This window comes from Heptranchias perlo, unplaced genomic scaffold, assembly GCF_035084215.1.
Source record: "Heptranchias perlo isolate sHepPer1 unplaced genomic scaffold, sHepPer1.hap1 HAP1_SCAFFOLD_52, whole genome shotgun sequence".
NCBI classification, from domain to species: domain Eukaryota; kingdom Metazoa; phylum Chordata; class Chondrichthyes; order Hexanchiformes; family Hexanchidae; genus Heptranchias; species Heptranchias perlo.
This window is the reverse complement of record NW_027139537.1, coordinates 3,345,519-3,417,607: the sequence shown is the minus strand read 5'-3', so window position 1 is coordinate 3,417,607 and position 72,089 is coordinate 3,345,519. Positions and strand designations below refer to the sequence as shown.

General features: G+C 44.5%; 1 protein-coding gene and 1 long non-coding RNA gene across 2 annotated transcripts; both read right to left on the bottom strand.

Moving 5' to 3' along the window:
• Positions 1 to 24,617: 24,617 nt before the first annotated feature.
• LOC137314513 (NACHT, LRR and PYD domains-containing protein 3-like) lies at positions 24,618 to 42,764 on the bottom strand. The gene is made up of 7 exons (XM_067979826.1): positions 42,715 to 42,764; positions 28,720 to 30,457; positions 27,078 to 27,164; positions 26,743 to 26,913; positions 26,412 to 26,582; positions 26,099 to 26,266; positions 24,618 to 25,927 (listed from the first exon to the last, which is right to left on the bottom strand). Exons 1-7 carry the CDS (start codon positions 42,758 to 42,760, stop codon positions 25,840 to 25,842), a joined length of 2,469 nt encoding a protein of 822 aa, XP_067835927.1. The 5' UTR covers positions 42,761 to 42,764; the 3' UTR covers positions 24,618 to 25,839.
• Positions 42,765 to 47,743: 4,979 nt separating this feature from the next.
• LOC137314520 (uncharacterized) lies at positions 47,744 to 55,569 on the bottom strand. The gene is made up of 3 exons (XR_010961214.1): positions 55,498 to 55,569; positions 53,554 to 53,724; positions 47,744 to 47,833 (listed from the first exon to the last, which is right to left on the bottom strand). It is a non-coding gene; the product is annotated as an uncharacterized lncRNA (long non-coding RNA).
• Positions 55,570 to 72,089: the final 16,520 nt, after the last annotated feature.

Genomic DNA, 72,089 nt, shown 5'->3' with positions numbered 1-72,089 from the left:
ACCCCGCTAACAGCCCCTACAGTAGCAACTAGCCCAGAGACCGTAGTTCGACAAAATGAGGATGCGCAGTGGTTTACGGTTTTGGACATAAGTAACGGTGTTTGATCTATTCCGCTGGAGAAAGAATGTCAATATAAATTTGCATTTACTTTCCAAGGACAGCAATATACATGGACCGCCCTGCCGCAGGGGTTTCACAATTCCCCGTCCACATTTCACCAACGACTGAGGGAAGGGTTAAAAGGATTCTCAAGGCCTGAATGTCCAGTGCAGTATGTAGACGACTTACTCCTACAAACTGAAACCAAGAAGGAACATTATCAACTGCTAAGTGAATTACTGCAGTTGTTACATGACTTGGGATTAAAGATTAACCCTAAAAAAGCATAGATCATGAAACAAAAAGTTACTTTCTTGGGAATGATTCTGACACCGGGACTAAGGGACATTGACAAGCGAAGGGCAGAGACAGTTGGCAGACTCCCTATTCCGCGGGATGTGAAAGGGTTAAGGTCCTTCTTAGGGTTGGTGGGATATTGCAGGGACCATATTGATGGGTTCGCCACAAAGGCGGCCCCGCTGATGGAATTATTAAAAAAGAATGTGGCCTGGGAGTGGAAAACAGAACACAGCCAGGCCATGACTGATTTAAAGCAAGCACTAGCTGCCGCGCCTGCTTTAAAAACCCCAAATCCAACTGAGCCGTTTGCATTGGAGGTGGCTACCACAGACAACACCCTCTCAGCAGTTCTGTTACAGGAGACACACGGGAAATTACGACCAGTAGCGTACGCCTCACGTATGCTCTCATCAGTAGAGCAGGGGTATATGGTATGCGAAAGACACTTGCTAACTGTCTTTTGGGCAGTGCAGCATTTTACTTATATAGTGGGACTAAACCCACTTACAATATTAACAGAACACACCCCAGTACAGTTACTGTTAGACGGAAGGATTAAGGATGGTTCAGTTAGCCAAAATAGAATCGCTGGATGGACATTGTTGCTGCAAGGGAGAAATATAACCGTAAAGGGGGTAAAAACCACCACTATGTTAGCAGACAACTTAGTTTATCAGGGAGAAAAACATGAGTGTCAATTGATGATAGCAAATGACCCCAAGGGCCCATTTGTATCAAAACAAACAGGAGGGGGTACGACGGGGCCTGAAAGTAGAAAGACAAAGGAAACAGGAAAGGAAGAACCCTATTTTAAAATTTTTGTGGATGGCTCTTCATCAGTACAGGATGGGGAAAGGAGAACTGGCTGTGGGACATACATAGAGTTGAGCCCTGGACAGAGAGTAATGATTAGAATATACCAGCCCGCCTCATTCTTGAGTCCAAAGTTTGCCGGTCCCTATGAGATAGTAGAAAAAGCTAGCCCATCTGTATACAGGATATTAACGGCACCAGATAAGAGTGGCTGGTACCACATTAATCAGCTAAATTTGGTAGGAGAAAAACAAGATAATCATCATTGGCATGTGCTGCTCGATGCTAACGATCTTCTGAATTCTGAAGGTCAGGGAGATCACGAACTGGACCAGTTACAGGTCCAAGAGGAGGTGATCGAAAACAAATTTGACACTGTCCGTTCGCATGCAGAGGCGAATCCAGGAACAAAACGAAAGGAAAATAAAACAAAAAGGGGGAGTAAGTGGGTTCGCAGAAACGGACGGTTAGAATCTGAAACAAATTGGGAACAGGATTTGGACGGTCTGGCTCAGTATATGAAGAGACTGGACTTATGATAGTACCTAAAAGAAACTGTACATAAGAGCAGAAATTACACTTGTTTATTCCAGGTCCAGCCTAGAATGAAGGGGATAATGCATTTTGTTGCTATCGGATTGATCATCATCAGAACTGTGGTTGAACCTGCCTCGGAGTCGTCACGACGAATGAACATGCCTGAAGCAGTGTCGACGACGGAGGGATATCCCGAGACCAGGGACAACTTTGCTCTGCAGAATAAGACAGTCCGAACCAACAAAGGGAAAAGAGGGGATTTAAATTTGTATTATACGGGAGTGAATGGGTTAGCGTGTGGAGGAAAGACTTTGGGTATACCGGAGGGAGCGGGAGTACGGTTTTCATGTAACACAGTTCGAGAGGTGACATTATCGGTAATCCCAGAGGGAAATATTATTAATCAATTTGTAGGTCCATTTATGGAGCGACCATCGGGGAGCGACGGTCGAGGTAAAATGTGGTCCACTGGGACCACACCTATGTAAATATTGACTGGAGTAGTGACTCATAAAGGGAAATATTACGTTGGGGCGGTGTTTCATATTCCCCGGCACGGAAGCAATTTGACCTATCCGTTAAAAAGAGTTCATAACGTGGGCAAGTATCATGAGGGTACTTGGATCTCTTTGAGCAATCCACCATCTCATGCTATTGTAATGGACGGTGCTGAGAAAGGGGTAGATTTGTCAAAGTGTCACCAAGGAGGGAATCACTGGGCCTGTCCAGAAGAGATAACGAGACAGAGACTTACTAATTGTGGGTTCAGTACTTATGAAAACTGTTCATTGTCCATTTTGCCAGTTAACAACCAATCCTTTTTACAATACGCCCTTGTGGGACAAACGTATTACATAGCCACAGCGGCTATGAGCTGTAACAAAGGATGGAAACTGTGCCCTCTGGAGGGACACAATGTGGCCATTAACAACGTGACCTCAGACCTGGTTGTCGGTGGACATGTTCTGCCTAAGCCAATAATGAGGATGGTAATAAACGAAAACCTCACAGTCCAACGTACCGATATAGACCAAGATCTGTGGAAATATGTTCCTACCGAACTACCACCCATTCCGCACCTGACTGCAGATTGGATGCAAATAGCGGAGGAAGCCAATGAGATAATTCATCAATGGACTAAACACACTAAAATAATTAAAACGCATGCTGATAAAGCAGGTGAACTGTTACGGGACCCTGGGTTCTGGAATAAGTTTTGGAATTGGGGATCGAATGTTCAAATACATCCATGGGTCAGGATTTTATCACATGCTGCTGTAATTGTGATTTTATGTGCATTAATACTTGTCATATTCAATGTATATCAGCTTAGAAGGAGGAAAAATGAAATTTTGCAACAATTGAGTGTTAGTGCTATAATGAAACAGAAGAAGCGATTATCAACATAAGGACAGTGTGTGAAGTATATTTTATACGCTTCCTTTTTGTATTATTTATATAACCATTTATATTGTTTTTTCTATAATCATATGAAATCGCGGATGTAACATACCCATTGGGGGACAATGACGGCCTCAGGAGTGGTACCTAGAAAGGGAGAATAATGATCCTAAGATAGGCATCTTTGGATAAAAAGGGGGGAGATGTTGGCCAGAGGCTGCAGAAGGCTGCTGAGCTGGATTCAAAGTGCTAACAAAGACACTGACCTTTTGAACTGAGGTGACCTGGAGTTCAGTCACTGGTCTGAACTGGCCAGAACCGGTTTGAATTCGTTCCGCTTCTTAGAGAGACAAAGGGACGGTGTGCGACCTGAGCCCTTGGAACAGAGCCAATCAGGGGATGACATCGGTCACTCCAGCAACTCTGAGCCAACCGGAGAAGAAAGCATCGTTCGAAAAGACAGACTTGGGGAATAAAAACTGAGGATTTGCTGGCTTGGAGTCAGTGTGTGTCTTTGTTTGTTTGTGAGCAAGAGAGAGAGAGAGAGAGTGTGTGTGTGTGTGTTTTTGTTGGTGTGTCTTTGTTTGTGAAGGAGGCTCCGGGAGACTCTGGAAACTAACCCTATCGGAAGTAGGAACCTTGCGTCCGGGACGGAAAGACTGCGTCGAGGACGTGGAGACGACGTCGGGAGTAAGAGGGAGAATTGCCTGGCCAGCAGCGTCTCTCTTTTCTGGGTAATATAATATCCTTTCTATTCTGGGACCACTCTGGGAGTGTGGTCAGAAAACCGAGTGGGTGTGCGTTTAAATCCTAGTTTGAGTATAAACCTGTATAACCTGCTGTAAACTACATGCCTGTCTCTAACTAGACGTATAAGCGGTATGTACATGATCTAATAACGTTGATAAAGCGAATTGAGAATTAAGAGAGAATTGACTCTTCCTCTGTGTACTAAGCTAAAACCGTTAACCGGTGACTTCCGGTCAACAAAAGGGAGGTTGGAGATCGAGGCGATAGTTTGCAAGGACAGAGGGGTCAAGGGTGGGTTTTTTGAGGAGGAGGCAATGATGGCAGATTTGATGGGGAGGGGGACAGTACCTGAGGATAGGGAACCGTTAACAATATCAGCTAGCATGAGAGCCAGGAAGGGAAGTTTGGTGGTCAGCAGTTTAGTGGGAATAAGTTCGAGGGTGCAGGAGGTGGATCTCATGGTCAAGATGAGCTCGGAGAGGGTATGAGGGGAGACAGGAGAGGAACAAGAGAAAGATGTGAGTTCAGGGCGAGAGCAGGGGGGAACCATAGGGGAAGTTTGGTTTGGTGGGCTAGAGGAAGGGAGGCAGCTGAACGGATGGTCTCAATCTTAGTGACAAAGAATTCCATGAGCTCCTCGCAATTTTCGTTGGAGGTGAGGATGGATGGGGCATGGGTGAGGGTTTTAAGAAGATGGTTTGTAGTGGTGAAGAGAAGCCGAGGTTTATCTTTGCATTCCAGGATGATCCTGGAATAGTGAGCAGTTTTAAGCAGAGGAGAGCAGGACCCGATAGTGCCCTCAAGAAGGCCCAAAAGAAGGAGATATTAGGAGGAATGACAAAAACTTGGAGCAAGAGATGGGTTTCATGGTCCGGACATCTGAAAGAATCATAGAATCATAGAAGTTACAACATGGAAACAGGCCCTTCGGCCCAACATGTCCTTGTCGCCCAGTTTATACCATTAAGCTAGTCCCAATTGCCTGCACTTGGAACATATCCCTCTATACCCATCTTGCCCATGCAACTGTCCAAATGCTTTTTAAAATACAAAATTGTACCCGCCTCTACTACTGCCTCTGGCAGCTCGTTCCAGACACTCACCACCCTTTGAGTGAAACAATTGCCCCTCTGGACCCTTTTGTATCTCTCCCCTCTCACCTTAAATCTATGCCCCCTCGTTATAGACTCCCTACCTTTGGGAAAAGATTTTGACTATCGACCTTATCTATGCCCCTCATTATTTTATAGACTTCTATAAGATCAACCCTTAACTTCCTACTCTCCAGGGAAAAATGTCCCAGTTTATCTAACCTCTCCCTATAAGTCAAACCATCAAGTCCCGGTAGCATCCTAGTAAATCTTTTCTGCACTCTTTCTAGTTTAATAATATCCTTTCTATAATAGGGTGACCAGAACTGTACACAGTATTCCAACTGTGGCCTTACTAATGTCTTGTACAACTTCAACAAGACATCCCAACTCCTGTATTCAATGTTCTGACCAATGAAACCAAGCATGCCGAATGCCTTCTTCACCACCCTATCCACCTGTGACTCCACTTTCAAGGAGCGATGAACCTGTACTCCTCGATCTCTTTGTTCTATAACTCTCCCCAACGCCCTACCATTAACGGAGTAGGTCCTGGCCCGATTCGATCTATCAAAATGGAAAGAACTTGCCTTTATATAGCGCCTTTCAATGCCTCAGGACGTCCCAGAACAGTCAATGAAGGACATTGTGAAGTGTAGTCACTGTGGTAATGTAGGAAACGTGACAGACAATTTGCACACAGCAAGATCCCACTCACTTCACTGAGATAAATGGCCAGAAAATCAGTTTTAGTGATGTTGGTTGAGGGATAATTATTGACCAGGACACCGGGGAGAACTCCCTTGCACTGTTTTGGATATTGCCGGGGAATCTTTTACACCTACCTGAGAGGGCAGATGTGCCCTCGCTTTAATGTGTCCTACAAAAGTCGGCACCTCCAACAGTACTGCGCTCCCTCAGTACTGACCCTTCCACAGCACTGCGCTCCCTCAGGACTGATTCTCCAACTGTACTGTGCTCCCTCAGTACTGACCCTCCGACAGCACTGCAATCCCTCAGTCGTGCCCCTCTGACAGCACTGCGCTTCCTCAGTACTGACCCTCCCATAGCACTGTGCTCCCTCAGTAGTGATCCTCCGACTGTACTATGCTCCGCCAGTAATGACCGTCCGACAGCACTGTGCTCCCTCAGTAGTGACCCTCCGACAGCACTGTGCTCCCTCAGTAGTGACCCTCCGACGGCACTGTGCTCCCTCAATATTGACCCTCCGACAGCACTGCAATCCTTCAGTAGTGACCCTCCGACAGCACTGTGCTCCCTGAGTTGTGATCCTCCGACAGCACTGCAATCCTTCAGTAGTGACCGTCCGACAGTACTGTGCTCCCTCAGTACTGACCAATGTATCCAAGTTTGCTGATGACACAGCAAGTTGGAAATTAAGCTCAGAGGAGGATATAAAGAGTGTGCAAAGGGATATAGACAGGTTAAGTGAGTGGGCAAGAAAGTGGCAGTTGGAGTATAATGTGAGGAAATGTGAGGTTATTCATTTGGTAAGAAGAATAGAAAAACAGAATATGTTTTAAACGGTGAGAAACTATTAAAGGTTGGTGTTCAACGAGATTCGTGGGAACTTGTCCACAAAACGGAAATTTAACATGCAGGTACAGCAAACAATTAGGAAGGCAATTGGTATGACGGCATTTATTGCAAGGGGGTTGCAGTACAAGTGTAAGGAAGTTTTACTCCAATTGTGCAGGGATTTGTTGAGACCTCGCCTGGAGCACTGTGTACAGTTTTGGTCTTCATATCTAAGGAAGGATATACTTGCCTTAGAGGCGGTGACACGAATGTTAACTAGATTGATTCCTGAGATGAGAGGGTGGTCATATGAGGAGCGATTGAGAAGAATAGGCCCTAATTCTCGAGTTCAGAAGAAATGGAGGTGATCTCATTGAAACTTATAACATTCTTAGAGAGCTTTGACAGTCTAGATGCTGAGAGGCTGTTTCCCTTGGCTGGAGAGTCTAGAACTTGGGGTCATAGTCTCAGGATAACTAGTGGGCGATATCGGAGTGAGATGAGGAGGAATTGCTTCACTAAGGGGATTATAAATCGTTGGTATTCTCTCCTCCAGACGACTGTGGATGCTGAATCGGCCGTATGGCCTACTCCTTCTCCATATTCATTATGTTCTTATGACCATCCGGCAGCACTGTGCTCCCTCATTACTGACCATCCGACAGCACTCTGCTCCCTCAGTACTGACCATCCGATAGCACTGTGTTCCCTCAGTACTGAGCATCCGACAGCACAGTTCCCCCTCATTACTGACCAGCCGGCAGCACTGTGCTCCCTCATTACTGACAATCCGACAGCACTGTGCTCCCTCAGTACTGACCATCCGACAGCACTGTGCTACCTCAGTATTGCACTGCAGTGTCAGCCTGGATTATGTGTTTAGGTCTCTGGAGTGGGACTTGAAATCACAAATTTCTGACTGAGAGGTAAGAGAGCTACCACTGAGCCACGGCTGGCACCTGAAATGGGGAGATGGAGATGGAGGGGCTTACGGAGACCACACTGGACCGTGGATATGTCTGAAGGCACGGCAGTCAATGGTAGGACAAATGGACTGTGGATGCACAAGTTCCCAGAAGTGGAGGACCGGAGTGGTGAGCGACTCACCAATCAAAAAGCCCGGGGTGGGATGGAATCCGTCGCTTGGACTTCCCAATTTTTAACTGGAGGAAATTGTGTCTCATCTAAAACAGAATGTGGGTTTGACAAACACAAGGACATTGGAGTCATAGAATCATAGAAAGGTTACTGCACAGAAAGAGGCCATTCGGTGCATCGACTCCGTGCCGGCTCTATGCAAGAGCAATCCCTATCCCCGTTGTCCTGCAATTTATTTTCATTTCAAGTACTTACCCAGTTCCCTTTTGAAGGCCATAATTGAATCTGCCTCCACTACCCCATCTAGCAGTGCATTCCAGACCCTAACCACTCGCTGTGTAAAAAAGTTTTTACTCGTGTCATCTTTGGTTCTTTTGCCAATCTCCTTAAATTGATGTTATCTGATTCTTGACCGTTCTGCCAATGGGAACAATTTCTCTCTATCTACGCTCTATCTCGAACCTTAATGATTTTGAACACCTCTATCAAATCTCATTGCAACCTTCTCTGTTCCAAGGAGAACAACCCGAGCTTCTCCAGTCTATCCACGTAACTAAAGTGTCTCATCACGGGAATCATTCTGTTAAATCTGGTTTGCACCTTCTCTCAGGCCTTCACATTTTTCCAAAAGTGCGGGGCCCAGAACTAGACACAATACTTCAATTGTGGCCGAACCAGTATTTCATAAAGGTTCATCATGACATCCTTGCTTTTGTGCTGTTTGCCGCTATTTATAAAGACCAGGATCCTGTATGCTTGTTTAACCGCTTTCTCAACTTGCCCTGTCACCTTCAACGATTTGTGCACATATAACCCCAGATCTCTCTGTTCCTGCACGAAGGGTCAAGGGAGGTGATCGTTTTGTCAGCGTCCATTTGAAAGCTGGTCCGTGTCTGCGGACTGCGTCACCAAAGGGCAGCATGTAGATGAGGAAGAGGAGGGAGCCAAGGATTGAACCATTAGAAACATCAGAGATAAAGGTGATAGAGTGTGAAGAGAAGCTTCTCCTGGCTCTGATCAGATGGGTGAGTGGAACCAAGCGAGGGTAGCCCCACCAAAATAGTTCCGTACCGATGAATGAGGAGATCATTGGTAGTTTTACTGTGTGTGTGAAGATGGGGAGGGGTGGGCCAGGGGGGTTTTGAATCCAAGGATGAGAATTTTAAATTTAAGTGATATGGAACTGGGAGCCAGTGAGAGTCAGTGAGGCCGAGCAGGACCTGGTGCTGGTTGGACACGGACCACACAGTTTTGGATGAGCTCACGTTTATGGAAGGTGGGGGTTGGGTGGCCGGTCAGGAGTGCATTGGAGGAATGGAGTCTGGAGGGGACAGCGGCATTGATGAGGGTTTCAATGGCAATGGGCTGTGGGAGGAATGCAGGCGGATGAGGGAATCACGGGGCCTTTGTGATGGAGGTCAAATCGGGTCATGAGCTGAGCTCGGTTTTACACGGGGCCCATTTTACTGGAGCCGTTCACCAATGTAGAATAAACGGGTAAACATCTGCAGTAAAATAACGGAGAGAGGAATGTCAATGGGACACGTTCAGTGTCCGTCCCCTAATATCACCCACAGTCATTTCTAGGCTGCAATCCTCAACCTGCCCTTTAACTGTCCTCGTATCAGAGACTCAAAATTCATATTTTAACTGGGAAACTGCAGGAACAGAGTGAAACGGGTCTGCTTGTGTCCCTGGGTTCAATGCACACTGCGGAGACATCTGTCTAAATTATAAATGCAACACCAGGAGTGAACATGGTCAATATAGATATATAAAAGCTGTAAATGAGAACAGATTTAAACTTTATACCTGAGAGAGGTCTGATTAAGTAATATCGTGGACTTTGAGATGTTTGTGTTTTATTCACCACTTTATTTACAGCGGAGTCAAAGCTGCTGATGTAATGTGTTTGTTAAACTGACTGTTACTAATAACAATGGTCAGGGGTATAACCGTGTCAGTGGAGACTTATCCCCTGTATAAATCAGGGCTTGTTGGAATGGATCAGCTCAGAGTGCCTGCTGGAGCTGTGGTTTCCAGGCCAACAGAAGTCAGTGCTTCTCACAGAAATGGGATATCCAGTAATCCATCAGATAGAAGACATCTATTATCCTGTTCTTGCAGCGATTGGAGTTCCAGGTCAGCCGTTATCTCAGCTGTTAATGGTGTAAATCGGTGTTGACTCTGCTGCTGTACTTGGGATATGATGTTTTCTCCTACCATGTTTAACACAGTCACCTGTTCTGTTCTATTGGTTGAATGATGGAATATGTTAAGTCTCTGCTCTTTCGGTCTTGTAGGAGCTGCAGTACAACCATAATGACAATTTTATATCCAACCCTGGCATTGATACTGGATTATTCCCTGTATTGAATCTATTGTTGAATAATGATATCATTTTAACTTCCAAACTTTCGATATTGCAGGAGTTGCATTATATCTGTAATGACTTTGTATATACAAAGCTGGTATTGTTAATGGATTATTCTCTGTGGGGAATGTATTGGAATCAGGTGTCTGAGCAAAGAGCTGGTATCAAACCATCAGGAGCTGTTAACAGTTTCATTTTGTGGAACTAACCTGTCCTGGAATATGTTTTCATCAATGTGTTTTCAGTGATTGATAATGAGACAGCTCAAGGTCTCAGTGATACAAGGAGGCAATGCAATGTCCTCCCTCTCCAATAAAATGCTTCAGTTTAACTGAGATTTCAATGTATTTATTGGTTATCACTGTTATGAAATATTATTTCATTATGTGTGTATCTGACGCCGCTTCAGATGTCTGGTTACTGAACTGAGTTTGCTGCTGACTCTTTCACATCTCCTTCTCTGCTTCACTGTGGATGAATTCACTGACTGTCACTGAACTTCACTGTAAAATGAAATGTTTGGTTGTGATGTTGTCTCAATTTGCACCGTGCCTTTTGAAATCAGGAGACCCTTTATGTTTCCGTAGATTATAAGTGTGATATTGGCGTTTGTCAATTGAACAATCCCGCCATCTATCCCTTTACTTTATAATTACAGGAGAAGGAATCTCAATTATTGTGAGATCTGCCTGGAAGAGGAATTTGATTCTGTTTATTCCATGATTTGTAGATGAAGTGAACAATATAGGTGAACAGGTGGAGAATAGAATGATCTGTAGAAACATTAAACTATTCCACAGAGGCTTCACTATTCAACAAATAACACTGATAATAGGATCGGTGGAACACGGAGCTGGTGAACAGAATGCAGACACAGGATGATAGGATTTAACTTGATCTGAAAATGGACTTGAGAAAGAGAGTAGAATGATTGACAGAGAGGGCGACTGAGAGGGAAAGCGAGAGGCTGTGGTGTGAATAATTCATCAGAATGACCTGCTGAAACTTCCAGTACAATTAAACAGAGAAAATGTGACTTGAGTGTGTCATTACGATGTGGTCAGATTGGGTGAGTTTTTATTGTGGGATTCGCTCCTCATGTCTGGACCTCAGTCTGTTTTTGTGAATGTTCCTTGTTTTCCAACTTGACACTAAATATAATTACAATTTACTTGAAGAATAGAATCAGAAATTTATTGATCATAATGAATTATTCGGATAGTGTATTTTTAAAGCTCGGCTGAATTCAATAAACAACGTGGTTGATTTTATTCATACTTTTCAATTTAAGTTTAATTGAATGTACAAATTAAATTTATTAAAGACATTTTACACCCAACACACGTTCCCTGACACCAGTAACCATAGAAATGAACTGTTGAATCTGTTGGTTGGATTATGTTGGTGCGACCAAGTGATTAGATTTCCTCTCAAACTCTGCTGCAGTTTCTCCCTGTGAATCCCACCCACTCGTCCCAATACGTTGCTTCAGTTTTTCCGTTTTCCTAACCTACCTGCCCCTCATTCCCCTCCAGCTCCTGCACGTTCATATAAACTACTCTTTTCCTTGTCTCCCTCCCAACCTCACTCACTGTCAGCTGTCTTAACCCAGAGCAACACACAAGCTGCACTTCTCCCTGTCTCGTCACCTTCTCCACCCTTCCCTCTCTTTCCCCGTCCGTCTGGAGCCCAAACGCGGCTTTAATCTGATGGATTCCAGGTGTGTAAACCCATTTCTCTCTCCCCGACAGGCACCGAGCCCTCACTCAGCCCTTCCAGTGGATCCGGTGCTCACTTTATTCACTTCCTGTATACATCTCCCAATTCATTATTGATCATCGTGTTTAAAACATCGTTCTGCCCAAAAGCACTGCCCAGGTCAGTCAATCACTTTCTACCCTTCGATGCAGCAACAAAGCTGGAAATTTTACCCCAGTTCCTCTCAATCTGTTGCTTTGGCTCCAGGTCTGATCAGTAACTTCTCTGGTTCCTTTTCTCTCTCTTTCAGTTAACTTGGTGGCGATTGTGATCCTGTCCCGAGGAAAGTGCGGTCTCTCCAAATGTATCAGTGTCTACCTGGTGGGAATGGCAGTGGCCGATCTCCTGGTCGTTATCATTCGTGTCATATTGGTGTGGATTAATTCGATATATAACCCATGGCCATTCCTGTACATTACTCCTGCGTGTAGTTCTATAATCTTCTTGAGTGGTGCAGCCATCGTGGTTTCTGTCTGGTTCACAGTCGCTTTCACCTTTGATCGATTTGTGGCCATTTGTTGTGAGAAGCTGAAAACTAAATATTGCACCGAGAGAACGGCGGCTGTGGTTCTGGGAACAGTGAGTGTGCTGGGCTGTTCAGTGAGTGCCACCTGGTATTTTACATTTAAACCTGTATATGTAATTGATAACGTTCCCTGGGGTTGTGAGACTATACCGAGCTTCCGTACTTCCCCCGCATGGGCCGCATTTGACATGGTTCACCTCATTTTAACCCCTTGTGTCCCGTTCTGTCTGATTATGCTGTTCAATGTTCTGACGGTCAGGTGTATTTTAGTGTCCAGTCGAGTCCGCAGGGGACTCCGGGGCCGCAGCAATGGAGAGAATCAGAGTGATCCAGAGATGGAGAACCGAAAGAAATCCATCATTTTACTCTTCAGTATATCGGGCAGTTTTATACTGTTGTGGCTGACATGGGTTGTATTTTTCATTTATGTGCGAATTGCAGACATTCGGTATTTTTACTCCAACACTGACCCTGTTTATCTCACAAATCACACAGCAAAGATGCTGCGGCTTCTCAGTTCCTGCACAAACACGTGTATTTATGTCCTGACCCAGACTAAATTCAGAGTGGAGCTGAAGAACGCGGCGAAATACCCACTCAATCTAATTGTTAAATTAGTGAAATCACAGAAAGAGCTGAAGGGTTTCAAGCACTAGAACTAAATCCCATTTCATACTCCATCTCCTACACTTCCCGGGGGATGGAAAATACATTTTATATTAGCAGCACAGAAATATGAAATGATCTTAAATCTGATTCTGAGATTATATTTTATTGATAATCTCACCCATTGAGGCGGGATTTGCTCTGCAGACAACACGTGAATTGTTGCTCAAAATGGCGGCACTAAAGAGCTCAGCTGGACTTTAATTAACTGACCGCAAGACAAAATGGGCAAAGCTGGAAATCAAAGTCACTTCTGTGGACCTGATCAGGATGTGTGTACTTCACATAAATGGTGAGAGAGAGGGAGAGAGGAAAGGAGAGAGGGAGAGAGAGAGGGGAGACAGAGAGAGGGACAGAGAAAGTGAGCGGAGGGGGAGAACGGGAGACAGAGAGAGAATGAGAAAGAGGGAGTGAGGGAGCGAGAAAGAGCGAGAGAAAGGGAGAGGCAATTAGAGAGAGACAGAGACAGAGAGAGGGAGACAGAGAGAATGAGATAGGGAGAGGCAGAGACAAAGAGAGAGTTGGAGAGAGACAGAGAAAGAGAGACAAAGGGGAAGAGAGAGGGAGAAGGCGAGAGAGGGAGAGAGTGGGAGAGAGAGATGGAGAGAAAGAAGGAGAGACAGAGAGACAGAAAGGGAGATATAGAGAGAGGGAAGCGAGGGAAAGAGAGAGACAGAGAGAGTGGCACAGAGAGAGGCCGAGAGAGAGAGAGAGAGAGAGAGACCAGGAGAAAGACACCGAGAGAGGGAGAGACAGAGAGGGCAGAGAGAGGGGGAGAAAGAGACAGAAAGAGAGGCAGAGGCAGAGGGAGAAAGACGAGAGTCAGAGAAAGGGACAGACAGAGAGAGAACCCAAGGACAAAATAAATGTACCACTGAGAAAACTGCAGAAATAAAGAGGGGCAGAGACAGATTTACTCAGCGACGGAGAGAAATAACGAGTTAGTTTTTCAGACAAGAGAGAAAAATAAAGAGAGAAAGAAATCATGTCTATATATAGATTTCTATATATATATACACACACATAATGAGAGAGAGAGACACTGCTAAATAATTACAAAGTGATATGAGAGGAGAGGTAAATTGACAGATGAAATCAATTCAAAATAACTTGAGACTGAGGGAGAGTCAGAGCAGGAGAGTGTCAGACATAAAACGACAAAGAGAAAGAGAAAAAGAGATACAGAAAGCAGGGAGAAAATAGAAAACTGGAGACAGGAGGAAAAATACAAAGATTGAAACAGAGACTGAGTGTGATGGAATGAAATACAGAAACAGATGCAAAGAAGAGACCGAGAAGTCAAATGGAAACCGAGAGAAAGAAGTAGGCAGAAGTGGAGCTGGAGAGAGTGAGAAACAAACAGAATGAAATAAAGACAGATGGAAAGGGAAGGAGGAAGAGACAGATAGAAAGAAGGAAAAGGGAAAAGTAGATCCACAGTGAGAAAAAAAGAGAGCTGATGCCAGGAGGCTGCACAATAAAGTCACTCAGTCTTGTGTACCTGACCCTGACCATTACTTACTGCAGGAGTTTCCCAGCTGCTCTGTGTCGTAAACATTCATCTGATAAACGAAAGCCTGACACTAAATCCGCTTCAGCATGTCTGAAGGAAAAGGACGATCAAAAGGAGGAAGGGCTGTTAGAAGGATTGTTAATGACACGTTGTGAAAGACCACACAGCAGAGGATAGATCACCATCGCAATAATAACGATTCCAGGAGGGCAAGAGATGGTATGAACTCCTGCCGGCTTGACTTGGTTACGGTGTGGACACTGAGAGAAAACAAGTGAAGTGTCAATCAATCATGGGCTGTATTTGTAGGAAACTATTTTTGATAAGCTGACGTCCCAGAGGTGTGTTTCCATGTTACAAAGAAGCTGGGCAGAAGTTGAGTGGAGAGAGACGCAGATCCACCACTGCTGCTCCAAACTCACCTTTCGCCTCCTGACAGCACCACCTCACCTGGAATCTTCCTGACTGCTCGCTACCTCCCAGCTTGATGCCTCGATGCTGGTTTACAGATTGCCTGTGAAGCAGATGACCTGGATACAAGAGTAAGACAGGCTACACTACAACGGTATCCATCAAAACGACTGGAATCTTCCAGGCAAGCTTGAGTCAACCATAAGGATATAACTTTCGTTATCAGCTTAGTCGAAGATAGATATTGGATTTCCAAACGGTTATGCATTTTGGGAATTCAGAATGTGTTGTTTTATTGGTGTTAAAGCAATTCTAAATCGGGTATAATCCCCAGATGTTGATTAAATTCTAATGTAAATTTTTCTAGCGTATGAAGAATAATAAATGATTGTTTTGTTCATAAAGCCATGGTTTGTGCCTGAAGTTTCTTTAGGAGAAAGAGCCCATTATTTAAACTTAAATTTTAACCTTTTGGAGATAAAAATCACTGCCCCAAATTAAAGTGTAAAATCACTTTGCATCTTTTTGCTCCTCCATCTGGACCATGTGTAACTTTCCCAGTGAGCTGCTGGATTCTGTAATAAATCACAATGTAGTCTTACCCCTTCTGCTGTGTTACTAAACTGGACAGGGTCCTGCAGCACTCTCCTGTTCTGTTACTGTTACAAATACTGTTATTGTTTCAGATTAAAGAAAAATATGAATAATGGAGGAATGAACCAAATCCTGGATCAGAACTGCATTCAGATTGAGTCCAATTTTACTCTGATTTATTTAATAGAAGCTGGAATTTCAAACACTACACAAAATGGTTAAATGGACCTTTCCTCCGAATGTCTGGTCTCTCCTTCTCCATAAGCATTACGCCCAAATAATTAAATATTAATCAATTTTTTTGCAGAAGTTCACCTTTTGGTCCTTGATTCCCTCACTGCTCCGCTGCCTTTGTGTTACACACCAGCTAGTGCCATTCTCACTCCGTTTGCATCTTTAACTATAGTTCAACAGTGATTTAACAGGAACAGCAAATGAACCCTCTCCGTGACTCACACCACAGCAAGCTTCATCTTGCCCCTCAGTTAAATGGCCGCCTTGCCCCTCAGTTAAATGGACGCCTTGCCCCTCAGTTAAATGGCCGCCTTGCCCCTCAGTTAAATGGCCGCCTTGCCCCTCAGTTAAATGGCCGCCTTGCCCCAAAGTTAAATGGCCGCCTTGCCCCTCAGTTAAATGGCCGACTTGCCCCTCAGTTAAATGGCCGCCTTGCCCCTCAGTTAAATGGCAGCCTTGCCCCTCAGTTAAATGGCAGCCTTGCCCCTCAGTTAAATGGCAGCCTTGCCCCTCAGTTCAATGGCAGCATTGTCCTCAGTTATATGGCCGCCATGCCCCTCAGTTAAATGTCCGCCTTGACCCTCAGATAAATGGCCGCCTTGCCCCTCAGTTAAATGCCGCCTTGCCCCTCAGTTAAATGGCAGCCTTGCCCCTCAGTTAAATGGCCGACTTGCCCCTCAGTTAAATGGCCGCCTTGCCCCTCAGTTAAATGGTCGCCTTGCCTCTCAGTTAAATGGCCGCCTTGCCCCTCAGTTAAATGACAGCCTTGCCCCTCAGTTAAATGGCCTCCTTGCCCCTCAGTAAAATGGCCGCCTTGCCCCTCAGTTAAGTGGCCGCCTTGCCCCTCAGTTAAATGGCCGCCTTGCTCCGCAGTTAAATGGCCGCCTTGCCCCGCAGTTAAATGGCCGCCTTGCCCCTCAATTAAATGGCCGCCATGCCCCTCAGTTAAGTGGCCGCCTTGCCCCTCAGTTAAATGGCCGCCTTGCCCCTCAGTTAAATGGCCGCTTTGCCCCTCAGTTAAATGACCGCCTTGCCCCTCAGTTAAATGGCCGCCTTGCCCCTCAGTTAAATGGCCGCCTTGCCCCTCAGTTCAATGGCCGACTTGCCCCTCAGTTAAATGGCCGACTTGCCCCTCAGTTAAATGGCCGCCTTGCCCTTCAGTTAAATGACAGCCTTGCCCCTCACTTAAATGGCCGCCTTGCCCTTCAGTTAAATGGCCGCCTTGCCCCTCAGTTAAGTGGCCGCCGTGCCCCTCAGTTAAATGGCCGCCTTGCCTCACAGGTCAATGGCCGACTAGCTCCTTAACAAAATGGCCGCCTTGCCCCTCAGTTAAATGACAGCCTTGCCCCTCAGTTAAATGGCCGCCTTGCCCCACAGTTAAATGGCCGCCTTGCCCCTCAGTTAAATGGCCGCCTTGCCCCTCAGTTAAATGGCCGCCTTGCCCCTCAGTTAAATGGCCGCCTTGCCCCGCAGTTAAATGGCCGCCTTGCCCCTCAGTTAAATGTCCGCCTTGCCCCACAGTTAAATGGCCGCCATGCCCCTAAGTTAAATGGCCGCCTTGCCCCTCAGTTAAATGGCCGCCTTGCCCCGCAGTTAAATGGTCGCCTTGCCTCACATTTAAATGGCCGCCTTGCCCCCCAGTTAAATGGCCGCCTTGCCCCTCAGTTAAATGGCCGCCTTGCCCCTCAGTTAAATGACAGCCTTGCCTCTCAGTTAAATGGCCGCCTTGCCCCGCAGTTTAATGGCCGCCTTGCCCCTCAGTTAAATGGCCGCCTTGCCCCTCAGTTAAATGGCCGCCTTGCCCCTCAGTTAAATGGCCGCCTTGCCCCTCAGTTAAATGGCCGCCTTGCCACTCAGTTAAATGACAGCCTTGCCCCTCAGTTAAATGACAGCCTTACCCCTCATTTAAATGGCCGCCTTGCCGCTCAGTTAAATGGCCGCCTTGCCCATCAGTTAAATGGCAGCCTTGCCCCTCAATTAAATGGCAGCCTTGCACCTCAGTTAAATGGCAGCCTTGCCCCTCAGTTAAATGTCCGCCTTGCCTCACAGTTAAATGGCCGCCTTGCCCCTCAGTTAAATGGCCGCCTCGCCCTTTAGTTAAATGGCCGCCTTGCCCCTCAGTTAAATGGCCGCCTTGCCCCTCAGTTAAATGGCCGTCTTGCCCCGCAGTTAAATGGCCGCCTTGCCCCTCAGTTAAATGGCCGCCTTGCCCCGCAGTTAAATGGCCGCCTTGCCTCACAGTTAAATGACCGCCTTGCCCCCCAGTTAAATGGCCGCCTTGCCCCTCAGTTAAATGGCCGCCTTGCCCCTCAGTTAAATGACAGCCTTGCCCCTCTGTTAATGGCCGCCTTGCCCCTCAGTTTAATGGCCGCCTTGCCCCTTTGTTAAATGGCCGCCTTGCCCCTCAGTTAAATGGCCGCGTTGCCCCTCAGTTAAATGGCCGCCTTGCCCCTCAGTTAAATGGCCGCCTTGCCCCTCAGTTAAATGGCCGCCTTGCCCATCAGTTAAATGACAGCCTTGCCCCTCAGTTAAATGACAGCCTTGCCCCTCATTTAAATGGCCGCCTTGCCGCTCAGTTAAATGGCCGCCTTGCCCCTCAGTTAAATGGCAGCCTTGCCCCACAATTAAATGGCAGCCTTGCCCCTCAGTTAAATGGCAGCCTTGCCCCTCAGTTAAATGGCAGCCTTGCCCCTCAGTTAAATGGCCGCCTTGCCCCTCAGTAAAATGGCCGCCTTGCCCCTCAGTTAAATGGCCGCCTTGCCCCTCAGTTAAATGGCCGCCTTGCCCCTCATTTGAATGGCCGCCTTGCCCCTCCGTTAAATGGCCGCCTTGCCCCTCAGTAAGATGTCCAGCTTGCCCCTCATTATGATGACTGCGTTACTGGTGTCCATTTTGTTTCAGGTTCATGACATTGGAGTTGTTGTTCATAGTTTTAAGGTTTCATGGTAACTATGGCACAAGAGGAGGCCTTTCGGCCCACTGTGCCTGTGCCAGCTCTTTGAAAGGGCTGTCAAATTAGTCCCATTTCCCCCTTTGCTCTTTCCCCACATTCTTTATGGAGGCTTTGTAATAGTAGTTGTATTATGCAAATACATATATATGTAATAATGCAAATTGATGTTGTAGTGGTTGCTGTAAGATATAAATACAAGTTGTTGTCGATAAAGATTGTCTCTCAATCTTTTACAACTTAGATTCTTCTCCTTTATAAACTGGGCTTTGTTTCTGTGTAATTGAATGTTGCTGAGAGATTGTCCCTGTAACTGATGAGGGATCTTGCCGTGCGTTCGGTTTTTTAAAAAACGTTTTGCTTTGGCTCTTTTAAATGTCATGAATTTGTTTGAACTCTTTGGCTGTTTGGAAAAAGCCACAAACTGTAAGTTGACCACAAACTACAGGCTTTCTCTCCAAAGGGCACTGACCGAGGCCTTTAACATAGGCTGCACCCAATGAGACTCACGTGAGTTTTGTCTGGGTCACTGTGGGATCAATGGGAGCACTGTGGGGTCACAGGTTGCTGTGGGATCACTGGGACACTGCAGGTTCACTGGGGTATTTTAGGATCACTGGGACACTGTGGGATCAGTGAGATCACTTTGAGAGAACTGGGGCACTTTGGGATCACTGAGACACTTTGGATCACTGCGGCAATATCACTGGGTGCACTGTAGGGTCACTGGGTCACGCTGCGATCACTGTGGGATCACTGGGTGCACTGTAGGATCACTGGGTCACGCTGCGATCACTGTGGGATCACTGGGTGCACTGTAGGATCACTGGGTCACGCTGCGATCACTGTGGGATCACTGGGTGCGCTGTGGGATCACTGGGTCACGCTGCGATCACTGTGGGCTCACTGGGTGCACTGTGGGATCACTGGGTCACGCTGCGTTCACTGTGGGATCACTGGGTCACGCTGCGATCACTGTGAGATCAGTGGGTGCACTATGGATCATTGCGACACTGTGCATGACTGAGGCACTATCACAAATGCACTGTGGTATCAATGGGTCACCCTGCAATCACTTTGGGATTACTGGGTGCACTTTAGATCACTGGGACACTGTGGATCAATGGGGCACTATTACTGGGTGCACTGTCGGATCACTTGGTCACTGTGGGAACACTGTGGGATATTTAATTACCCAGATGGGCCGAATGGCCTGTTTCGGTGACGTGCTGAATTCTAAGTAATATTTGTATAAAGATATATTGTATTGTATTTTATATTAAAAAAGTAGCTTTGTAAAGTAGAAATAGTAGTCGGGCCGAATGGACACTGTACTGTGCTGTACTGTACATTCGATGTTAAAAAAATATACACATAATATTAGATTATGTGTTGTATTATATTTTGTACTCCAGAAGTTGTTGTCAAGTAAGAAATTCAGGGGAACTTCTTTATCCAGATGGGCTGAATGGCCTGTTTCTGTGCCGTGCTGTATTCCATGTAAAATATATATAAAGATATGCACGGGGTTAAATTCGATAACCCCCGAATCCGGGCGCGGGGGTCGATTAACCCCCACGTGATTAACCTGCACCCTGTCGTTGAGATGCAGACAGTCCGTGAGATTGGTGCTGCCTGGTGATTTACCTGATTCCTGCGAGCTGTCAGGCCTGGCTGCGCTGTTCAGCGGCTTCTCACCAGCAGAGGGTGCCCCGATATTGCGTGAGTGGTTAGCACCTCTTCAAGGCAGGCTGCACCTCACAAAGTCAAACATTTGATTCAGATATAATCCTCCGGGGTCATTTCTTCTCGTACAGTTTTGATTGGCAGCTTCTCTTGAATTAAACAGACCATTGCTTAAAATGACTGGCTCCCAGTCACTGTTTTGAAGTCATTTATCAGCCTGTCTTTTTCAAACTGGTGAGTCTGTTTGGAATCTCTGAGAATGTTAATCAAGTCGACAGTTTCCATAGTTTGTGAGAAAAAGACAACAAAGAACCAGGATGTTCAAAAGTTCAGTCACAGTTTCGTATAGTATTTGTGAATTTTTTTTTTCCCAATAAGGATCTGGTTCAGCTTTACAGTAAAACTGTTGTCTTACTGCGACTATTTGTTTGTTCTCTTACTGTTTCATCAATTTGTTTTGCAGTTAATGTCTAAAACAAGGTCCAGTGTAGTGTGAATCTGTCACCCTCTGAAGAGCAGGTACTATTCGGCACTGGATAGAACGAGTGAGCTGAGATAATCTAAAGGGGTTTCACTGTTCATTACCTGGAGCCCTTCAAATGTTACATTGATATCAGGACAAGCGGAAACACTGAGACATTGGGAGTTATCAAGCTTAGAAATACAGCTGATTTTAAATCAGCAAAATTTCACTTCATTAAAGTTGGCAAAAAGGCAACTATCTCTGAACTGTCGCCACTATCTGAAAAACACGGACATTTTACTGATCGGGGAATAATGATCTTGTTCAAAAAATACAAATTACAAATGAATTGAAATCTTTTAAAAATAACGATCTGATATAAAGCATTCTCCAACCAAACAAAAGCACCAAGCATTCCCAGGACATTAAGAGATTACGTGAGTGGGTAAAACTGTGTCAAATGGAGTTCAATGTGGGGAAATGTGAGGTCATCCATTTCGGATCTAAGAAAGATAGTTCAGAGAGTTTTCTAAATGGTGAGGAGCTCGGAACTGTGGATGAGCAGAGAGATTTAGGGGTCCAAGTACAGAAATCATTAAAAGCTAGTGGACAGTTACAAAAGTAATTGAAAAGGCTAATAGAATGTCGGCCTGTATTTCAAGAGGGCTGGAATATAAAGGGGTGGAAGCTATGTTCCAGCTGTACAAAGCTCTGGTTCGAGCCCATCTGGAGGACTGCATTCAGTTCTGGGCACTGACCCTCAGGAAGGATATTTTGGCCTTGGAAGGGCTGCAGTGCAGATTCACCAGAATTTTATCGGGGCGAAAAGGGTTAAATTATGAGGACAGGTTGCATCGTCTGGACTTGTATTCCTCTGAATATAGGAGATTAAGGGGTGATCTAATCGAGGTGTTTAACATGATTAAAGGAGTTGATAGGGTCGATGGAGAGAAACTATTTTCTCTTGTGGGGAAGTCCAAAACAAGGGGGCATAACCTTAAAATTAGAGCTCGGCCGTTCAGGGGTGATGTCAGGAAGCACTTCTTCACACTAAGGGTAGTGGAAATCTGGAACTCTCTCCCACAAAATTCTGTTGAGGCGGAGGGTCAATACGACATTTCAAAACGGAGACTGATAGAATTTTGTTCGCCAAGGGTATTATGGATTCAGGAACCAAGGAGGGTAGATGGAGTTAAGATACAGTTCAGTCATGATCTATTTGAATAGCGGAACAGGTTCAAGGAGCTGAATTGTGCACTCCTGTTCCTATGTAACAGGCTCGTGGTGCTGAATGACCTCCACCTGTTGCTATGTAACAGCCTTGAGGGGCTGAATGGCCTCATCCTGTTCCTACCTAATAGGCTCGAGCGGCTGAATGGCCTCGTCCTTTTCCAGTGTAACAGGCTCGAGTGGCTGAATGGCCTTCAGTTCCTGCATCAAGGGCTAATTGGGCTGATTGGCCTCCTCTTCCTGAGTAACAGGCTTGACGGTTTGATTGGCCTACTCTTGTTGCAATCAGACAGGCTTGAGTGGTCGATTGTCCTCCTGTACGCGTGTAACAGGCTTGAGGGGCGAAATGTCCTCGTCCTGTTCCAGTGTCATCGGCTTGAGGGGCTGCATGTCCTCCAGTTCCTGTATAACAGGCTCCAAGGGCTGAAAAGCCTCATCCTGTTCCGACCTAACAGGCTTGAGGGGCTGATTGGCATCCTGTTACTGTGTAACAGGCTCAAAGGGCTGAATGGCCTCCTCCCATTCCTGTCCAACAGCCTTGAGGTGCTTTCAGTCATTTCATCCAAGGTGGCTGCTGTATTCGACGTAATTTTGTCCAAGATGACCGTCATACCTCCGGCCATTATGCCCAAGATGGCCACGGTGCTTGGCGCCATTTTGTCCAAGATACCTACCGTACTTGCCGTCATGTGGTCCGTGTGTAAATACAAACATATTTATATATAAATGTTATAAATACAGGTTGTTGTTTTATAGTACTAGTTGTTGTGGTGGTGGTCTAAACATAAAGACTGCTACTCTGGGATCATTCCGAGGTGACTGGGTGCATTCTGTTATCCCTGGGTGCACTCTGGGATCACTCTGGTGTGAATCGTTGCACTCTGGGATCAATGGGTGTACTCTGGATTCACTGTAGGGTCACTGTGGGATCACTGGGGACGCTGTGAGGGGTACTGGCCGCCATTTTGTCCAAGACGGCCGCATTACTTGCCGCCATTTTGTCCAAGATTGTCAACGTATTTGCCGCCTGCTGGCCGTGTGTAAATACACATATATATGTCATATATATATATATATATATATGATACATATCTTTGAAATACAATTTGTGTAGTTGTGGTCTAAATATAAAGACTGCTACTCTGGGATCACTCTGGGGTGACTGAGTGCGCTCTGGAATCCGTGGGCGCACTCTGCGATCAATCTCGGGTGACTGGGTGAATTCTCGGAACACTCTGATGTGATTACATTCACTCTGGGATACTGCGAGCAGTCTGGGATCAGGTTGGGGTGACTGGGTGCACTCTGGGATCACTCTGTGGTGACGAGGTGCGCTCTGGAGTCACTGTGTGTTCACTGGGACATTCTGGGGTCACTGTCATATCACTGTCAACAATCTGCGTGGTAATTTCCGCCATTTTGTCCAAGATGGCCGCCGTACTTGCCGCCATTTTGTCCAAAATGCCACCCTGCTGGCCGTGTGTAAATACATTTATACATAGCAGATATATATATATTATATATTATAACTACAAGTTGTTGTTATTGTAGTAGTTGTTGTGGTGGTGGTCTAAATATAAATCCTGCCACTCTGGGATCACTCTGGGGTGACTGGGTGCACTCTGGGGTCCCTAGTGCACTCCGGGATCACTCTGGGGTGACTGGGTGCACTGTGGGATCTCTGGGTGCAGTCTGGGATCACACTGGGGTGATTGAGTCCGCTCTGGTGTCACTGGATCATTGTACGGTCACTGTGGTATCACTGGGGACATTCTGCGCGGTATTTTCCGCCATTTTGTCCAAGATGGCTGCCGCACTCGCTACATTTTGCCCAAGATGGCCACCCCACTTGCGGTCGTTTTGTCCAAGAAGGCCGCCTTCGTTGCCGCCATTTTGTGCAGGATGGCCGCCGTATTTTCCGTTGTGTTGTCCAAGCTGCCACCTTGCTGGTCGTGTGTAAATACACATAAATAATATATATTATGTATATAAGTATTTGTTTTTGCACTAGTAGTTGTTGTGGTGGCAGTCCAAATATAAAGACTGCAACTCTGGGATCCCACTGGGGTGCCTATTGCCTCCCCTACAGGGGACCGACAGAGTCCTCCCACAGAGGGGGCCAACCGAGGGCTCCTCCCGAGGGGACCGACCGAGACCTCCCCAAGAGGGGACTGATCGAGGACTCCCGCAGTGGGCACCGACCGATGTCTCCTCAGGAGGGGACCGACCATGGTTTCCCCCATAGAAGACCGACCGAGGCCTCCCCCAGAGGGGACCGACCGGGGCCACCTCCACAGGCTGCACCCAAACAGGTCCCACCTGTTTATTGCCCTGGGGTTTAATTTCCTCTCTGGGACCTGGTTTTGGGGCCTCGGTTTAACATGTTCCTGTTCGATTGTGACCGATGTCCAGAATTGAATGATGCAAAATATTGCACCCTGAACTGTCCAACATCTCGCAGTTCAGATTGATCAGCTCACCTCACCGACCATTAATTAGGATGGCCACAAGCGACTGAGTGAATGGATTAACGCTTTCTTACCAAATCTTCAAAGGAGAAGTCAGACAGCAAATCATGCACAACAATGTTTTATTAACTTGGAATTCATAATTATCATTATTTAGCCATTGAGTATAACAATAATAATTACATATAAACAGAGCCACCTAACAATGTTAATAATAAATAATTAATAGGCAGATAATTAACACAATGAATAACCAATTGTAAAAGCAGCTGAGAGGATCACCGGAATTCAGCATCAGCTGGATCACTGATTATCACATTATAGGTTAGATCAGTGTCTGACACGGCTGCAGATTGGCGAGACAATTTAACCCCATTCGATCGCCAGCTGAGGCAAGAGATGAGAGCATAAATTCACCTCGGGCATCAGAGCACAACGAGCGATAGCGAATTGGAAGCTCGGTGTCCACTCCGCCTGATTTTATTTGCCACAGACTGTTGCTTTCACCGATGAGATGTTAAACCAGGGTTCCCTCTGTCACCTTCAGTGGACGGAACAGATGCAGCAACAATAACACAAGAAGAGATGGGGAGTCCCTGGTGTTCCGATCAACATTGATCCAATGTTGACTCGGTGTCCCACTGCAGCCCAGACTGAGCCCCACCCTGGGACCTTCCTGTCTGCACATTGACCCAGTGTCCAACTGCAGCCCAGACTGAGCCCCACCCTGGGCCCTTCCTGTCTGCACATTGACCCACTGTCCCACTGCAGCCCAGACTGAGCCCCACCCTGAGCCCTTCCTGTCTGTAATTGATCCAGTGTCCCACTGCAGCCCAGACTGAGACCCACCCTGGGCCCGTCCTGTCTGTACATTGACCCAGTGTCCCACTGCAGCCCAGACTGAGCCCCACCCTGGGCCCTTCCTGTCTGTACATTGACCCAGTGTCCCACTGCAGCCCAGACTGAGCCCCACCCTGGGCCCTTCCTGTCTGTACATTTACCCAGTGCCCCATTGGGGACCATCCAGCCCCGGATATCCGGCAGAATCAGCGCTGGGGGACCGGGTGACTGAGTCTCGTGACCCTGTCGCTGGGCCTCTGACGTCACAATGGGAGACGACGCTCGCTCAGCTCGAGCTGGAAACCGTTAAAGGGCCGTTCGGATTTAAACCTGGAGCGCGGCCGGTTAAAGGGGAGGGACAGAGAATCGGCCAAAAATGTTCATGTAATGAGACCAAGAATGGTTAAAAATTGAAATGTTCATATAATGAGACCAGCAATGGTTATAAATTGAAATGTTCATATAATGAGACCAGGAATGGTTATAAATTCAAATGTTCACATTTCCACACTCAGTCCGGGTCTCGTTCCCTGCAGCGACTTCAGCTGATTCCTTCCATTTGGACTGAACCGATTCCCACTCAGCCTGAAACAGATTAAAGATTAAATAGGAAATAAACAGATTGAACAACCGTGTAAATTCCAGGGAGACTGGGGTTAATATTTCAATAATAATTACAGACAAATATTACCCATAAAAGGGACTGAATCATATTGATATTTTATTCATTACATTAAACATTAACACAAAACTCACCCGATCCACTCCAGACTCCTGCGGGTCAGTATGAGGGAGCGGAGAGGGGGGACAGATCGGTCTGTGAAGGAGTTTGATCCGAGGGACAGATCCGTCAGTGACCGGTTTGTACTGAGAGCGGAGACGAGATCCTCGGTACAAGAATCTGTGAGATCGTTACCATACAGACTGGGGATCAGAGAGAGAGGGAAATTACAGGAATCAGGGTAAATTCCCAGTATTTATTTGCATTCTTATTACTTATACTGACATTAATATACCGTGTTCAGCATCCAGTTATTATAAACACAATCTCACACAGTCTGATACTTACCGCATTTCCTGTATTTTACAGTCCGAGTTCCTCAGAGCCGCAGACAGCAGATTCACTCCTGAATCTCCCAGTTTATTATTACTCAGATTCAGAACAGTCAGTGACCGGTTTGCACTGAGAGCGGAGGCGAGAGCCTCGGTGCAAGAATCTGTGAGTCCGTTACCCCATAACCTGGAGATCAGAGAGAGAGAGGAGAGAGACGAACAGAGATAACAGGAGTCTAAGTAAATTCCCAGTATTTATTTGTAATATTATTATTTATACTGACATTAATGTACAGTGTTCGACATCCAGTTATTATAAACACAATCTCATACAGTCTGATACTTACCACAGTTTCTGTATTTTACAGTCCGGGTTCCTCAGAGCCGCAGACAGTAGTTTCACCCCTGAATCTCCCAGTTTATTGTTACTCAAGTCCAGAACCGTCAGTGACCCGTTTGCACTGAGAGCGGAGGAGAGATCCTCGGTGCAAGAATCTGTGAGACCGTTGTACCATAACCTGGAGATCAGAGTGAGGAGAGAGAGACAGAGACGAGCAGAGATAACAGGAATCAGAGTAAATTCCCAGTTTTTATTTGTATTATTATTACTTATATTGACATTAATGTACCGTGTTGGACATCCAGTTATTATTAACACAATCTCACACAGTCTGATACTTACTCCAGTTCCTGCATTTTACAGTCCTGGTTCCTCAGAGCCGCTGACAATAGTTTCACTCCTGAATCTCCCAGTTTATTTCTCCCCAGTCTAAACACAAACAGACAGAGAGTGAGAAACAAACTGAATCCAATCCCCGATCTGATACAAATTTTCACTGATATTACAGGAAACACTGAAAAATCTTCGGGAAATTAATAACCAGATTTCCCTGTCACTGACAATTAATCTTACTCTGCCCAACTCCGCATGTATTCAGGGACTGTCAGGAAATGTATTTAATAAATAAAGTGCTGTCTGTGTGAAGCCATTAAATGTCCCTCAGTCTGTTCTCATTCCCTGATGATCAGAATTACCCTCCTGGAGGTCAGTGACCGTTCCTGTCATGTTTGGGGAAACTTGACTCATTTCTGCTGTTTCTTAAATCCCAGATTTTATGGGAATGCGGCGATTTACCCCGAATTAAATGATAAAACGGTGATTACCTGTACTTTATGCAGTATTATACTAATCTGCATAATATTTCGGGGTGAGTTATGTTATGAAACGGCGTGAACTGCTGGTGCAAAATCCATCCCACATGATTTTATATAACAAGGAGAGTTTATTCTGTCCAGTTACAAATTTTAAATGTCCCTGTACAAACAGTTTATAGGGAGGGGAGTCTCTCTCTTTATTCCCATTAAACTGGCTCTACATTTATTTCAGGTGAAACGGGCCAGACAGTTTATGGGGAATTTTCTGAAGTTCCCTTCCCGAGCGGGGCCTCATACACCGGGGGCAGATTATGGGAAATTCCTGGTTCACTTCCCCTGGTTAATCCAGGAGCCACTCGCTGTGTGTGAGGCCCCACCGCTGGCCGGTGTGTGTCTGTACTCCTGGGCTAATATCCCACAACCCTGTAGATTTGAACCCTTTTACCAGCAGATTTTAGTTCCAAATCCACTGAAGTGTCGGCCTGAATTAATGAGCGAGGGGCTTGAATCCACGACCTTGTGACTCAGAGGCACGAGTGCTGCCAGCTGGGTGAAGAGATGGTGGATGTATTGGAGAGTGTGAAAGGCTGGGTCATTGATGAGTTAAGATAACGGACCGACGTCCTGCGGGGGAAGCTCAGCTCGCCCATTGGAGGTTAACTGCCCGAAAGCTGTGTTTTGCTCTTTGTCAATGAAAGTTTGGTGTTTCAGCTTCCCTCTCCTATACACGTTGACAGTCCGGTGACTGTCACTTGCCCCCACACCTCGGTAAGAGGGTGGGATGCTCCGACACACAAACTGCTACAGTTAGTGTCGGTCTGCGGGTAAGTAACAGTCAGAGAGAGCCTCTTCAATGGACGCATCTCAGGCAGTGAGAAAAACAGCAATAAATATCATTTATTGCAATTAAATTCTCAGACTCTTTCAGTGACCTGTATTTACTGATCCGATAAAGACTGCAAAATCACGACTTGTTCACAAGGATCCATTTTAGATTCTCCAGTCCTCAGGGAATTACTAACCGATCCTCTTATCATTTGTCATATTTGTGTTGAATCTGCTTCTCTCTGGTTTAACTGAACTGTTCGTTTCCCTTCATTATGGAGCAACAATACAATCCATGATTGTTCTACAATTGGCCTAACAGTTAGAGACAAATAAACAGTTACCTCAACACCTGGCATTTGTGCAGCACGGGTCCCAGCCGCTGGAGTCCTTCACACTGGATGGAGCAGTTCCCCAGATCGAGGTGTTTTATTGCATCACAAAGTCCAATGATATGAGACAGCACTGCACAGTCAATCGGGGTCAGTCGCAATCCATTAAATGTAAGTGTTTCCACAGATCCCACTGTGGCCCGAGCCAGTGTTTGATTCTGAGACTCAAACAGGTAGTGGAATGTGTTCATGAGGTCCCTTTTACCAGTTTCACTCGCTATGTTTCCAATCTCTCCTTCAACCTTCTCCTTCACCCAGTCAATCACTCCGCAGATTGTTTGATGAAGAAATGGACCCAGAAACTCCTCCAGGAGCCGAGCTGACTGTGAGGAGGAGAGACCAACAACAAAACGGACAAATATCTCAAATCTCCCATCTTCCTTGCTGTGGGCTTCACTGAGGAGTTTCCGGATGTCCCCTGGATCTGGAGTCAGGAATTGTGCGAGTGCAGCTACAAACTCCTGGATGGTGAGGTGCGGGAATGTGTAAACCACACTCTGGGCAGAATCATCTCTCTCCAAAAGTTCCATCATGAACCCAGACAGGAACTGGGAAGTTTGCAGATTGTACTTGATCAAATCTCCATTTCTAAACACAATCTTCTTCTCGGAGACTCCAGTGAAGGCCATCTCACCGATCTTCAGCAACACATCCCGGGGGGATTCAATCTCTCGGCCATGGTTTTTCAGAATGTTGTAAATATAGTAGGAATATAGTTGGGTGATGGTCCTGGGAACTCGCTGCTGTTTCCTGTCTCTCTGTGTGAAGAAGGGACCCAGTGACAGACCGAGGATCCAGCAGTAGGAAGGGTTGTAACACATGGTGTACAGGAGCTCGTTCTCCTCCACATGTTTGAAAACAGCTGCTGCCACCACCTGATCTTCAAAAAACTTGTTGAAATATTCCTTCCGTTCCTCACCAACAAATCCCAGGATTTCAGCCCAGACACTGATCTCAGCCTTTTCCAATAAATGTAATGCAGTGGGGCGGCTGGTCACTAGCACTGAACATCCTGGGAGCAGCTTGTGCTGTATTAAACTGTACACAATGTCAGACACTTCACACCAGTCTTCAGGATCTGTGCACATGTACTGAGGTTCTGTATTTCTCCGATTATCAGCAAAATCGATACTGTCCTTGAATTCATCTAAACCATCGAATATAAACAGTAACCTCTCTGGGTTCTTCCAGAGCTCTCCCAGAATATTCCCAAAGTAAGGATACAGATCCAGTATCAGATTCCTCAGATTTATTCTGCAGTTAATAGCGTTCAAATCCCGGAATTTAAAACTGAAAACAAATTGAAAGTGTGGGTATATTTTCCCAGTGGCCCAGTCATAAACAATCTTTTGTACCATTGTTGTTTTTCCAATCCCCGCGACTCCGCTCACTGCTGCTGAACTCCCAGATTTGGATTTTCTCCCAGAAAAACTGCTCTGGAACAATTGATCAGTTCGGATTTTTTCAAGTTCTCTCCGGAGATGTTTCTCTCTCCACTCTTCATGGTCTCGGCCTCTTGCCAGCAGTTCATGTTCTACAAGTGTCCGATCTCGAACAGTAGAAATGACCGTTAGCTCAGTGTATAGAGTGACCAGCTGGAAAATCTTAACCTTCTCCTTTATTAGGATCGTGTTCACTCTCAGTGTTTCAGTTTGGACCCGGATTTTTTCCTTGTGTTTCTGTTGAGCATCTTCAATTAGAACAGACACAGAATGGTTATCAATGTTAGTTGTATTGAAATAAAAGCAAATTCTCAATATCACTTTACTATTCAGTAAAATGTTGCGAGATTTAATTCCCAGCTTCAATAGAGGTGCGAGCAGGAAATTAAACTCAGTTACTGAAAACCTCGTTTGAAAGTGAATAATGGTGGAGAAAAGTTTGAAATCCTCACTTGATGCTAATATTGACTGAACATGGAGACTTCTATGAACTTGATATTTTCCCTCTGATGCTTAATACTATCAGCCCTGCCCTCGTTACAAATCCAAACGTGATTCTGGTATACAAAACTTGAGGTTCTAGTGGAATAATTTATGAAACCGTCAGTGGTGCTGACCCTCTGTGGAAATGGGAAATAGGTTATTCTGTGCATTAGGAGAGGGGCAGACTGTGAATGAACAGAAGTTCCACTGTTATTCTATCAGACCTCGGGCAGGTTATCTGGGATATTGTGGGCACTGGGAGAGGGACAGACTGTGAATGGACAGAAGTTCTACTGTCATAGCATCATGTTTTGGTCAGGTTATCTGTGGTATTTTATGTACTAGGAAAGGGACAGTCAGTGAATGGACATAAGTTCCACTGTTATTGTATCAGACCCTGGGCAGGTTAACTGGGATATTGTGGGCACTGGGAGAGGGGCAGACTGTGAATGGACAGAAGTTCCACTGTTATTGTATCAGACCCTGGGCAGGTTAACTGGGATATTGTGGGCACTGGGAGAGGGGCAGACTGTGAATGAACATAAGTTCCACTGTTATTTTATCAGACCTCGGGCAGGTTATCTGGGATATTGTGGGCACTGGGAGAGGGACAGACTGGGAATGGACAGAAGTCCCACTGTTATTGTATCAGACCTCGGGCAGGTTATCTGGGATATTGTGGGCACTGGGAGAGAAACAGACTGTGAATGGACAGAAGTTCCACTGTTAGTGTATCAGGTCCTGGACAGGTTACCTGGGGTATTGTGGGCACTTGTAGTCACTGGAGGAATATTATTGCAAGTGTGAAGCCACGGAGAGGAATAAGACGATGACAGAAGTTGAACTGCTATTGATTCAGGACTGGTGCAGGTTATCTGGGGTGTTGTGTGTATTGGGAGAAGGTTAGATTGAATAGGCAGGAGTTAAGTTGCTATTGATTCAGGACTGGTGCAGGTTATCTGGGGTGTTGTGTGTATTGGGAGAAGGTGAGATTGAATAGGCAGGAGTTAAGTTGCTGTTGATTCAGGACTGGTGCAGGTTATCTGGGGTGTTGTGTGTATTGGGAGAAGGTTAGATTGAATAGACAGGAGTTAAGTTGCTATTGATTCAGGACTGGTGCAGGTTATCTGGGGTGTTGTGTGTATTGGGAGAAGGTTAGATTGAATAGGCAGGAGTTAAGTTGCTGTTGATTCAGGACTGGTGCAGGTTATCTGGGGTGTTGTGTGTATTGGGAGAAGATTAGATTGAATAGGCAGGAGTTAAGTTGCTGTTGATTCAGGACTGGTGCAGGTTATCTGGGGTGTTGTGTGTATTGGGAGAAGATTAGATTGAATAGGCAGGAGTTAAGTTGCTGTTGATTCAGGACTGGTGCAGGTTATCTGGGGTGTTGTGTGTATTGGGAGAAGGTTAGATTGAATAGGCAGGAGTTAAGTTGCTGTTGATTCAGGACTGGTGCAGGTTATCTGGGGTGTTGTGTGTATTGGGAGAAGGTTAGATTGAATAGGCAGGAGTTAAGTTGCTATTGATTCAGGACTGGTGCAGGTTATCTGGGGTGTTGTGTGTATTGGGAGAAGGTTAGATTGAATAGGCAGGAGTTAAGTTGCTATTGATTCAGGACTGGTGCAGGTTATCTGGGGTGTTGTGTGTATTGGGAGAAGGTTAGATTGAATAGACAGGAGTTAAGTTGCTATTGATTCAGGACTGGTGCAGGTTATCTGGGGTGTTGTGTGTATTGGGAGAAGGTTAGATTGAATAGGCAGGAGTTAAGTTGCTATTGATTCAGGACTGGTGCAGGTTATCTGGGGTGTTGTGTGTATTGGGAGAAGGTTAGATTGAATAGGCAGGAGTTAAGTTGCTGTTGATTCAGGACTGGTGCAGGTTATCTGGGGTGTTGTGTGTATTGGGAGAAGATTAGATTGAATAGGCAGGAGTTAAGTTGCTGTTGATTCAGGACTGGTGCAGGTTATCTGGGGTGTTGTGTGTATTGGGAGAAGGTTAGATTGAATAGGCAGGAGTTAAGTTGCTGTTGATTCAGGACTGGTGCAGGTTATCTGGGGTGTTGTGTGTATTGGGAGAAGGTTAGATTGAATAGGCAGGAGTTAAGTTGCTATTGATTCAGGACTGGTGCAGGTTATCTGAGGTGTTGTGTGTATTGGCAGAAGGTTAGATTGAATAGGCAGGAGTTAAGTTGCTATTGATTCAGGACTGGTGCAGGTTATCTGGGGTGTTGTGTGTATTGGGAGAAGGTTAGATTGAATAGACAGGAGTTAAGTTGCTATTGATTCAGGACTGGTGCAGGTTATCTGGGGTGTTGTGTGTATTGGGAGAAGGTTAGATTGAATAGGCAGGAGTTAAGTTGCTGTTGATTCAGGACTGGTGCAGGTTATCTGGGGTGTTGTGTGTATTGGGAGAAGGTTAGATTGAATAGGCAGGAGTTAAGTTGCTATTGATTCAGGACTGGTGCAGGTTATCTGGGGTGTTGTGTGTATTGGGAGAAGGTTAGATTGAATAGGCAGGAGTTAAGATGCTGTTGATTCAGGACTGGTGCAGGTTATCTGGGGTGTTGTGTGTATTGGGAGAAGGTTAGATTGAATAGGCAGGAGTTAAGTTGCTGTTGATTCAGGACTGGTGCAGGTTATCTGGGGTGTTGTGTGTATTGGGAGAAGGTTAGATTGAATAGGCAGGAGTTAAGTTGCTGTTGATTCAGGACTGGTGCAGGTTATCTGGGGTGTTGTGTGTATTGGGAGAAGGTGAGATTGAATAGGCAGGAGTTAAGTTGCTGTTGATTCAGGACTGGTGCAGGTTATCTGGGGTGTTGTGTGTATTGGGATAAGGTTAGATTGAATAGACAGGAGTTAAGTTGCTATTGATTCAGGACTGGTGCAGGTTATCTGGGGTGTTGTGTGTGTTGGGAGAAGATTAGATTGAATAGGCAGGAGTTAAGTTGCTGTTGATTCAGGACTGGTGCAGGTTATCTGGGGTGTTGTGTGTATTGGGAGAAGATTAGATTGAATAGGCAGGAGTTAAGTTGCTGTTGATTCAGGACTGGTGCAGGTTATCTGGGGTGTTGTGTGTATTGGGAGAAGGTTAGATTGAATAGGCAGGAGTTAAGTTGCTGTTGATTCAGGACTGGTGCAGGTTATCTGGGGTGTTGTGTGTATTGGGAGAAGGTTAGATTGAATAGGCAGGAGTTAAGTTGCTATTGATTCAGGACTGGTGCAGGTTATCTGGGGTGTTGTGTGTATTGGGAGAAGGTCAGATTGAATAGGCAGGAGTTAAGTTGCTATTGATTCAGGACTGGTGCAGGTTATCTGGGGTGTTGTGTGTATTGGGAGAAGGTTAGATTGAATAGACAGGAGTTAAGTTGCTATTGATTCAGGACTGGTGCAGGTTATCTGGGGTGTTGTGTGTATTGGGAGAAGGTTAGATTGAATAGGCAGGAGTTAAGTTGCAATTGATTCAGGACTGGTGCAGGTTATCTGGGGTGTTGTGTGTATTGGGAGAAGGTTAGATTGAATAGGCAGGAGTTAAGTTGCTGTTGATTCAGGACTGGTGCAGGTTATCTGGGGTGTTGTGTGTATTGGGAGAAGATTAGATTGAATAGGCAGGAGTTAAGTTGCTGTTGATTCAGGACTGGTGCAGGTTATCTGGGGTGTTGTGTGTATTGGGAGAAGGTTAGATTGAATAGGCAGGAGTTAAGTTGCTGTTGATTCAGGACTGGTGCAGGTTATCTGGGGTGTTGTGTGTATTGGGAGAAGGTGAGATTGAATAGGCAGGAGTTAAGTTGCTATTGATTCAGGACTGGTGCAGGTTATCTGAGGTGTTGTGTGTATTGGCAGAAGGTTAGATTGAATAGGCAGGAGTTAAGTTGCTATTTATTCAGGACTGGTGCAGGTTATCTGGGGTGTTGTGTGTATTGGGAGAAGGTTAGATTGAATAGACAGGAGTTAAGTTGCTATTGATTCAGGACTGGTGCAGGTTATCTGGGGTGTTGTGTGTATTGGGAGAAGGTTAGATTGAATAGGCAGGAGTTAAGTTGCTGTTGATTCAGGACTGGTGCAGGTTATCTGGGGTGTTGTGTGTATTGGGAGAAGGTTAGATTGAATAGGCAGGAGTTAAGTTGCTATTGATTCAGGACTGGTGCAGGTTATCTGGGGTGTTGTGTGTATTGGGAGAAGGTTAGATTGAATAGGCAGGAGTTAAGATGCTGTTGATTCAGGACTGGTGCAGGTTATCTGGGGTGTTGTGTGTATTGGGAGAAGGTTAGATTGAATAGGCAGGAGTTAAGTTGCTGTTGATTCAGGACTGGTGCAGGTTATCTGGGGTGTTGTGTGTATTGGGAGAAGGTTAGATTGAATAGACAGGAGTTAAGTTGCTATTGATTCAGGACTCGGGCAGGTCATCTGGGGTGTTGTGTGTATTGGGAGAAGGTTAGATTGAATAGACAGGACTTAAGTTGCTGTTGATTCAGGACTGGTGCAGGTTATCTGGGGTGTTGTGTGTATTGGGAGAAGGTTAGATTGAATAGGCAGGAGTTAAGTTGCTGTTGATTCAGGACTGGTGCAGGTTATCTGGGGTGTTGTGTGTATTGGGAGAAGATTAGATTGAATAGGCAGGAGTTAAGTTGCTATTGATTCAGGACTGGTGCAGGTTATCTGGGGTGTTGTGTGTATTGGGAGAAGGTTAGCTTGAATAGACAGGAGTTAAGTTGCTGTTGATTCAGGACTGGTGCAGGTTATCTGGGGTGTTGTGTGTATTGGGAGAAGGTTAGATTGATTAGGCAGGAGTTAAGTTGCTGTTGATTCAGGACTGGTGCAGGTTATCTGGGGTGTTGTGTGTATTGGGAGAAGATTAGATTGAATAGGCAGGAGTTAAGTTCCTGTTGATTCAGGACTGGTGCAGGTTATCTGGGGTGTTGTGTGTATTGGGAGAAGATTAGATTGAATAGGCAGGAGTTAAGTTGCTATTGATTCAGGACTGGTGCAGGTTATCTGGGGTGTTGTGTGTATTGGGAGAAGGTTAGATTGAATAGGCAGGAGTTAAGTTGCTGTTGATTCAGGACTGGTGCAGGTTATCTGGGGTGTTGTGTGTATTGGGAGAAGGTTAGATTGAATAGGCAGGAGTTAAGTTGCTATTGATTCAGGACTGGTGCAGGTTATCTGGGGTGTTGTGTGTATTGGGAGAAGGTTAGATTGAATAGGCAGGAGTTAAGTTGCTGTTGATTCAGGACTGGTGCAGGTTATCTGGGGTGTTGTGTGTATTGGGAGAAGGTTAGATTGAATAGGCAGGAGTTAAGTTCCTGTTGATTCAGGACTGGTGCAGGTTATCTGGGGTGTTGTGTGTATTGGGAGAAGATTTGATTGAATAGGCAGGAGTTAAGTTGCTATTGATTCAGGACTGGTGCAGGTTATCTGGGGTGTTGTGTGTATTGGGAGAAGGTTAGATTGAATAGACAGGAGTTAAGTTGCTGTTGATTCAGGACTGGTGCAGGTTATCTGGGGTGTTGTGTGTATTGGGAGAAGGTTAGATTGATTAGGCAGGAGTTAAGTTGCTGTTGATTCAGGACTGGTGCAGGTTATCTGGGGTGTTGTGTGTATTGGGAGAAGATTAGATTGAATAGGCAGGAGTTAAGTTCCTGTTGATTCAGGACTGGTGCAGGTTATCTGGGGTGTTGTGTGTATTGGGAGAAGATTAGATTGAATAGGCAGGAGTTAAGTTGCTATTGATTCAGGACTGGTGCAGGTTATCTGGGGTGTTGTGTGTATTGGGAGAAGGTTAGATTGAATAGGCAGGAGTTAAGTTGCTGTTGATTCAGGACTGGTGCAGGTTATCTGGGGTGTTGTGTGTATTGGGAGAAGGTTAGATTGAATTGGCAGGAGTTAAGTTGCTATTGATTCAGGACTGGTGCAGGTTATCTGGGGTGTTGTGTGTATTGGGAGAAGGTTAGATTGAATAGGCAGGAGTTAAGTTGCTGTTGATTCAGGACTGGTGCAGGTTATCTGGGGTGTTGTGTGTATTGGGAGAAGGTTAGATTGAATAGGCAGGAGTTAAGTTGCTCTTGATTCAGGACTGGTGCAGGTTATCTGGGGTGTTGTGTGTCTTGGGAGAAGGTTAGATTGAATAGGCAGGAGTTAAGTTGCTGTTGATTCAGGACTGGTGCAGGTTATCTGGGGTGTTGTGTGTATTGGGAGAAGGTTAGATTGATTAGGCAGGAGTTAAGTTGTTGTTGATTCAGGACTGGTGCAGGTTATCTGGGGTGTTGTGTGTATTGGGAGAAGATTAGATTGAATAGGCAGGAGTTAAGTTCCTGTTGATTCAGGACTGGTGCAGGTTATCTGGGGTGTTGTGTGTATTGGGAGAAGATTAGATTGAATAGGCAGGAGTTAAGTTGCTATTGATTCAGGACTGGTGCAGGTTATCTGGGGTGTTGTGTGTATTGGGAGAAGGTTAGATTGAATAGGCAGGAGTTAAGTTGCTGTTGATTCAGGACTGGTGCAGGTTATCTGGGGTGTTGTGTGTATTGGGAGAAGGTTAGATTGAATAGGCAGGAGTTAAGTTGCTATTGATTCAGGACTGGTGCAGGTTATCTGGGGTGTTGTGTGTATTGGGAGAAGGTTAGATTGAATCGGCAGGAGTTAAGTTGCTGTTGATTCAGGACTGGTGCAGGTTATCTGGGGTGTTGTGTGTATTGGGAGAAGGTTAGATTGAATAGGCAGGAGTTAAGTTCCTGTTGATTCAGGACTGGTGCAGGTTATCTGGGGTGTTGTGTGTATTGGGAGAAGATTTGATTGAATAGGCAGGAGTTAAGTTGCTATTGATTCAGGACTGGTGCAGGTTATCTGGGGTGTTGTGTGTATTGGGAGAAGGTTAGATTGAATAGACAGGAGTTAAGTTGCTGTTGATTCAGGACTGGTGCAGGTTATCTGGGGTGTTGTGTGTATTGGGAGAAGGTTAGATTGATTAGGCAGGAGTTAAGTTGCTGTTGATTCAGGACTGGTGCAGGTTATCTGGGGTGTTGTGTGTATTGGGAGAAGATTAGATTGAATAGGCAGGAGTTAAGTTCCTGTTGATTCAGGACTGGTGCAGGTTATCTGGGGTGTTGTGTGTATTGGGAGAAGATTAGATTGAATAGGCAGGAGTTAAGTTGCTATTGATTCAGGACTGGTGCAGGTTATCTGGGGTGTTGTGTGTATTGGGAGAAGGTTAGATTGAATAGGCAGGAGTTAAGTTGCTGTTGATTCAGGACTGGTGCAGGTTATCTGGGGTGTTGTGTGTATTGGGAGAAGGTTAGATTGAATAGGCAGGAGTTAAGTTGCTATTGATTCAGGACTGGTGCAGGTTATCTGGGGTGTTGTGTGTATTGGGAGAAGGTTAGATTGAATAGGCAGGAGTTAAGTTGCTGTTGATTCAGGACTGGTGCAGGTTATCTGGGGTGTTGTGTGTATTGGGAGAAGGTTAGATTGAATAGGCAGGAGTTAAGTTGCTCTTGATTCAGGACTGGTGCAGGTTATCTGGGGTGTTGTGTGTATTGGGAGAAGGTTAGATTGAATAGGCAGGAGTTAAGTTGCTGTTGATTCAGGACTGGTGCAGGTTATCTGGGGTGTTGTGTGTATTGGGAGATGGTTAGATTGAATAGGCAGGAGTTAAGTTGCTGTTGATTCAGGACTGGTGCAGGTTATCTGGGGTGTTGTGTGTATTGGGAGAAGGTTAGATTGAATAGGCAGGAGTTAAGTTGCTGTTGATTCAGGACTGGTGCAGGTTATCTGGGGTGTTGTGTGTATTGGGAGAAGGTTAGATTGAATAGGCAGGAGTTAAGTTGCTGTTGATTCAGGACTGGTGCAGGTTATCTGGGGTGTTGTGTGTCTTGGGAGAAGGTTAGATTGAATAGGCAGGAGTTAAGTTGCTGTTGATTCAGGACTCGGGCAGGTTATCTGGGGTGTTGTGTGTATTGGGAGAAGATTAGATTGAATAGGCAGGAGTTAAGTTGCTGTTGATTCAGGACTCGGGCAGGTTATCTGGGGTATTACATACATTTCTATAATCACTTTTTCACAGGTAACGATTACTGCCATTCTGTAGGTACAGAGGAGAATCAGAATGATGATGTAAGGTATTCGGACTTTAGGTTGAGGGAGTGGTGAGAGGGTTTCGTGTATTTTGTTTGGGCAAGCGAATTCGGGATTGAAATGTTTCAATGGAATTCCCAACATTAGTAAGAACATGAGAAATAGAAGCAGGTGTAGGCCATACGGCCCCTCGAGCCTCCGCCGCCATTCATTAAGGTCATTGCTGATCTACCTTAAATCCACTTGCCCACCCTGTCCACATATACATTGATTCCCTTCGTGTCCAAAAATCTATCGATCTGATTCTTGAATATACTCAACAGAAACAGGAAACAGGCTCACAATCAACAAAATAATTAATAACAGAGAAGGGAAGTCAGGGTAATTGTCTAATCCAAAGGGCCAGAGATCCTGGCAAGGACACAAAAGGGGCAGAGTCAGTGGGGTCAAGAGATAATTGAACGTGATTTTGTGGATACACTGAGAGGAGGGGTCGTTGGGGTCATCTCTCTGAAAGGGACAGGCTTATTTGGGCCAAATGGCTTTTTCCTGTCTCTAATCATTCTCCTGTTATATTGTGTTTCAGAAATTGCGAACATTTTTTCAGCCGTTTGCACCTACATTGAATGTGCTTTTATAACAGTCCTGTCATATCACCGATTAGAATTAATAATACACATACTGCCCGCATCACTCAGTGTAATGTTAGAGCAGACAACATTCACATTTCTTTTCAAATGTTTTCCCAGTAATTATATTCCGTTGTTTCATTTTGGTTTGAACTTCATACAATGCAGTTTTGGGAAATTAGATTGGGTCTAAAACACCTCTGAGTTAAAGGACAATTTTTTGAGTGGAATAAGTTCTCTCTTTCACTGCCATTAGGAAGCGAGCCGATAACTTCCGAATCACCTTGAACATTGTCTTTCCCTCACATTTCTCAACGGATTAATGATCCTTCGTGTGAAAATCCGCACATCATCTCAGATCAGATCGAACACTTTGACGTCTGTGAAATTATAACATTTTTAACCTTTCGCATTTCTCACCTCGTTCCCAACAGGTGATTGAGAGCAGATTTTTGGGGGCGCAGTTAAACTGTGACTTCTGGCTAAGAGCACTCCTCATTAATTCTGAGCCCAAAGCATCCGTGGGGCATATTGGAGTTGTGTGCGGGGATTCACCGTATATCAGGATCGTGCTTAGTGCACATGGCAATTCACAGTGTATCAGGATCCTGCCAGTTGTGTACGAGGATTCACAGTGTATCAGGATCCTGCCAGGTGTGTATGGGGATTCACAGTTTATCAGGATCCTGCCAGGTGTGCAAGGGGCTTCACAGTTTATCAGGATCCTGCAAGGTGTGTGTGGGGATTCACAGTGAATCAGAATCCTGCCAGGTGTGTATGGCAATCCACAGTGTATCAGGATACTGCCAGGTGTGTAGGGAATTCACAGTGTATCAGGATCCTACCAGTTGTGTACGAGGAATCACAGTGTATCAGGATCCTGCCAGGTGTGTATGGGGATTCACAGTGTATCAGGATCCTGCCAGGTGTGTATGGGGATTCACAGTGTATCAGGATCCTGCCAGGTGTGTATGGGGATTCACAGTGTATCAGGTTACTGCCAGGTGTGTATGGGGATTAACAGTGTATCAGGATCCTGCCAGGTGTGTATAGGGATTCACAGTGTATCAGGATACTGCCAGGTGTGTATGGGGATTCACAGTGTATCAGGATCCTGCAAGGTGTGTATGGGGATTGACAGTGTTTCAGTATACTGCCAGGTGTGTATCGTTTTTCACAGTGTATCGGGATCCTGCTACTTGTCTATGAGGATTCACAGAGTATCAGGATCCTGCCAGATGTGTATGGGGATTCACAGGCTATCACTATCCGGCCAGGTGTGTAAGGGTTTTCACAGTGTAACAAGATCCTGCCATTTGTGTATGAGGATTCACAGTGCATTACGATCCTGCCAGGTGTGTATGAGGATTCACAGTGCATCAGCATCCTGCGAGGTGTATATGGGGTTTTAAGGTAGACCAGGACCTTGCCAGGTGTGTATGGGAATTCACGGTGTACCAGGATCCTGCCAGGTGTGTATGGGGATTCACAGTGTATCAGGATCCTGCCAGGTGTCCATGTGGATCACAGTGTATCATGAACCTGCCTGGTGGTGTATGGGGTTTCTCAGTTTGTTGGGATCCTTCGAGATGTGTATGGGGGTAAACAGTGTAACAGGGTGCTGTCAGTTGTGTATGATGATTCACGGTGCAGAAGCATCCTGTCGGGTGTGTGAGGGGATTCACAGTGTATCAGGATCCTGCTAGGCGTGTATAGGGTTTGACAATGTATCAGGATCCTGCCAGGTGTGTATGGGGATTCACAGTGTATCAGGACCCTGTCTGGTGGTGCATGGGGTATCACAGTGTATCAGATTTCCGCGAGATGTTTACGGGGATAAACAGTGGATCAGGATATGGTCAGGTGTGTATGGGGATTCAGAGTTTATTCGGATCCTGCCAGATGTGTCTGGGGACGCAGTGTATCGGGACACTGCCAGATGTGTTCGGATATTCACGGTGGATCAACATCCTGCCCGGTATGAATGGGGATTCAAAGCGTATCAGGATGCTGCCAGGTGTGTATGGAGATTCACAGTGTATCGGGATCTGCCAAGTGTTTATGTGGTTTCGCATTGAACAAGGATCCCGCCAGGTGTGTACGGGGAATCACAGTCTTTAAGGATCCTGCCTGATGTTGATGGGGATTCACAGTGTATCAGGATTCTACCTGATGGTGTATGGGGTTTCACAGTTTATTGGGATCCTGCGAGATGTGTCAGGGGATATGGAGTGTATCAGGTTCGTGCGAGTTGTGTATGGGGATACACAGTGTATCAGGATGCTGTCAGGTGTGCATAGGGATTCAAAGTGTACCGGGATCCTGCCAGGTGTGTATGGGAATTCACGGTGCATCAGGATCCTGCCAGGTGTGTATTGGCATTCACAGTGAATCAGGATCCAGCCTGGTGGTATAGGGGGTATCACAGTGTATGAGGAACCTGCGAGATGAGTACCGGGATACACAGTGCATCAGGATGCTGTCAGGTCTGTATCGGGTTTCAGAGGGTATTCGGATCCTGCCAGGTGATCAGGTGTGCACGTGGATTTACAGTGTTGCAGGATCCTGCCAGCTGTTTATTGGGATTGAAAGTAGACAAGGATCTTGCCGGTTGTGTATCGGGATTCACAGTGTATCAGGATCCTGCCAGGTGTGTATGGGAATTCAAAGTGTATCAGGATACTGCCAGGTTTGTATGGGGATTCACAGTGTTCCAGCGTCCGGCCTGGTGTGTGTGGGGATTCACAGTGTATCAGGATCCTGCCAAGTTTGTATTAGGACACACAGTGTATCAGGATGCTGTCAGGTGTGTATGGGGTTTGACAGTGTATCTTCATCCTACCAGGTGTGTATGGGGATTTACAGTGTATCAGGATCCTGCCAGGTGTGTATGGGGATTTAGAGTATATCAGGATCCTGCCAAGTGTGTATGGGGATTTGCAACATATCAGGATTCTGCCAGGTGTGTATGGGGATTCACAATGTATCAGGATCCTGCCAGGTGTGTATGGGGATTCAGTGTATCAGGAGCCTGCCAGGTGTGTATGGGGATTTAACAAGTGATCGCAATCAGCAGCTTGATTAAGTGAAAAAATGCAATCTCCGCATATTTACAGGATGTGTCAAAAATCTTATCAATTGTAACTTGAATCTACGCAGAATAGTTGAGTATTGATGTCGAATCCAAACGAGGTTCATTTCTGTTCCCTCCACCCTTTGAACTTCTGATTGCCAGGTTCTGACAATCTCTAAACAAACAATTACAGTCAAACATTCTGATTCTCAGAAGTGAAATAAACGGTTTAAAATCTCAATTTCATCACTTACCTTTCAGGTGACTGGGTATTTCAGATAAACCTCGTCCGATGTTCATATAATCAAATGGATCAGGACCTGTTGAAATCAATGAGCTTTCGTGAAATCAGATCTGTGTAATATTATAGTAAATTCTGCAGTGTTTCAATCTGAAATTGAATTCAGTGTGTGATTTTACTGTACCAAGTTCCTGCATCTCTTTCAGTATTTTGTCCAACTTTGGTACCACATGGTGCATTTTCACAAAGGATTCCCACATCACCCTTCGGGCCCGAGAGCCTTTCTCCATCACCAGATTTAGGAGAAGGTCGGAACTGTCCGCCCTGTTTCCCTTCTCCACGAGATCAACGACTTTCTGTAAAGAATAATAATAAATATATTGGTCTCTCCTTTTCCCACTCCCAATAAAAATGATTCCCTTTTGTTTTCAGTCCACACAAGAGTTATACCTGAACCGTTCCCCTGTCCTTTGTACAGACACTGTCCGATCCACTGGGTATTTTCACCTCTTCGTAACATTGTTTCAGATTCACTGTAATTTTAGTTTTATCCATTTCTTTATTATTTGACCTGTTTCTATTTTGTAACATTCTATGATTCTGAGATTTGATACCCTGCTAGTTCAGTGATGTTTAAATAATCCAAACTCATTCTGTGTCCCTCCCACTTACCCGATGTTCCTGTCCACTGAAATGCCTCCCGTACGTTAACAACGAGCTGACTCCGTCCACCCCTTCTTCAATCGCCTGTTCTAATCTGTCCCGGTAGAATTTCGTCAATTGGAACAGTTGGTAATCGTCGCACTTTGTCAGGAACTCAGTGATTGCAGTGTTCGGATCTGTGAACAAAAATGGAGAAAACTCAACACATTATCGACTTTCTATCCAGGCAGCTACATTTCCTCTTATACCAAACGGCTGAAGCCTCCTGTGGACACATTATCAAACACCTTCTGAAAACTCATATACACCGCCTGTGCTACATTCCATCGACCTATCAAGTCACCTCACAACAAAGCTGTATTAAATTTGTCAAATACGACTTGTCCACAGCGTATCAGTTCCAGCCTCCCCTGATCATCCCCTGTATCTCTAAATGTTCAGTAATTCGACGTGGAATTAAAGATTCGAGGAGTTTGCCCTCTACTGATGGAGACTAATTGGTCGCCAGTTACCCGTCGATCCTCTCTCCCTATTTCAACAGAGACATTACTTGGGCTCCTTCAGTCCACTTGGATTTTTTTATATCAAACGAGGATTGAGAAATTCTGATCAGAGTCCCTTCAATCACCTTTCTGACTTCCTTTTACAGCCTCGGGTGTGTTATCTCTGGGCCCAGTGATTTTCCCACCTCGGCGATGTTTCTCACATCCAAATCCTTATAGAATTATAGAATCATAGAAGTTTACAACATGGAAACAGGCCCTTCGGCCCAACATGTCCATGTCGCCCAGTTTATACCACTGAGCTAGTCCAATTGCCTGCACTTGGCCCATATCCCTCTATGCCCATCTTACCCATGTAACTGTCCAAATGCTTTTTAAAAGTCAAAATTCTACCCGCCTCTACTACTGCCTCTGACAGCTCGTTCCAGACACTCACCACCCTTTGAGTGAAAAAATTGCCCCTCTGGACCCTTTTGTATCTCTCCCCTCTCACCTTAATTCCATGCCCCCTCGTTATAGACTACCCTACCTTTGGGAAAAGATTTTGACTGTCTACCTTATCAATGCCCCTCATTATTTTATGTACTTCTATAAGATCACCCCTTAACCTCCTACTCTCCAGGGAAAAAAGTCCCAGTCTATCTTACCTTTCCCTGTAAGTCAAACCATCAAGTCCCGGTAGCATCCTAGTAAATCTTTTCTGCACTCTCTCTAGTTTAATAATATCCTTTCCATAGTAGGGTGACCAGAACTGTACACAGTACTCCAAGTGCGGCCTTACTAATGTCTTGTACAATTTCAACAAGACATCCCAACTCCTGTATTCAGTGTTCTGACCAATGAAACCAAGCATGCCGAGTGCCTTCTTCACCACCCTATCAACCTATCACTCCACTTTCAAGGAGCTATGAACCTGTATCTTAGATCGAATTGTTCTATAACTCTCTCCAACGCCCTACCATTAATGGAGTAGGTCCTGGTCCGATTCGATCTACCAAAATGCATCACCTCACATTTATTTAAATTAAACTCCATCTGCCATTTATCGGCCCACTGGCCCAATTTATCAAGATCCCGTTGCAATCCTAGATAACCTCCTTCACTGTCTACAATGCCACCAATCTTGGTGTTATCTGCAAACTTACTAACCATGCCTCCTAAATTCTCATCCAAATCATTAATATAAATAACAAATAACAGCGGACCCAGCACCGATCCCTGAGGCACACCGCTGGTCACAGGCCTCCAGTCTGAAAAACAACCCTCTACAACCACACTCTGTCTTCTGTCGTCAAGCCAATTTTGTATCCAATTGGCTACCTCACCTTGGATCCCGTGAGATTAAACCTTATGTAACAACCTACCATGTGGTACCTTGTCAAAGGCTTTGCTAAAGTCCATGTAGACCACGTGTAATGCACAGCCCTCATCTATCTTCTTGGTTACCCCTTCAAAAAACTCAATCAAATTCGTGAGACATGATTTTGCTCTCACAAAACCATGCTGACTGTTCCTAATCAGTCCCTGCCTCTCCAAATGCCTGTAGATCCTGTCTCTCAGAATACCCTCCAACAATGTACCCACTACAGATGTCAGGCTCACCGGTCTGTAGTTCCCAGGCTTTTCCCTGCCGCCCTTCTTAAACAAAGGCAAAACATTTGCTGCCCTCCAATCTTCAGGCACCTCACCTGTAGCTGTCAATGATTCAAATATCTCTGCTAGGGGACCCGCAATTTCCTCCCCAACCTCCCATAACGTCCTGGGATACATTTCATCAGGTCCCGGAGATTTATCTACCTTGATGCGCGTTAAGACTTCCAGCACCTCCCTCTCTGTAATATGTACACTCCTCAAGACATCACTATTTATTTCCCCAAGTTCCCTAACATCCATGCCTTTCTCAACCGTAAATACCGATGTGAAATATTCGTTTAGGATCTCACCCATCTCTTGTGGCTCCGCATATAGATGACCTTGTTGATCCTTAATAGACCCTACTCTCTCCCTAGTTACTTTTTTGCCCTTTATGTACTTGTAGAAGCTCTTTGGATTCTCCTTTGCCTTATCTGCCAAAGCAATCTCATGTCCCCTTTTTGCCCTCCTGATTTCTCTCTTAACTCTACTCTGGCAATCTCTACACTCTTCAAGGGATCCACTTGATCCCAGCAGTCTATGCATGTCACATGCCTCCTTCTTCTTTTTGACTAGGTCCTCAATGTCCCGAGTCATCCAAGGTTCCCAACTTCTACCAGCCTTGCCCTTCACTTTATAAGGAATGTGCTTACCCTGAACCCTGGTGAACACACTTTTGAAAGCCTCCTACTTACCAGACGTCCCTTTGCCTGTCAACAGACTCTCCCAAGCAACTTCTGAAAGTTCCTGTCTAATACCTTCAAAATTGGCCTTTCCCCAATTTAGAATTTTAACTTTTGGGCCAGACCTATCGTTCTCCATAGCTATCCTTCTCTGCACATATCTCTAACTTTGGTCCCACATCCTCCTCCAGTACACCAACATTTTCACTTCCACCATCATTTTTAGAAACTAAATAAATTATTTTGTATCTCCCGAAAACTTCATCCACAACTAGTTTCCCCAGTTCCCCCTCTATCTCACCTCCACTGATTGCTGATTTGCAAAACCCACAGGGAATTGTGCTATTTCCCTTCCTATTACTTAACTGCGTTCATATGGATTCTATCTTAACTTCGCTCCCTGGAAGATCCTTACGTTGTAAACCTATCCTTCTCTCTCCCTCTCTGTTCTCTTTTAAGACTTTCCTTGAAACCAACCTCTTTGCCCAAGCTTTTGGTCAACCATCCCATTATCTCCTTATTTGTCTCGGTGTCAAATTTTGTTTGATCACCGCTCCTGTGAAGCGCCCTGGGTCATTTCACTACATTAAAGGTTCTACAAAATGCAAGTTGTTATTGTTCCAGCTCTGTCATAGAACCTTTCTTGATACTGGCGTCCAGAACTATTTTTCTCTCCCCTCAAAATGTTATAACCAAGAACATTTCGCTCTGAGCCCTGTGTGACGTCAGGCCCTGTCTTACATATAATGGATCACATCTCTTACGATTCTGACTTTCCAAATGTGTTTGGAATGATTTGTAGATTCACAGACATCAAACTCAACCATAACTCCGATCTTTTAGAATGTTGTTCCATTTTCGCTTCTTCGTTTTTTTTAATATCAAGTACCTTTACCTTTTAATATTTCAAAACCACCTTCCTTTTTACCTGATAATAAGTTTTCACTATTTCATAAAACTTCTGCTCCTGCTAGAACAGTTTTATTAATTCCACTCTTTTGTCTCAGGTCCGGATATTTCCCACCCTCCAGACATATCAGCTGAAACCCTCCCCACTGCTCCATTCACCCAGTCTGTAAAACCATTGTTGGTCGGTTCAGATCGTGACCGTCCCTTCCCTTCACCCTGAACTCACTCTAGTCCCCAAGACCGTGAACCCTTCCCTCCTGCTCCAGCCCTGCAGCCACAAATATACCTGCCTCATATTTCACTCCTTAAATGGCCTAGCGTAAAATAATCCGTAGATCACTACCTTGTTTTTTTTAATCTACTACCTCAGTCTTAATATTCCCTCTATATATGTACTTCCAGCCGTTTTATTGGTCCCGATCATGGCTATTCTCTGCTCTCCTTTCCTTCCCAGAGATGGTCCCACATGTTCCAGGATGGTCATCCCTTTGACACCAGGGAGGTAACTTACCATTCGGGACCTGCTCAGGGCTGCAGAAGAGTCTCTCTATTCCCCTGACTATGGAATCTCCCACTACTATCGTTCTCCATTCCTTCGTTCCACCTCAGGACACAAGTGATATTGTAAACAATTTTGTGAACCTACCTGTGTCCAATCTCATTCTTGTTGAAGATGTTGGATCTTCTCCCCTGTTTGAACCTTCAGCCATGGTGGTGACAGACGTTCCCAGATTCTGATGCTCTGCAATAAATATAATATTAATAAGAGGGTTAGGCAGAAATATTAAAATGAGCAGGAGAGCGTCCCCTTGTTAAACATGATACCAAGTCCCTCCTCTCCCATCAGTACAACAGTTGTTAGCTCTGGGATCGAGCATTTCCCGAGTGTTATGATCAACTCTCCACATCATGTGTGACACGGACAGCTGCCCAGTGAAACCCAATGACTCCCGCTGATCTCCACAACCCATTTCCCGTCGGCCGAGACTCTGCAATGGAAGGGCCCATTGGTAAGATCAACTCACACAGGGCAGGCCCGAAACAGCCATTTTCCAGAGGTAGTGAATATTCTGGAAGTAAATATGGAGCAGGGTGATCATTGATGAATTAAATGAACCTTTGCACGATATTATACAGTCTGGGGCTATTGGATTATTTTTATTCACAGATTTGTGTTCAATATTTTCGATTTGTTGAGATTCGTGATTAAATTCAGATACTTTAGCTGTACGATAAATATCCACACACACGATATACAGCTGAGTGTGATTCCTCTTGTAACGATGGGCAGTGGCAGTGTCCTAGTATTCATGGTGATGTGTCCTGGTTGGTGCTTCAATTAGAATATATTTACCAAATATCTCATGGTGTCAGCACCTGACTAATTAACACTTTAGGAGGTGACGAGGTTTACAACTGTTGTGATGTTAACATTAATGAGCACATTAGGTGAGGAGATTTACTACTGTTCCAATATTGACAGTAATGAGCACTGCAGGAGGTGAGGAGATTTACCACTGTTCCAATATTAACACTAATGAGCATTGTAGGAGGTGAGCGGATTTACCAATTGTTCTAATATTAACGCTAATGAACACTGTAGGAGGTGAGGAGATTTACCACTGTTCTAATATTAACATTAATGAGCACTGTAGGAGGTGAGAAGATGTACCACTGTTCTAATATTAACACTAATGAGCACTGTAGGAGGTGAGGAGATTTACCACTGCACTAATATTTACACTAATGAAAATTGAAGGAGGTAAGGAGATTTAATACTGTTCCAATTTTAACACTAATGACCACTGTGGGAGGTGAGGGGATTTACCAATTGTTCTAATATTAACGCTAATGAGCACCGTAGGGGGTGAGGAGATTTACCACTGTTCTAATATTAACACTAATGACCACTGTAGGCGGTGAGGGGATTTACCACTATTCTAATATTAACATTAATGACCACTGTAGGAGGTGAGGAGATTTACCACTGTTTTTATATTGACACTAATGAGCACTGTCGGTGGTGAGGAGATATCCCACTGCTATAATATTAACACTTATGAGCAATGTCGGAGGTGAGGAGATTTTCCACGGTTCTAATATGAACATTAATTAGCACTGTGGGTGGTGAGGGGATTTACCACTGTTCTAATATTAACACGAATGAACACTGTAGGAGGTGAGGTGATTTACCACTGTTCTAATATTAACATTAATGAACACTGTAGGAGGTGAGGAGATTTCCCACTGTTCTAATATTCACACGAATGAGCTCCGTAGGAGGTGAGAGGATTTAACACTGTTCTAATATAAACAGTAATGAGCACATCATGACTAATATTAACACTAATGAGCACTGTAGGAGGTGAGGAGATTTACCACTGTTCTAATATTAACACTAATGAGCACTGTCGGAGGTGAGGAGATTTACCACTGTTCTAATATTAACACTAATGAACACTGTAGGAGGTGAGGTGATTTACCACTGTTCTAATATTAACACGAATGAACACTGTAGGAGGTGAGGAGATTTCCCACTGTTCTAATATTCACACTTAGGAGCACTGTAGGAGCTGAGGAGATTTCCCGCTGTTCTAATATTAACACGAATGAGCTCCGTAGGAGGTGAGAGGATTTAACACTGTTCTAATATAAACAGTAATGAGCACATCATGACTAATATTAACACTAATGAGCACTGTAGGAGGTGAGGAGATTTACCACTGTTCTAATATTAACACTAATGAGCACTGTCGGAGGTGAGGAGATTTACCACTGTTCTAATATTAACACTAATGAACACTGTAGGAGGTGAGGTGATTTACCACTGTTCTAATATTAACACGAATGAACACTGTAGGAGGTGAGGAGATTTCCCACTGTTCTAATATTCACACTTAGGAGCACTGTAGGAGCTGATGACATTTCCCGCTGTTCTAATATTAACACGAATGAGCTCCGTAGGAGGTGAGAGGATTTAACACTGTTCTAATATTAACAGTAATGAGCACTGTCAGAGGTGAGGTGACTTACTTCTGTTCTAATATTAACACTAATGAGCACTGTAGAAGGTGAGGACATTTCCCACTGTTCTAATATTAACACTAATGAGCACTGTCAGAGGTGAGGAGATTTACCACTGTTCTAATATTAACACTAATGAGCACTGTAGGAGGTGAGGAGATTTCCCACTGTTCTAATATTAACACTAATGAGCACTGTAGGAGGTGAGGAGATTTCCCACTGTTCTAATATTAACACTAATGAGCACTGTAGGAGGTGAGGAGATTTACCACTGTTCTAATATTAACACTAATGAGCACTGTAGGAGGTGAGGAGATTTCCCACTGTTCTAATATTAACACGAATGAGCACTGTAGGAGGTGAGGAGATTTCCCACTGTTCTAATATTAACACGAATGAGCACTGTAGGAGGTGAGGAGATTTACCACTGTTCTAATATTAATACTAATGAGCACTGTAGGAGGTGAGGAGATTTCCCACTGTTCTAATATTAACACTAATGAGCACTGTCGGAGGTGAGGAGATTTACCACTGTTCCAATACTATCAAAAAGGAGCACTGCAGGATTTGAGGAGGTTTACCACTGTTCTAATATTGACACTAATGAGCTCTGTAGAAGGTGAGTAGATTTACCACTGCACGAATGTTAACACGAATGAGCACTGTTGGAGGTGAGGAGATTTAACACTGTTCGAATATTAACAGTAATGAGCACTGTAGGAGGTGAGGAGATTTACCACTGTTCTAATATTAACACTAATGAGCACTGTAGGAGGTGAGGAGATTTACCACTGTTCTAATATTAACACTAATGCGCACTGTAGGAGGTGAGGAGATTTACCACTGTTCTAATATTAACATTAATGAGCACTGTAGGAGGTGAGGAGATTTACCACTGCTCTAATACTATCACGAATGAGCTCTGTGGAAGGTGAGGACATTTACCACTGGTCTGATATTTACATTAATGAGCATTGTAGGAGGTAAGTAGATTTACCACTGCACGAATGTTAACACCAATGAGCACTGTTGGAGGTGAGGAGATTTACCACTGTTCCAATATTAACACTAATGAACACTGTAGGAGGTGAGGAGATTTACCTCTGTTCTAATATTAACACTAATGAGCACTGTAGGAGGTGAGGAGATTTACCACTGTTCTAATATTAACACCAAAGAGCACTGTTGGAGGGGAGCAGATTTCCCACTGTTCTAATATTAACAGTTAGGAGCACTGCAGGAGGTGAGGAGATGTCCCGCTGTTCTAATATTTACAGTAATGAGCACTGTCGGAGGTGAGGTGACTTACCACTGTTCCAATATTAACACTGATGAGCTCTGTCGAAGTTGAGGACATTTACCAATGTTCTAATATTAACACTAATGAGCACTGTAGGAGTTGAGGAGATTTACCGCTGTTGTAATATTAACACTAATGAGCACTGTAGGAGGTGAGGAGATTTACCACTGCTCTAATATTAACACTAATGAGCACTGTAGGAGGTGAGGAGATTTACCACTGTTCTAATATTAACATTAATGAGCACTGTAGGAGGTGAGGAGATTTACCACTGTTCTAATATTAACACTAATGAGCAGTGTAGGAGGTGAGGAGATTTACCACTGCACGAATGTTAACACTGATGAGCACTGTTGGAGGTGAGGAGATTTACCACTGTTCCAATATTAACACTCATGTGCACTTTAGCAAGTCGGGAGATTTACCACTGTTCTAATAATAACACTAATGAGCACTGTTGGTGGTGAGGAGACTTCCCACGGTAAAGTCTTAACACTGATGAGCACTGTAGGTGGTGAGGAGATTTACGACTGTTTTAATATTAACTCTAATGGGCACTGTAGGTGGTGAGGAGATTTACCACTGTTCTAATATTAATACTAATGAACACTGTAGGAGGTGAGGAGATTTACCACTGTTCTAATATTAACACTCCTGACTACTGTAGGTGGTGAGGAGATTTATCACTGTTCTAATATTAACACTCCTGACTACTGTAGGTGGTGAGGAGATTTATCACTGTTCTAATGTTAACACTAATGAGCACTGTCGGAGGTGAGGAGATTTACCACTGTACAAATATTAACACTTATGAGCATGTAGGAGGTGAGGACATTTACCACTGTTTTAATATTAACAATTTCGAGCACTGTAGGAGGTGAGGAGATTTACCACGGTTCTGATATTAACAAGTTCAAGCACTGTAGGAGGTGAGGAGATTTACCACTGTTCTAATGTTCACAGTAATGTGCACCGTCAGAGATGAGGAGATTTACCACTGTTCTAATATTAACACTGATGAGCACTGTAGAAGCTTTGGAGATTTACCAATGTTCTGTTATTAACACTGATGAGCACTGCAGGAGCTTTGGAGATTTACCACTGTTCTATTATTTACAGCAAAGAGCACTGTAGGATGTGAGGAGATTTTCCACTGTTCTAATATTAACAATTATGCGCACCGTCGGAGGTGAGGAGATTTACCACTGTGCTAATATTAACAGTAATGAGCACTGCATGGGGTGAGGTGATTTACCACTGTTCTAATATTAACACTAATGAACACTGTCGGATGTGAGGAGATTTACCACTGTAATAATGTTAACACTAATGAACACAGTAGGAGGTGAGGAGATTCATCACTGTTCTAACATTAACACTGATGAGAATTGTACCTCTTCTCATTAAGATTTCTAAATTTCTCCTCACCTGACCCCTCCCCCCTTTTTAGTTTAAAGCCTTCTTAAGGAGAACAGATGATGAAAATACTGACTGTGTAAAGTACAAATTAATTTTCTATTTCTAATGATGAACAAAATATAAATCGTTGAAATGTAGCTGATTCTTTAGCCTGCCATCTCCCGAAGGAAACAAACCACAGATGCAGTCCCACACCGACACCCCAGTGACCCAATCCTACACCCCTCTGATCTGGTCCGACAACAACACCCCACTGACCCAGACTCACAGCGACACCCCGATGACCCGGTCCGACACTGAAATGTTGCGTTGCTAAATGTAGTAAACACTTCCTTACCATTTAAAATTGTGATACTCCTCGCCCGTGACACATGATCCGCACCCACGAGGGTATAAACATCAGTAATTCTCCAGGGTGCTCATTGTTGTATTTTTTACAACATGGCGCTGTGTGAACGTCAAGAGTTTAATCTACGCAAACTGCACTGAAAGCAACAGGAACTTTAGTTCATCGTCACTTTCCCATCTTTTTTGAGTGAGGTCATTGGGGAATAAATAATTGATTTCTAAATTTTGCACTGAATAAAAATATATTTCATGATCGTCCTGTTGATTTCATTTTACCACATGATCTCGTTCACAAAAAGAAATTACGATATCGAACATCGTTCAGCAATAATGTTAAAATAAATCAAAATCATTGTGTTGTTTCAATTTACCCGATATCCTTGATCACTGAAAGGTTTCTTGTTTGTTAACACAAAGCTGCCTCCCTCCACATATTCATCAATTGCCTGTTCTCTTCTATTCTATCCTGGGTGGACATCTTGATATTTAACAGTCGGCAATCGGCGGAAATTGAAGGGTCTCGGAAATTGTGGGGTTTCGATCTGTGAAGAGAAAGTCAAGGAGAAACAGGCAGTGTACATTACCCATTTGGTGTTAGTTTATTAACGCTGGAGGGGTAGAATATCAGCAGATTAGTGATGGACCTTCCTACATGTTGGTAATTTGTGTCGTTACTTTTTATATAAATATTAGTGATGGACCCTCCCCTACCTGTTGGTAATTTGTGTAGTTACTTTTTATATAAAGATTAGTGATGGACCCTCCTACCTGTTGGTAATTTGTGTCGTTACTTTTTGTATAAAGATTACAGATGGACCCTCCGACCTGTTGGGAGTTTGTGTCGTAACTCTATAGATGAAGATAACTGATGGACCCTCCTACCTGGTGTTAATTTGTATAGTTACTTTTATTATAAAGGTTAGTGATGGACCCTCCTACCTGTTGGTAATTTGTGTAGTTATTTTTTATATAATGATTTGTGATGGACCCTCCTTCCTGTTGGTAATTTGTGCAGTTATTTTTTATATAATGATTAGTGATGGACCCTCCTACCTGTTGGTAATTTGTGTTGTTATTTTTTATATAATGATTAGTGATGGACCCTCCTTCCTGTTGGTAATTTGCGTAGTTACCTTTTACGTAAATATTCGTGATGGACCCTCTTACCTGTTGGTACTTTGTGTCGTTACTTTTTATGTGAAGATTGGTGAGGAACCCTCCTATCTGTTGGTAATTTGTATAGTTGACGTTTATGTAAAGATTAGTGATGCACCCTTCTGCCTGTTGGTAATTCATGTAGTTACTTTTTATATAAAGTTTCGTGATGGACCCTATTACCTGTTGATAATTTGTGTAGTTACTTTTTTAGAAAGATTAGTGATTAACCCTTCTACCTGTTGATATAAAAAGTAACTACACCAATTACCAAGATTAACGATCAGGAGTCTCCTATCTGTGTGAAAGATCGTTTCAGCCCTGAACCGGTTTCCATCTGAAACATTCCTGAAGTTTGTTTCTCGTTGAAGGGAGCGGCCTCTCTCTGTTTCAGTTTCGGCAGTTTGGCAAATAACTTCCTCATTAACATGAACTTATTTCGGTAAAAGCAGAAGTCCCTGCTCTATTTTCCCACATAATGCGCATTCGTTTTTTACTGACATTATCGCATTAAACACTAATTCATTATTGCAATTAATCGTGGGCAAGTTTTATCTCCGAAATTGCTCCTATCCTGTGAGTGGATCGCGTTCAGTCCGGCCTCAGGTTATCAGAGGCTGATTTTCCAACTGCCAGGCAGAGATCGATAATCGGCCAGTGCGAATGTGTGAACCCTTCACTGAGCTGAATTGTGTGTTCGGTCTGAACAGCTGGTCCCGCCTTTGATCAGTTAAATAAAAGTGCACCGGGCACCAAACGGTTCAGTGAGTAAAAAGAGCCAGTGTTACATTAAAAATCCGTACGGAGTTAGACGGACCCAGGTTCAACATCTATTTACTGAACTGCAAATTCTAAAATGGGGCGGATGGTAAATTCCCAGTGTCCATGTTCCTGCTTTCTGTCCCGTAACCGCTCTTATAATATTGTGTCTGTGGGGAGACCGGTGGAGACCAGGAGAGGGTTCAGCCCTGAAATCCCCGGTGTAAAATATCCCGCCTTCCGAGCGAACACTTAGTGAACTGATACACCCGCGAGGAATACAGAGCTCCGAACGCCGGGAAACATATCTGACCGCGGGAAATCGGGTTTAGAATGAAAGAGGAAGGGGAGAAAACGATAATAAAATAACAAAATGAAGCTGAGAAGCGACAATAACTTACCTAAATCCCGCAAGGATTTTCTCTCTCTCAATGTCCGTGTCGATTTTACAAATTATATCCTTTTAATTCCATGACAACCAATCAGGTGGAAGCTCCTTGTTTTATTTTAGCAAGGCACGAATTGTGATTTGATCTGAACCTTGTGATGTGAGTTTCTCAACTCCACCCGATGTGTGCAAGCTGCTGTCAAACCTCAGGATGGATTTCAACTCAAACATTCCTCGTTTGTTTCAGAACAGGGAGCGGCCTTTCTGGTGAAATCTAATCGAACCAGTTTGGCAATTTGCTGCCACTTCAACTGTGAACAGAGTTATTTGTTTTAAACTGCACTCGGATCCCCAAGACCGTGAGTTCAAATCCCAGAATGGCCGCTGTGAATCAGAAAAAGCTGATATTAATGAAAATATCTGTACTGATATAACTGACAGTATCTGTATTGATTATCGAAATTATATTACTGACAGCATCTGTACTGATTACAGAGCTGATATTACGGAGAGTATCTGTATTGAATATAGAAATTATATTAATGACAGTATCTGTAGTGATTATAGAGCTGAGATTCATTGTCAGTGACAGGGAAATCTGGTTATTAATTTCCTGAAGATTTTTCACTGTTTGCTATAATGTCAGAGGGAAAAATGTGTCAGATCGGGGATTGGATTCAGTTTGTCTCTCACTGTCTGTCTGCTTGTGTTTTGACTGGGGAGAAATAAACTGGGAGATTCAGGAGTGAAACGACTGTCTGCGGCTCTGAGGAACCCGAACTGTAAAATACAGGAACTGGGGTAAGTATCAGACTGTGTGAGATTGTGTTTATAATAACTGGATGCCGAACACTGTATATTAATGTCAGTATAAGTAACAATAATACAAATAAATACTGGGAATTTACATTGATTCCTGTTATCTCTGCTCGACTCTGTCCCTCTCCTCACTCTCTGATCTCCAGGTTATGTGATAACGATCTCATAGATTCTTGTACCAAGGATCTCGTCTCCGCTCTCAGTACAAACCGGTCACTGACGGTTCTGAACCTGGGTAATAATAAACTGGAAGATTCATGAGTAGAACTGCAGTCTGCGGCTCTGAGGAAACCGGACTGTAAAATACAGAAACTGGGGTAAGTATCAGACAGTGTGAGATTGTGTTTATAATAACTGGATATCTAACATTGTACATTATTATTAGTATCAGGAATAGTGTTATTAATAAACACTGAACATTATTATTAGTATCAGTAAAAGTGTTATTAATAAACACTGTACATTATTATTAGTATCAGTAATAGTGTTATTAATAAACACTGTACATTATTATTAGTATCAGTAATAGTGTTATTAATAAACATTGTCTATTATTATTAGTATCAGTAATAGTGTTATTAATAAACACTGTACATTATTAGTATCAGTAATAGTGCTATTAATAAACACTGTACATTATTATTAGTATCAGTAATAGTGTTATTAATAAACACTGTACATTATTATTAGTATCAGTAATAGTGTTATTAATAAACACTGTACATTATTAGTATCATTAATAGTGTTATTAATAAACATTGTCTATTATTATTAGTATCAGTAATAGTGTTATTAATAAACACTGAACATTATTATTAGTATCAGTGATAGTGTTATTAATAAACACTGTACATTATTATTAGTATCAGTAATAGTGTTATTAATAAACTCTGTACATTATTATTAGTATCAGTAATAGTGTTATTAATAAACATTGTCTATTATTGTTAGTATCAGTAATAGTGTTATTAATAAACACTGTACATTATTATTATCAGTAATAGTGTTATTAATAAACATTGTCTATTATTATTAGTATCAGTAATAGTGTTATTAATAAACACTGTACATTATTAGTATCAGTAATAGTGCTATTAATAAACACTGTACATTATTATTAGTATCAGTAACAGTGTTATTAATAAACACTGTACATTATTATTAGTATCAGTAATAGTGTTATTAATAAACACTGTACATTATTAGTATCATTAATAGTGTTATTAATAAACATTGTATATTATTATTAGTATCAGTAATAGTGTTATTAATAAACACTGAACATTATTATTAGTATCAGTGATAGTGTTATTAATAAACACTGTACATTATTATTAGTATCAGTAATAGTGTTATTAATAAACATTGTCGATTATTGTTAGTATCAGTAATAGTGTTATTAATAAACACTGTACATTATTATTATCAGTAATAGTGTTATTAATAAACATTGTCTATTATTATTAGTATCAGTAACAGTGTTATTAATAAACACTGTACATTATTATTAGTATCAGTAACAGTGTTATTAATAAACACTGGACATTAACCCTGATTCCTGTTATTTCTCTCTCTCTGATCCCCAGCCTGGATGGTGTCGGTCTCACAGATTCTTGTACCGAAGATCTCGCCTCCGCTCTCAGTACAAACCGATTACTGACGGGTCTGTCCCTGGGATAAAATTCCTTCACAGACCGAAGTTTCCCGCTCTCTGCTGCCTCTACTGACCTGCAGCAATATGGTGAGAATTTTTGATAATGTTTAATCTAACAAATAACATATCAATGGGAGTCAGTCCCTTTTATTGGTCATATTTGACTGCAATTATTATTGAAATATAAACCCCAGTCTTTCTGTTATTCAACTGTTGTTCAATCTGTTTATTTCCCGTTGAATCTTTAATCTGTTCCAGGCTGTGGGGGAATCTGTTCAGTTCAAACGGAAAGAGACACCTGTAGTCACTGAGGGAATCCAGACCCAAACTGAGTGTGGAAGTGTGAACATTTCAATATCACAATTACTGGGCTGGATCGTCACCAATGGGACACTGGGTCAATGCACAGGCAGGAAGGGCCTCGGGTGGGGCTCAGTCTGGGCTGCAGTGTGACAGCGGGTCAATGTGCAGACAAGAAGGGCCCAGGGTGGGGCTCAGTCTGGGCTGCAGTGGGACACTGGGTTAATGTACAGACAGTAAGGGCCCAGGGTGGGGCTCAGTCTGGGCTGCAGTGGGACACTGGGTCAATGTACAGACAGGAAGTGCCCAGGACAGGAAGTGTCCCTCTGTACAGTGTGTGTCCGTCCAAGTGAGGAGCCAGACTCTGTAACAAAGCACCTTGTAACAATACAAAATTTCCGCGCTCCTCCAATTCTGGCCTCTTGCACATCCTCACTGCCATTGCTCCACCACTGGCGGCCGCACCTTCAGCTGCCTGAGCCCAAGGTTCGGGAATTCCTCCCTAAACCTCTCCGCCTCTCTCCCCTTTTTTAAGATGCTCCTTAAAACCTACCTCTTTGCCCAAGCTTTTGTTCACTTGTCCTAATACCTCCTTGTGAGGCTCGGTGTCACATGAATCGCTCCTGTGAAGCGCCCTGTGACGTTTTACTGCTTTTAAGGTGCAATATAAATGTAAGTTGTCTGTGTGCTGTGTTAATAAAACTCCACCTCTTCCTTCGGCTCAGGCCTGGTCTCGTTATTTTTTCAAAAATGGTGTTAGTGTTTTAAAATATTGAAGAAAGGATCCTCGAAATTCCATCCTTTCTCCTGCAAGCGGCATCGCAGACGTAACTGTTTGGTTTAGTGAACTGTGTGTGTGTGTGTGTGTGTGTGTGAATTGCAGATCATAACAAATCGCTGCATAAAATTAATCCTTCCTCATGTCACCTCTGGCTCTTTTGACAATTATTTTGAATCTGTGTCCTCTGGTTACCGACCCCCTGTCACTGGAAACAGTTTCTCCTTATTTACTCCATCAAAACCACCTCAAATGGCCGCTCTGTCCCTTCAAAGTTGTCCAATCTCCCCGAAACACAAGCATCATTTTGAAATTATAACAAACCCTCGAAGCCCGTACAGGGGTTCATGTTTCCGAAGTTAATCTCCTCTCGGCCCCTATTTGCCTCACACTGGGTTAATGTGTTTGCATAACATTGCAGGCCGGGCTACTTTAACCCCAGGCTTTAACCTGGTTAAATCGCAACGGTCACAATCGAACTGGAACATGTTAAACCGAGGCCCCAAAACCAGGGCCCAGAGAGGAAAGTAAACCCCAGGGCAATAAACAGACCGAACTCTCGTGGGCCCTGTTTGGGTGAAGCCTGTTGAGAAGGCCTCTCTCCGTCCCCTCTGGAGGAGATGACCTCGGTCGGTCTCCTCTGGGAGAGGAGGCCTCGGTCGGTCCCCTCTGGGGGAGGCATCGGTCTCCCCAGATGGATCCCAAAGTGGCAGTCTGTATATTTAGACCACCACCACAACAACTACTTCTGCAACAACAACTTGCATTAGTTGAGTATCCATCTTGGATAAAATGACGGCAAGTACGGCGGCCATCTTGGACAAATGGCGGCAAGGAGGGCGGCCATCTTGGATGAAATGTCAGCTATCTTGGTCAAAATAGTGGCAAATTCTGCGCAGAGTGTCCCCAGTGATACCATAGTGACCTCAGATTGACCCAGTGATCCCACCAGTAAACCAGAGTGCACCCAGTGATCCCAGAGTGCACCCAGTCACCCCAGAGTGATCCCAGAGTGCTGCCAGGGATCCCTGAGTGCACCCAGGCACCCCAGATTGCACCCAGTAATCCCAGACTGGACCCAATCACCCAAGAGTGATCGTAGAGTGGTAGTCTTCACATTTAGACCGCCACCACAACAATTACTCAAACAACAACAACAACAACAACAACAACAACTTGTAATTATTTTATATATATATATCATATATCGGTATATTTGATACATGTATGTGTATTTACACACGGCCAGCATGGCGGCAAGTACGGTCGCCTTCTTGGACAAAGTGGCCGCAAGTGTGGCGGCCATCTTGGACAAAATAGCGGCAGTCGCTCAAGGCTGTTTGACAGGAACAGGAGCAAGCCATTCAGCCCTTCGAGCCTGTTATAAAGGAACTGGAGGCCATTCATCACCTTGAGCATGTTATATGGGAACTGAAGGCTATTCAGCACCTCGAGCCTATTAAACTGGAATAGGACGAGTCCATTAAGCCCTTCTACCCTGTTACACTGGAAAAGGAGGAGGTCATTCAGCCCTTCGAGCATGTTATAGAGGAACTGGAGGCCATGCAGCCCCTCGAGCCACTTAAGTACGAACAGGAGGAGGTTGTTCAGCACCTCGAACCTGTTGTACAGCAACTGGAGGAGGCCATTCGGACCCTCGAGCATGTTACATGGGAACAAGAGGTGGCAATTAAGCTCCTCGCGCCTGTTCCGCCATTCAATTAGATCATGGCTGATCTGTATCTTAACTCCATCTATCTACCTTGGTTCCTTAATCCTTAATACCCTTGCCTAACAAAAGTCGATCAATCTCCGTTTTGAAATTTCAGATTGACCACCCGCCTCAATAGACTTCTGTGGGAGAGAGTTCCAGATTTCCACTACCCTTTGTGTAAGAAGTGCTTCCTGACATCACCCCTGAACGGCCAAACTCTAATTTTAATGTGATGCCACCTTGTTCCGGATTCTCCAACCAGAGGAAGTAGTTTCTCTCTATCTACCCTATCAACTCCTGTAAACATCATAAACACCTCAATTAGATCACCCCTTAATCTCCTATATTCACGGGAATACAAGCCTTGTCTATGCAACCTGTCCTCATAATTTAACCCTTCGAGCCCGGATATAATCCTGGTGAATCTGCACTGCAGCTCTTCCAAGGGCAATACATCCTTCCTGAGGGGCAGTGCACAGAACTGAATGCAGTCCTCCAGATGGGCTCTAACCGGAGCTCTGTACAGCTGTAACATAACTTCCACCTCTTTCCAGCCCTCTTGAAATAAAGGCCGACATTCTATTAGCCTTTTAAATTATTTTTGTAACTGTCCACTAGCGTTAACTGATTTCTGTACTTGGACCCCTAAATCTCTCTGCTCCTCCACAGTTCTGAGCTCCTCACCATTTAGAAAACTCTCTGATCTATCTTTCTTAGATCCGAAGTGGATGACCTCACATTTCCCCACATTGAACTCCATTTGCAACAGTTTTATCCATTCACATAATCTGTCAATGTCCTGGGAATGCTTCGTGCTTTTGTTTGGTTGGAGAATGCTTTATGACAGAATGTTATTTTAAAAAGATTAGAATTGATTTATATTTTGTATTTTTTGAACACGATCATTATTTTCCGATCAGTAAAATGTCCGTGTTTTTCAGATAGTGGCGACAATCCAGGGGTATTGCATTTTTGCCGACTTTAATGAAGTGAAAGTTTGCTGATTTAAAACCAGCTGTATTTCCAAGCTTGAAAAAGCAGCTCCTCTGTTAGGTGAGGCTTCACTCTCAATGTCGCAGTGTTTCCGCTTGTCCTGATATCAATGTAACACGTGAAGGGCTCCAGGTAATGAATAGTGAAACCCCTTCAGATTATCTCAGCCCAGTCGTTCAATCCAGTGCCGAATAATGCCTGCTCTTCAGAGGGTGACAGATTCACACTACACTAGACATTATTTTACACATTAACTGCCATAGATATTGATGAAACAGTATGAGAACAAACAGAATAGTGGCAGTAAGACAACAGTTTTACTCTAAAGCTCAACCAAATCCTGATTGGAAAAGAAAATAATAAATAATTCACAAATACTATACGAAACTGTGACCGAACTTTCGAACATCCTGGTTCTTTGTTGTCTTTTTCTCACAAACTATGGAAACTGTCGACTTGATTAACATTCTCAGAGATTCCAAACAGACTCATCAGTTTGAAAAAGACAGGCTGATGAATGCCTTCAAAACAGTAACTGGGAGCCTGTCATTTTAAGCAATGGCCTGTTTTGTTCAAAAGAAGCTACCAATCAAAACTGTACGAGAAGAAATGACCCCAGAGGTCTGTATCTGAATCAAATGTTTGACTTTGTGAGGTGCAGCCTGCCTTTAAGATGTGCAGGCTGCCTTTAAGAGGTGCAGCCTGCCTTTCAGAGGTGCTTACCACTCACGCAATATCGTGGCCCCCTGCTGGTGAGAAGCCGCTCAACAGCGCAGCCAGGCCTGACTGCTCGCAGGAATCAGGTGAATCACCAGGCAGCACCAATCTCACGGGCTGTCCGCATCTCAACGACCGGGTGCAGGTTAATCACGTGGGGGTTAATCGACCCCCGTGTCCGGATTCGGGGGTTATCGAATTTAACCCAGTCCACTTAACTATATATATATATATATATATATATTACATGGAATACAGCACGACACAGAAACATGCAATTCAGCCCATCTGGGTGAAGAAGTTCCCCTGAATTTCTTATTTGAAAACAACAACTTCTGCAGTAGAAAATATAATGCAATATATAATCTAATGATATATTAATATATATTTAACATCGAATGTATAGTACAGCACAGTACCGAGGCCAATCTGCCCAACTGCTATTTCTATTTTACAACAACTACTTCTTGTATGTATAACACAATATAATATATCTTTATATAATTATTGCATAGAATACGGCACGGCACAGACAGAGGCCATTCTGCCCATCTGGGTAAAGGAGTCTCTCTGGGATTCCCTGTTTGACAACAATAACAATATTATATATATTTGTATACTCTATAGAATAACTTCGATTGTACAGAAGAGAAACAGGGGCCTTTCGGCCCAACTGGGTAAATAAATATCTCACAGTGTTCCCACAGTGTCCCATTGATCCACAGTGCACCGAGTGATAGTGCCACATTGATGCACAGTGCACCCAGTGATCCACAGTGCACCCAGTGATCCCACATTGATCGCAGAGAGACCCAGTGATCCCAAAGTGCACCCAGTGAGAGTGTAGCATTCATTCACAGTGTCCCAGTGATCCACGGTGCACACTCTGATCCCACAGTGATCGCAGAGTGACCCAGTGGTCCTACAGTGCACCCAGTGTTTCCACAGTGCACCCAGTGATTTCAGTCTCCCAGTGATCCAACAGTGCACCTAGTGATAGTGCACCAATGATCCGCAGTGTCCCAGTGATCCTCAGTGCACCCAGTGGTCCCACAGTGATTGCAGAGTTACCCAGTGATCCTACAGTGTCACATTGATCCACAGTGCATCCAGTGATCCCACAGTGTTCGCAGAGTGACCCAGTGATCTAACAGTGCACCCAGTGATAGTGCCCCAGTGATGCACAGTGCACCCAGTGATGCACGGTACACCCAGTGATGCACAGTGCACCCAGTGGTCCCAGAGTGTCCCTGTGAATCACAGTGTCCCAGTTATCCACAGTGCATCCAGTGATCCCACAGTGATCGCAGAGTGACCCAGTGATCCAACAATACATCCAGTGGTAGTACAACAATGGTCCACAGTGTCCCAATGATCCACAGTGCACCCCGTGATTCCACAGTGCACCCAGTGATTCCACAGTGCACCCAGTAATCTCAGTGTCCAAACTGCACCCATGTAAAAGATTGTGAGACAGTCTTTATATACAACAACAACTTATGTATATAAAATAACGTGTATATATTATATATTTATACACTACATAGAATGGGTGAAGAAGTTTCTCCTCTAACGCCATGAACCTGAAACAAAATTGCGGCCATCTTAAACAAAACGGCCACATTGCCCCACTAATCCCGCAGTGTCCCAGTGATGCAACAGTGTCGTTACATTTCATCTGCCACGTGACCGCCCATGCCACCGGCCTGTCTATATCCTCCTCACTTTTTACTACCCTTCCAAGTTTTGTTTCATCTTTAAATTTCGAAATTGTGCTCTGTACAACCAAGTCCAATTCACAAATATATATCAAGAAAAGCGGTGGTCCCAGCACTGACCTCTGGGGAACACGACTGTGCACCTCCCTCCAGTCCAAAAAGCAACCATTCACCACGACTCTCTGTTTCCTGTCCCTTAGCCAATTCTGTATCCATGTTGCTATTGCCCCCTTTATTCCATGGGCCGTAATCTTGATGATAAGCCGACCATGCGGCACGTTATCAGCCGCCCTTTGAAATTCCATATACACAACATCAACTGCATTGCCCTCATCTACCCTCTCTGTTTCCTCATCAGAAAACTCTATCAGGTTAGTTAAACACAATTAGCCTTTAACAAACCCGTGCTGGTTTTCCCGAATCAATCCACACTCGTCCAAGTGACTATTAATTCTGTCCCGGACGATCGATTCTAAAAATTTCCCCAACCTCTGAGGTGAAACTGACTGGTCTATGTTGTTGGGTTTATCCTTGCACCCTTTATTGAACAAGGATGTATCATTTGCAATTCTCCAGCCCTTAGGCACCACCCCCGTATCTATGGATGTTTGGAAGATTATGGCCAGTACCTAAGCAATTTCCACCCTTACTTCCCTCAGCAACGTCGGATGCATCCCATGCGGACCGGGTGACTTATCTACTTTAAGTACAGCTGGCCTTTCAAGTATTTCATCTTTATTAATTCTTAGCCCATCCGGTATCTCAACTATTTCTTCCTTTACTGAGACTGTGGCAGCATCTTCTTCCTTGGTAAAGACAGGTGCAAAGTATTTATTTAGTATCTCGGCCATCCCTTCTGCCTCCATGAGTAGATCTCCTTTATGGTCCCGAACCGGTCCCACCCCTCCTCTTACTACCCGTTTAATCTTTACATGCCTGTAGAAGACTTTTGGATTCCCTTTTATGTTGGCTGCCAGTCGATTATCCAACTCTATCTTTGCCTCTCTTATTTCCTTTTTCACATCCCCTCTGAACTTTCTATATTCTGCCTGGTTCTCACTTGTGTTACTAACCTGACATCTGACATACGCCCTGTCACTGTTTCATCTTACTCTCTATATCTTTTGTCATCCAGGGAGCTCTGGCTTCAGTTGCCCTACCTTTCTGCCTCGTGGGAATGTATCTAGACAATACCCGAACCAACACCTCCATAATGCCTGCCCACTGTTCAATCACAGCTTTGCCTGCCAATCTTTGATTCCAATTTATCTGGGCCAGATCTGTTCTCATCCCATTGAAATTGGCCCTTCTCCAATTGAGTACTTTTACTTAGGAGTGGCCCGTGTCCTTTTCCATTGCTATTCTAAGCCTTATGATACTATGATCGCTTCTCCCTCAATGATCCTCCACTGACACATGCTCCACTTGGCCCGCCTCATTCCCAAGAACCAAGTCCAGCAATGCCTCTTTCTTCTTTGGGGGGTGGGGGTGAACGTACTGGTTACTAAAGGTATCCTGAACACATTACAAAAATTCGTCCCCCTCTGTGTCCCTTATATTATTATTATTATCCCAGTCTATATTGGGATAGTTGAAGTCACTACTCTAGGGCTTTTGCACCTCTCTGTAATTTGCCTGCAGATTTGCTCCTCTATACCCTTCCCACTAGTTGGTGGCCTATAGAATACAGCAAGTAGTTTAATGGCACCTCTTTTATTTCTTAACTCTAACCAAATAGATTATGTCCTTGACTCTCCAGGAAGTCCTCTGTCTCCAGCATTGCAACATTCTCCTTAATCAATACTGCCGCCCCTCTCCTTTGTTTCGCTCTCTGTATTTCCTGAACACCTTGCATCCTGGATCACTTGCTCCTCCTCTCCCCCTTGTTCCTGTATGCACCTCTAGTGCTCTTGTGCTGGATGATGGCAAACAGTTGACAATTGGGATTTGTGAGGATTGCAGAGCAATGGTATTGGCTGGAAACTGCCCCAAACAAGGAAGGCAAATAGATTATTCGTCACCATCCATTAATGTGAAGGTAAACAGTTTGTTTCTTTTAGATGTGATGGCCCAGTAACTTACATCTGATCACGTTCTGGATCACGGTCTCCTACTCTCCCCCTTAGACCGGGATTACTTTCCCCTCCTCTCCTCCTTCGACCCGGATCACGTTCTTCTCCTCTCCTCCTACGACACGGATGACGCTTTCCTCACTTAGACACATGGAAAACCATAATATGATTAGGCAAAGTCAAATCGTTTTATGAAAACGAAACCGTGTTTGACAAATCCATCAGAAATTTTTGAGGGTAAAATGAAGGGGATCCAGTGGAAGTAGTGTATTTGGGTTTTCACAAGGCATTCGATAAGGTGCCGCACTAAAAGTTGTTACACAAGATAAGGGCTTATGTGATTGGGGATAGTACATTTGCATGGATAGAGGATGTGTTAACGGACAGAAAGCAGAAAGTAGGGATGAACGGTCATTTTCAGGCAGGCTGTAACTAGTGGGGTGCTGCAAGGATCGGTGCTTGGACCTCAGCTAATTACAATCTATATCAATGACTTAGATGAAGAGACCGAGTGTAATGTATCCTAATTTGCTGACGATACAAAGCTAGGGGGAAAAGTAAGCTGTGAGGAGGATGCAAAGAGACTGCAAAGAGATATAGACAGGTTAGATGAATGGGCAAGAATGTGGCAGATGGAGTATAATGTGGGGAAATGTGAGGTTATTCACTTTGGTAGGATGAATAGAAAAACAGAATATCTTTCGAATGGTGAGAAACTATTCAACGTTGTTGTTCAAAAGGATTTGGGTGTCCTTGTGCATGAAACACAGAAAGTTAACATGCAGGTACAGCAGGCAATTAGAAAGGCAAATTGCATGTTGGCCTATATTGCAAGGTTGTGAGAATACAAGAGTAAGGATCTCTTGCTGTAATTGTACAGGGCTTTGTGAGACCACACTTTGAGTAGTGTGTACAGTTTTGGTCCACTTATCTAAGGAAGGATATATTTACCTTAGAGGGGGTGCAACAAAGGTTCACTGGATTGATTCCTGTGATGAGAGGGTTGTCCTATGAGGAGAGATTGAGTAGATTCGGCCTTTACTCGCTGGACTTTTGAAAGTGAAAGTTGACCTCATTGAAACATATAAGATTCTGAGGGTGCTTGTCAGGGTAGATGCTGAGAGGCTGTTTCCCCTGGCTGGAGAGTCTCGAACTAGTGGGCATAGTCTCCGGATAAGGGGCTGGCCATTTTGAACTGTGATGAGGAGGAATTTCTTCACTCAGAGAGTTGTGAATCCTTGGAATTCTCTACCCCAGAGGGCTGTGGATGCTGAGTCGTTGAGTATATTCAAGACTGAGATCGATAGATTTTTGGACTCTAGGGGATTCACGCGATAAGGGGATCGGGTGGGAAAGTGGAGTTGAGATTGAAGATCAGTCATAATTTTGTTGAATGGCGGAGCAGGCTCGAGGGGCCATATGGACTACTCCAGCTCCTATTCCTCACGTTCTTTTGTTCTTTAGTTTGATGGGAATGATTAGTGACAGTGTGGGGACTTCCGGTTTCCGTTCAACACGTGACGTCCACATACGCCGGGCCACTCGATGACATCACTCTCATCTCATGTTAAAAAGCTACGGCTCTGTTAGTGACGCAATTTCCAATGACATCACTCTCACCCTTTCTCGTTGAACGAAATGCGCTCTCACTAAACCAAACTTGCAGATCACATTATGTAAAATAGTCACTGCTGTAGATTTATCAGATTCAGCCTCACATAAATGGTTATAGCTCCCCGCATGATCTTGGAGTGCCCGTTCATGGGGCCACATATTTGAAGGAGCCCACAAATCAATTGCTGGGTTTGCCTGTCTTGGAGTGTTTTCAGAGTCAAAGCGAGGTGGGAGGCTGTTCAATGTGGAGGCCTCACTCCCCCAGCAGACGGGAGTTTGGTCGGAATTTTTACAGATCATGCTGACAACATTCGACAAGATGCCACATAAGGGATTGTTAACAAAAATGAGAGCACATGGAATGACAGGCAACCAATTGGATTGAATTGGGGAATTGATTAGTCGGTAGGACACAGAGAATAGGAAAAATGGATATGTTCTCAAATTGGCACGATGTGACTAGTGGTGACCCCCAGTGATCTGCACTGGGGCCACGGCTTTTCACTATATTTATAAATGACTTGGATGAAGGAATAGCTGTATATCTAAGTTTGCGATGACACGAAGTTAGGTGGCACAGTAAATAATGTAGATGGGAGCAGAAAGTTGCAAAGGGACGTAGATCGATTAAGTGAGTGGGCAAAACTATGACAAATAGAGTTCAATGTGGGAAAGTGTGAGGTCATCCCCTTTGGACCTAAGAAAGATAGATCAGAGAATGTTTTAAATGGTGAGAAGCTCGGAACTGTGGATGAGCAGGGAGATTTAGGTCCAAGTACAGAAATCACTGAAAGCGAGTGGACAGGTACAAAAAGATAATTTAAAAGCCGAACGGAATTTTGGCCTTTATCTCAGTGGCTGGAATGTAAAGAGGTAGAAGTTATGTTACAACTGTACAGAGCTCTGGTTAAACACCATCTGGAGTATTGTGATCAGTTCTGGGCACCGCACCTCAGGAAGGATATATTGGTCTTGGAGGGGGTGCAGCACAGATTCACCAGAATGATACCGGGACTAAAAGGTATAAATTATAAGGACAGATTGCATAGACTGGTGTTGTATTCAATTGAGTATAGAAGATTAAGGGGTGATCTAATTGAGGTGTTTAAGATGATTAAATGATTTGATTGGGGTAGATGGAGATCCAGAACACGGGGCCATGACCTGAAAATTAGAGCTAAAGCGGTCAGGGGTGATGTCAGGAAGCACTTCTTCACACAAAGGGTAGTGGGAATCTGGAACCCTCTCCGCCCTAAAAATCTGCTGAGTCTGGGGGCTAATTGATAATTTCAGCACAGAGACTGATAGATTTTTGTTAGGCAAAGGTATTAAAGGTTCTGGAACCAAGGCAGGGAGATAGAGTTAAGATACAGATCAACCATGATCAACAACAACAACAACTTGCATTTATATCGCGCGTTTAACGGAGTAAAACGTCCCAAGGTGCTTCATAGGAGCGATTATCAAACAATATTTGACACCGAGCCACATAAGGAGATATTAGGACAGGTGACCAAAAGCTTTTTCCAAGAGGTAGATTCTAAGGAGCGTCTTAAAGGAGGAGACAGAGTAGAGAGGTGGAGAAGTTTAGGGAGGGAATTCCAGAGCTTGGGGCCAAGGCAGCTAAAGGCACGCACGCCAATGGTGGAGTGATTGAAATCGGGGATGCAAAAGAGGCTAAAAATTGAGAAGCGCCGAGATCTCGGAGGGCTGTAGGGCTGGAGGAGGTTACAGAGATAGGGAGGGGCGAGGCCATGGAGGGATTTGAAAAAATGATTTGAATTTTAAAATCGAGGCGTTCGCCAAGCGGGAGCCAATGTAGGTCAGCGAGCACGGGCTGCTGGGTGAACGGGACTTGTTGTGAGTTAGGATACGGGCAGCACCGTTTTGAATTAGGTCACGTATATGAAGGGTGGAAGATGGGAGACCGGCCAGGGGAGCATTGGAATCGTCAAAGCTAGAGGTAACACGATCATGGATGAGTGTTTAAGGAGCTGATGAGCTGAGGCAGGAGCGGAGACGGGCGATGTTATGGAGGTGGAAGCAGGCGGGCTTGGTGATGGAGCAGAAATGTGGTCATAAACTCACTTCAGGTCGCCAAGGTTGTGAGCAGTCTGGTTCATCCTCAGACAGTTGCCAGGGAGAGTGATGGAGTCGGTGGTTCGTGAATGGAGTTTGCAGCGGGGACCAAAGACAATGGCTTCAGCCTTCCCAATATTTAGTTGGAGGAAATTTTTGCTCATCCAGTACTGGATGTCGGACAAGCAATGTGACAAATGAGAGACAGTGGAAGGGTCGAGGGAGGTGATTGTGAGGTTAAGCTGGGTGTCGGCAGTGCATGTGTGGAATCTGACGTTGTGTTTTCGGTTGATGTCGCCGCGGGGCAGCATGTAGATGAGGAATAGGAGGGGGTCAAGGATAGATCCTTGGGGAACTTCTGAGGGAACAGTGCGAAAGCGGGAAAAGAAATCATTGCAGGTGATTCTTTGGCTACGACAGGATAGATAAGAATGAAACCAGGCGAGCGCCGTCCCACCCAGCTGGACGATGCAGGAGAGGCGTTGGAGGAGGATGGTGTGGTCAACCGTGTCAAAAGCTGCAGACAGGTCGAGAAGGATGCGGAGGGATATTTTACCATCATCACCGTCATAGGATGTCATTTGTGACTTTTATGAGGTTCGTTTCAGTACTATGGTAGGGGCGGAAACCTGATGGGAGGGATTCAAATATGGAGTTGAGAGAAAGATGGGCACGGATTTGAGAGGTGAGAATACGTTCAAGGAATTTGGAGAGAATGGGGAGGTTGGAGATGGGGCGTTAATTTGCAAGGACAGTGGGTACAGTTTGGGTTTTTTGAGGAGGGGGGTGATGATGGCGGATTTGAAGTGAAGGGTGACAGTAGCTGAAGAGAGGGAACCGTTCATAATATCAGCAAACATGGGGCCCAAGAAGGGAAGTTGGGTGGTCAGCAGTTTAGTGGGAATAGATCGAGTGAGCAAGAGGTGGGTCTCATGGTCAAGATGAGCTAGGAGAGGGTATGAGGGGAAACAGGAGAGAAACAAGACAAAGATGCGAGTTCAGGGATAGGGCAGGGGGAGCCATTGGAGAAGTTTGGCTTGGTGGGTTAGGGTAAGGGAGGCAGCTGAACGGATGGTCTCAACCTTAGTGACAAAGAATTCCATGAGCTTCTCACACTTTACGTTGAAGGTGAGGGTGGAGGGGGCAGGGGTGAGGGGTTTAAGAAGATGGTTTGTAGTGGTGAAGAGAAGCCGGCGGTTATCTTTACATTCCAGGATGATCCTGGAATATTGAGCAGTTTTGGCAGAGGAGAGCAGGACCCGATAGTGCCCGAAAGAAGGCCCAAAAGATGGAGATATTAGGAGGGATGACAAAAGCTTGGAGCAAGAGATGGGTTTCATGAAAGGTCTGAAAGAAGGAAAGAAGTTGCCTTTATATAGCGCCTTTCAAGACCTCAGGACTTCACAAAACAGTCAATGAAGTACATTGTGAAGTGTAGTCACTGTGGTAATGTAGGAAACGCGACTGCCAATTTGCACACAGCAAGATCCCACACATTTCACTGAGATAAATGACCAGAAAATCAGTTTTAGTAATGTTGGTTGAGGGAAAGTTATTGGCCAGGACACCGGGGAGAACTCCCCTGGACTATTTTGAATATTGCCAGAGGATCTTTTAAACTCACCTGAGAGGGCAGATTAGCCCTCGCTTTAATGTGTCCGACAAAAGTCGGCGCCTCCTTCATTGCTGTGCTGCCTCAATACTGACCCTCCGACAGCACTGCGCTCCCTCAGTATTGACCCTCCGACAGTACTGCGATCCCTCAGTAGTTACCCTCCGACAGTACTGTGCTGCCTCAATACTGACACTTCAACAACACTGCCCTCCCTCAGTACTGCACTGCAGTGTCAGGGAGGGGTGAGGCCAAATGGATTTTAAGTGTAAGAAAGGAAGAAATAAAATACTGGGTTTTGAGACTGGAATCCAATGCAGTTCAGTAAGGGATTGGGTGATTGGTGAACGACTCACCAATCAAAAAAAAACAGGGATGGATTGTGTCACCAAAGGGCAGAATGTAGATGAGGAAGAGGAGGGAGCCAAGGATTGAACATTCGGAGACATCAGAGATAACGGTGATAGGGTGGGAAGAGACGCTTCACCTGGCTCTGATCAGATAGGTGAGTGGAACCAAGTGAGGGTACTCCCAC

What these genes read in the sequence shown, in the direction of transcription:
- LOC137314513 (XM_067979826.1), bottom strand. Translation starts at nt 42,760, where the DNA reads ATGAACATCGGACGAGGTTTATCTGAAATACCCAGTCACCTGAAAG. An exon ending in CACAAATGCCAGGTGTTGAG is followed by an intron (nt 27,165 to 28,719) that starts GTAACTGTTTAT and finishes GTTTGTGTTTAG; the next exon opens with ACTGGGGAGAAATAAACTGG. An exon ending in AGGAGTCTGGAGTGGATCGG is followed by an intron (nt 25,928 to 26,098) that starts GTGAGTTTTGTG and finishes AATCTGTTTCAG; the next exon opens with GCTGAGTGGGAATCGGTTCA.